Raw genomic sequence first — 72089 nt, forward strand, 5'->3', positions numbered from 1 at the left:
AGGGTTGCTTTTTAAATAACTTTTTTTGGTGTAGATCAGGAGAATTTTTTATCAGTTTCTTGGAGAAAAAAAAGTATAATTATATAAAGTAAGCCCACAACTTAAGCTCATTTGGGGGGAGGAAGGTTGAAGGGAAGTTCTGTCTCTGCACATGACTGTGGCATTATGGGAAGTCTTGCTTCTAAGCTTTTCTCTGGCATTATGGGAAGTCTTGCTTCTAAGCTTTTCTCTGCTTCTGTACATACTGTACAACCCGTTCTAAATACCAAGACATTCCCTCATTTCTCTAGGATGTTCAGTTCATCTTAAGTTCATGAAAACATTATACTCTGACTGACCTGTTCTTAATGCATAGCTGGCCACATCTACGGAACATGATTATTATATTCTTTCATGTTATGATCAATCATTAGTAATTGTTTTAGTCATGTTATATCAATCATTAGTTATAATTTAATTAGGAGGTTTCATGCCTGTCTAGTTCTGTGCTCCCTTTCCCAGCCTTTAATCTATTGGTGATGAATGCCTATATGTAGCCCTTGCCTTGTACTTATGTTAACCAATCAGCAACAAGTTGCTTTGTGTTTGTATCAACCAATCAGCAACACGCGCACCTGTGGCAATGTTGAAATATTCAATAAAAGAGTCTTCTTGGGGCTTGCTCCAGAGATGCCTCTCACATGACACCTGCTACTCGTCTGTCGTTACTTCAACCCAACAGAAGGTTCTGGGATAAATGACTGGCAATGCTGTCTGCTATTGCTCCCAAAGCATTTTAACTATACAGTATTTTGGCTTTAGGCTTGATCCTCAGAATGTACCTCCCTGGTAAGTCGCTGGCATACTGTGTCTGCTTTTAATTGTCTCAACTAGTTGTATGTTTTTAATTGTGTATACTGGACACACACATGCACCACAGAACATGCATGTACAGGACATGTACAGATTTTTTTGATCAGTTTCTTGGAAAAAAAGTATAATTATATAAAGTAAGCCTACAACTGAAGCACATTTAACTTGTGTGTGTTCAGCATTACACATGCAGCAATTAATTTATTATTATTATTATTATTATTATTATTATTATTATTATTATTAGGGGGCAGGAAGGTTCTGGGGTTCTGGAATAAATGACTGGCAATGCTGTCTGCTATTGCACCCAATGCATTTTAACTATACAGTATTTTGGCTTTAGGCACAATCCTCAGAATGTACCTCCCTGGTTAGTTGCTGGCATACTGTGTCTGCTTTAAATTGTCTCAACTAGTTGTATGTTTTTAATTGTGTATACTGGACACACACATGCACCACAGAACATACATGTACAGGACACATGCATGCATCCACACACACACACACACACACACACACACGTTCTCCCCTGTTCAACTGACACATGACAGTTATTTCACCCTCTCCACCAGATGATTGAACTGATATGGGGAAGGGCGGAATTCATGTTCTTATCATGGAATTGGGTTGAGTAAGGAGGCTTAGAGTATGAAAAATAAACTTCTTTTTTTAGAAGAAAAAAAAAGATTTAAAAGTTCTTAAAATGGCATAGGTGTGGGAGCAGCAGCAGTTGAGAATTAATTGTAGGAAGTCCAAGCTAAATGATGCCTGAGCATGGAGAATTAACTAGATGAAGTTTTAGGATGAATTCTCCAATATAGTCTGATTCGGGTGTGGCGGGTAACTGGCTCCTCCCCCTGAGCCACCATTTTACACCTGGAGCCAGCTGTTGGATTTTGGGGGGTTTAGTAAAAAGGAGACTAGATCCTGTCAGCCTGAAATCTGACAACATGTAGGATAAGAGGGAGGAAATAGGGACTTAACTGTAATGTACACACCAGGGTAAATTTGGTCTCTCAGCTATGTAAGGTGAGTAAATGTCACTTTTCCTGGATTCCCTTGTTAAAATCCCTTTGGGGAATGACTATGTTGTTACTTCCTTTTTTCTACATTCAAAATAAAAAAAATAAGAAATATATACACATCCCCCCTTGAACTCAGAGTTGTCATATCAATTTAAAGAAGTTAAAAGAATAAAGGAATGTAAAGTTGAAGATCTGGTGGGGAAGGATGTAAATATATAATACACACTTCCTTCAGTGTCAAAATACTAAATGCTCTCTCTGGTATGAGTAATCATTTTCTTTCTCTCCCTCTGCCCCTCGCTGGGTGTGGGGTTTGATGTGGTAGTACATCATTAGCTAGTCACACACACACACACACACACACACACACACACACACACACACACAGCATAAACATATCACATGTTGGTAATGACATGGTCTAAAGCAGGTGTGTGTCTGTGTGTATGAATATGACAAAATGAATATCTCTTGTCAATAAAATTCAGCCCCAAATACAAGAGGCCTCTAGTGAGCAGCCAAGGAAAGCTCTACAATAATTCACAATTGTTATAGCGAGGTCTTTGGTGACTGAGAGTGAGATATAAACTGCTGCTCATGACAGTGATCTTGCGTGTGTCATAAAACAAGCCCCATAAGGCTGAAAGGAGTGGCCACTTATTCAGATTTACTGTTGACCATAACACCAGCTAAGTACAGGGAACCCACCCCAGCTCATGTATTTTTGCTTTGACTGCACATTTTTTTTCCGTTTTGCCCAGTCAGTGAGGAAAGGTACTTCCCACTGGGCAGAGAAGAGGGAACAAAATCCAGCCTTTGAAATACACCCTGCTTGTTAGCCCATATATTTTAGACCATCTGTTTAAGAAAATGTTTTGTATAATGCGGGAGGCAAATAAAAACAGGGATCTTCAAATATCCAGGTTTTTGTTTGTTTGTTTGTTTGGTTGGTTGGTTATCTGATTTGCTGATCACATCTTTTAAAGTGCTGATTTGACATTTTTTCAACCAGCATACAACATTCAGGAGGGAGACATTCTGCTCCCAATGGTATCTATTGCTTCTTCAGGACGTTTGCATATGCAGCTCTGAAACCTTCTTTTCCCATATATCTTTTTCTTTAAGCTTTCAAACACCATTGCATTGATGGACAATTGCAGAGCTGTTTACATTTCACAGCTGCAAAAACTGTTAAACTGCTTCTCTGCCTCCCTCCCTGATTTGGCACATGGAATAAATTAGGCAAAGCCTCTCCTCCTCCTGGAGGGGAGGGATTGTGATCGGGAACTGATTCCCGCACTTCGCAGGGGGCGTTCTGGCCCCTGCTTGCCATCCCCGCTGACACGCCACGCCCCCGGGTAGGCTTCCAATCAGTGAGAAGCTCAGGGGCGGGGTTTAGCCACTCAAATGCGGCCGTGGCAGCTCTCCCCTTCATTACGCTGCCGGATTTCTTCGAGTTACCAACCCACCACTCCCGTTAGTTCAGCTCTTCTCGCTTGACCTTGCTATGGACCCATGGTTGGTCGCCCTGGTTGCCCAGGGGGGCTGGTAGGAGTTTTTACCCAATTGGCAAATTGGCACCGGCCTCTTGGTTTTTTGCCTACCTCGTAGCAATCGTCACAACTTTCCTGGTATTGGCGGTTAGGCATTTGAATGTGGTGTTGTTGTATGGAAGGGCAGGGTGTGGCCATCGCTTACCCCTTCCTTATGGGTATTCCGTTAAAGGAATCCGGCGGTCATGGATCCTGTCCGATGCCCTGTGTGGCTGGGGGCCATGGCATGACCCCCGGTGACATCAGGGGTGAGCTTATAGTTGTATTTGCATCAACAGGCTCCCTCTACTGGTGGTTAACCCTCGTTAGACTCACCCCTCTCCAAGTGGGTGGAGTCAAGTTTTGCTGTTGTCCAATGCCTAAGCCAATACCTCTCACATGCTGTAATCAATAAAGTTGTGGCCTTTTCTAGCCCACAATCAGTTTGATCTGGTAGAGAATGTTCTGACTGTGGACCTGAGGGATAGCTCAGTTGTAGAGCATGAGATCTGTGGGTTCAAGGCCCACATAGGGCAAAACATTTCTGCATTGCAGAGGGTTGGATTAGATTATCCTCGTGGTCCCTTCCAACTCTCCAGGTGGATAATTTATTTTATCTCACTTTTTATTTGTATTGAATTTGAAATTGTTTTTAGAGAAAAATTGTTGCACATGCATTTTGATTGTTAATTCCTTTTATACAATGCAATCCACAAATAAAAGGGAATTATATAATGTCTTGAATTACATATTAGAAAGAAAACAACATTAGGTTGTTGTTGGTTTTTTAAAAAGATCAGTAGAATAAGGACCAGCACAGCAAACTTTTACTCAACTTTATGAAAATCAATGCATAAAGGTATTAAGCCTTTATGCACTGACATTCCACCAACATTCAAAAAAGAGTAGCATTTATCCAAAATATGCCAGGAAAGCCAGTTTCCATTGCTTGAGTTGTTTGGTGGAAATTCCTTAGGTCGCAATGAAGATGCTTCTCCTGAAGGCTTGAGAAAAGTTAGAAAATGAGTGGAAAATTAATATTCATGGACTTAAAGCAGCTTGTGGCAATTACTTGGGGAAAGGGCTGTTCTCTAGGTCACTGAGAAATAATGTATAATTTAGGCTGCTGGGGGACAGTCAGCCTGTGTGGGACAGCAGTCATACAATGCTGATTCAGTCCCATCTCACATACTAAGTAGGGCTGGAGGTTAGATGGTCCTTGTTAAGCACCCCAAGGAACATCTGAATTATGTTGATGATTCACTGGGTTGCTCACCTCCTTGACAGGATAAGCAGTGGCTGTCAAAGTGCTGCAGGAGAACATTTAGGGCAAAACACAAATAGTGATGTTCATGGGAAATAAAAATCTCTTTAGCCTTGGACAGAGATCATCTAGAAGGGGTGTGTGGTCTAACAGGGACTAACAAACCTCATGTTGCCCTTACGAAACAGTAATAAGCAACAACCCCAAAAGTGTGATTCCCTCATAGCCAGCCACAGCCCAAATAGTCCTTTTCTCTGCCCACAAGTTTGTGGTTCCATGACACCATCCCTGAGATACAGTACTTTCTTGTTCATAGACACTCTTTGACAATGCTCTATGGAGACCTTCACAGCAAAACTTTTTGTGCACACAACTGCATGCTCAAACACACACCCTGTTCCAGTTCCTCCTATGGTTCCAATTTAGTTCTATTCCAGGAAAGTACTGCCAGTAAAAATCTGTAACTTGCTTGTAGTAACAACAATGTTGCACGATTTCTCTCTCTCTCTTTCTACTCAGTAAACACCCACACAAACACCCACACACCCACACCCACACCTCTACCACTTGATATCAGGAAGACAGGCAAAGGCTTTTGGAGTAATTCAGAGCTTCTAAGCCAAAACATAAAAGTACAAATAACTTCAAGCAATAGATAACCAGAGCCAGATGAGAGCAAGAAGACATTGATGCAAAGGCAAAGGAAGGAGTTTATGGTTGGCTGATTTCCCCTCTGATAAAGCGCCAAATTACTTGTCACTTTATCCTTTTCAGAATTGCTTTCTTAATTTTCATTACCACAATTGCAATTTGTACAAGTACCCTATTTGAGAATGCATTGAATGTGGTTTTAGTTGTACTAATCCGTTACATCCATATTCCTTCCAGACTCCATCAGTTATATGGCCCTTTCCTCCTAATATATTTTTACATTTCACCATCTAGTTAGCATCATAAATTCAAAATCTGCTGAACGCACCTGAAATATATTGAAACAGAGTCATTCTGATTTGCTTGTCTGTACTTATTAGGGCTCGGGAAAGAGCTGAGCTAAAGTATTATTGAGCTGGGATTTGCAAGGGGTGGGTGGGAATTAGAGCACTGGGATTCCTGAAATGCCTCCCAGTGCCTTCCCAGTTGTACGTTTAATTCACCACTTCTGGGATTGCTCCTGTCTTCAAGCATGACTCCACAGTGGTCCACAGCATAGCACTGGGAGATAGCAATCTGTCATGATGTTAACCAAGGTAACTAGGCAACCAGACATCTCTTCCAGGTAGCTTACAGGGCAGCCCTAGAAGACTAGAAGAGCCACCCACTTGCTTAAGCAGCTAGGCTGCCCTCCTCATCTTCCTGTGCTGTGCTGTGAGCCACTGTACACTGCTAGGAAAGAAGGAAATGACTCCACATTGCCAATGCACCTGGAAGACAGTCCCTGCATATCTGGTGGTTCTTAGTTCATCACAAGAAGAGCCAGCTGGTTGCTGATGCAAGGCTGAAACTGAGTGGATGGAGAAAGAGAAAAGCATCCTATTGATGCCAAAGCAGAGCAGAGATGTGCTTCCTTCTCCCTGTTCCTGGCCCAATGGACAAAATCTATTGGAAGGGGAGGGCAGTCCTGTAGTCTAAGTTTCTGCTTCAGCTCAATTAATAGCAAGCCCAAACCACTGACCTCATTTTAAAAAGCATATCCTTCCAGCTTTCTGCATTCACCACAAAAACATTCTCTTGTACTGTATTGTGTCTTGGACGCAGGTGGCACTGTGGTCTAAACCACTGAGCCTCTTGGGCTTGCTGATCAGAAGATCGGCGGTTCGAATCCCCGCAATGGGGTGAGCTCCCATTGCTCTATCCCAGCTCCTGCCAACACAGCACTTTGAAAGCACACCAGTGCAAGTAGATGAATAGGTACTACTGTGGCAGGAAGGTAAACAGTGTTTCTGTGCGCTCTGATTTCTGTCATGGTGTTCCATGTTCTGTCATGGTGTTCCACCAGAAGCGGTTTAGTCATGCTGGCCACATGACCTGGAAAGCTGTCTGTGGACAAATGCCAGCTCCCTTGGCCTGAAAGCAAGATGAGCACTGCAAACCCATAGTCACCTATGACTGGACTTAACCATCCAGGGGTCCTTTACCTTTACTTTACCTTTACATTCTCTTGTTGGGGTAGTCAGCACTGCTTTCTTCCGTGTTCTCATTGGCTGAGCCACCCAGTCCTACCACTAGGCAGTTAAGGGACCACCACAGATTATACTACAATGGGGGGGGTGACAACAGTATAGATTTCTTTGTTCTTGCCATCTTTAGCTTCTTTTGCCTACACTGTCATATAATTCTCCTGGCTGGGTGTAATATGTGATTTAATTTATTTACTTGCAATATTATGCCTTGTCTTTCTGACTCACAGCAGGCCTCCGGGGCGAATGGCAATAAGTGAAAATGGATAAATAATAACACAATAATAAGATTTTTTCATAAGGCAGAGGAGACTTAACAGAAGATCTAGGGAACAACAACAGGAATTAGATGTTGTTGCTGGTGATCATTGTATTTCAATTGCTGCTCTTGGAAGATTCCACAGATACCATGGGGGAGAATAGCTCCCACTTCTAAGTATGCTACCAAGAAATCGAGGCTCTGGTAGTACCAGATGGTTTAGTCCCTGGGGGAGTGGGGTGGAGTATCTCCTCACATGGCCAGCCAGACAGTCTGATCACAGGAGGGACTGGTAGAGATGAAAACAATGGAAAATGTCCACTCCCAATGCACTTCCACTCCCATTGGCACCCGCCCTGTGGAACACCCTCCCACCAGATGTCAAAGAAAACAACAGCTACCAGACTTTTAGAAGACATCCGAAGGCAGCCCTGTTTAGGGAAGCTTGTAATGTTTGATGCATTACTGTATTTTAATATTTTGTTGGAAGCCACCCAGAGTGGCTGGGGAAGACCGGCCAGATGGGCGAGGTATAAATACTTATTATTATTATTATTATTATTATTATTATTATTATTATTATTATTATTAAATGTTGCTGCTGATGGCGGGTTTGTCATTGTTCTATTTTGCTTTTGTACAGTCACATCAAGGTGCTGCATCATGGATTCTTGTAAACAAAGAGTTCATGGACTCTTTGCTATTCCAGATATTAGCCACTGCTATACATTGATGTATACTTGTTTGTTCCATTGCCACAGATGGAACTCTCAATGTGTACGAAATATGTAGTGCTGCCTGAAGCCCATGATGTCCTCCTTCCTTTACAAATGTAATCCCTGATGGTCAGGTGGGCCGAGCCCATCTATTTCCAGTTAGTGTCACTTAGCAAGTGTTCATTCAAAAGTCCATTTAACCCCATTGCCACATTAATCTGCTATTTTATTTGATTTGTATAAAAGGTTGTGTAAAAATTAACATGCACACACAGTGATTGTGCGGGTGGAATGTATTCTTTCTCTACTTCTTATCCCTTCTCTTTCTGGGATGTGAAACACATAGCAGTCAAGTAAAGCATTACTAGAATGGACATGCTAGGGGGTGCTTTGTACCAGCCAGGAGAAAACTTCCTGTTTCCTCCTGAGCTGGGACAAACTTCCTCTGCATGTGACTAGATGTGGGCGTGGCCTAATCTGGGTAGGGGAGCACACCTCTTTCTTTTGCTCCTTTGCTCCATTTTGCTTTTCTACGTGTTAGCAGAAGTGACTGCGTGTTTGCAGTCATTTGGGACTAACTCGCTTATGGGATAGTTCCACATGTATATATACTTTTGTAACCTAAGTCTGCCTTCAAGGATCCAACTGTGAACTGAATGAATGTGAGTAAACTACTTTTATATTGACTTTAATAAGATTGTCGTGTCTATTCTTTTTTAAAAAATGCTTTTTATTAATTTTTAACATAAATATACAATTTTGATCCAAATTTTCACAAATTCCATACTTTTGGACTTCCTTCAACTTCTCTGACAATCATCCATACGCATTTCTTCTGTTCTCTATTGCCATTAGTCCCCCCTCCAATCATCCATTTTCATTTAACAATATACCTCAGCTTTTACAGTGCTTCTTTAAACCCCACTAGCGTTGTTTGTACTGCACATGTACTTTTCAGATATTCCACAAATTTCCCCCAGTCCTCGATGAACTTTTGGTCTCGAAGATATCTAACTTTCCCTGTTAACTTGTCCAGTTCTGCATAGTCTGTTAATTTCATCCTCCATTCCTCTTTCGTCAGTGTTTCCTCTTGTTTCCACTTCTGGGCCAGTAGAATTCTTGCTGCTGTAACTGCGTATTGAAAAAGTTTATAATCCTTCCTTCTTATTTCCTTTGTCATGTCTATTCTTTTAAAGAGAATAGAATGGATCTTACCAGGAATCTTATATAGAGATTCAGATGAGCCTGCAACAAGCAAACCACTGTGCGTTTAAAGGGGAATGTTTAAACTCTGCTAAGATCTAGAACTTGCTAACGCAAGTTCAGAACGATATCATTAAACAATATATCCTCTCCTGCCTCCCTGAACATTCCCACACTCTTCCCATTTCCTCTTCTACCACATAATTTGAAGACACAATTTCTATTAAAACTTATGGAGTTGCATGAATATGAGAGAGGCCTGTTTATAGTTTTTACCCTTTCCATTTCGTTCTGACTGGCATGCACTGTTTCCTGCTGTAGCAATCAACTTCTAATTAATCCGTGGTTGATTCCAACCATATAAAAGTCCCAAAGGCAAACTTTGACATGTGGAAATGCAATCGTTCCAGACTTGCTGATGATTTTATTTTTTCACAGTTTTGTTTCAAGTTTGGGTAGGCTTCAACGTACAGTTTCCCATTTTCTCCTACACCATCCAAGGAGCCACTCTCATGCTCCTTGATTTGATGCTACATGAAACACAAAGCCACAGAGAATTAGACCAAGTGAAAAATCCCCATCGGGCTGGGCGATAACAATTTCAGCTACTTCATCAAGAATTTTCAGATGCCCAAGAGGAAGAATGGATTATGAGCCATCAAAGAGCTTTAGAGCCCACAACCTTCTAGGCTTTATCACTTGTAGCTTAATTGCTGGGCTTAAGTTTATAATGCCGGCAAAAAGATTCACCTGGTAACATTTCTGACCGTATTTTCTATGAGTGTTTCATAGAGTTCCTGGCAATTTGGGCTGCAATCCTGTGCTCAACTAGGAGTAAGCTCCCTTGAACTTCCTTCTGAATAGGCACCTATAAGAGTGCAACCTTAGTCTATTTTCAGAGAAGACAAGTTTGCATTCTTGTTGTTATCTCAAAAGAGGAGGAAAATATGCACGCTTCACATTTAAACCATTGTATAGGATTAATATTGGCAGAAAATAGATATCAAATTCTAAACTAATATGAAACCCAAAGAGTGGGAGCTCAGATGCCAGTGATGGCAACCAAGTAATAAAGTCAATATCTTTTTGACTCTCCTTGTGGCTAGCATGTGCTCCAACATGTTTATTGTTCCTCTTGAATCATCCACTGTCGTTCCAGAGAACAAGATGCTAGAATAAGTGGGCCTTTGGGTCTGGTCGAGCTGGGCTTGTCCTTTGCAATCTGAAAGCAAGGGGCTGAAATGCCCCTTGTGGTGTTTGCCTCCTAGGATGGGTCAAGGAAAGGGTTAAAATGGGTGTGATGTGATTGGCCAGTGAGAATGCAAGGGGGGAGTAAAAGATAGAGTGGGAGGTTTTGAAAAGTCAGTTGAGGTTTGGGAGTTGGGAGTTGAGGTTTGTCAGTTGGGAGTTGAGGCTTGGGTGTTGGAGAAGGAGGGGGGTGGAATAGGCAGTGGGTTGGTCAAGTTGTATTGTGAGAGAGTGAGAGGAATTGTTAGGGAGTTAGATAGATAGTTGGGAATAATTCAGTTTGAAGTTGTTAGGAACTAAGATTTAAGAAACTGACAAGAGAAAAATAAACCGAAACCATACGCTTATTCCTGCACTTAAAAATAAACTTGATTATTTGTTTATGTTAACAACTGTCTGGACTCTGTGTGTCCCCATGAGAAGCGGGGTGGTGGCAGTGAAGAAAGCAACCGCAGTGGTGGCACAGGGTCAATAGACCGTGAAACGTCCGGGGGCCCTGTGTGATCGCCACACCCCTGTTGTGATCATCCTTGGAATTTAATGCCAGAGATATTGTGCTTTACTATCCCTCAACAGTATAGTTTTGGAGAAGAGTTGAAAGCGTTTTAAAAGGATGCTTGTTGTAGTTTTGTAGTGGGTACATTCATTTGATTGTCACCTCCCCCACCAACCAACCCCCCCCCCCATGACTAGAGGTGACAGCAGGACAAACCATGCTTTTCTCAAAACAACTATTGGCTCTCTTTTAAAAAATAAACAACAATGGTCTGTTTCTAGTCCAACTTTTCTTTTCCATAGGAAAATTGCCAATTGCCATTCAATTTAGAATCAAGATGGTTTTTAACTCCCTGCAACCTGTATAACAGACCTTGCCTCCATCATCCAAAATTACCGCAAAGCCTTAACGTAAACCCATTCACTATCCCATTACAATTTTCAGCTCATACATATTTACCAGCCTGAATATTTCCCAAGTTGTTGCACCTTCCTAAGTTTCCTTCAAATGTGCCAACCAGATCTGTATATGAATGTGGCATTTGTGTAGGATTGTGTTCCTAGGATCTGACGTATGCTTTAAATACCTCCAGCCACACCATCCTCTGCATGAAATTATGGGCATATGGAATATCTAGCAGCACATTAGCTTCTTGGAAACAGACTCTACAGAAGAACTTTAGGAACGTGCATCACGGGGAAGGAGGAGTAATCAAATTTGAGTCAGAATGCTATATATTCTGCGTAGAGAGACCAGATTGCATTAAACCACTTTCAGTATACTTTAGTAATGAAATGAATTGTCCTGTGCATGAAGTATATTGCTTTTACTCAAGGAAAGCAGATGGACACATTCACTAGGTACCACCTGAAAGTCACATTTTACATTGCATTGTATGTCATGGGAGTGGGTTACAAGTCAAGAAACAAATGGGGAAGAATTATTAGATTAATGCATATGTGTGGCTGGCCATGTGCAGAGTGTCCCCTGAGACATATTGCAGGTTACTCAGAAAGGTGCTTCAGGGCTGCTTCTACCCAGTCTTTGGTAGTAGAAACCAATGACTGTCATTTTATATTTCGGACAGGTTTTTATTTGTTTTTTCAAATGTAAATTTAAATTCAGTTCTCCAAATTTCAACATCAGTTTGCAAATATATATATACATATATATATATATATATATATATATATACACATATATATATATTTCTGCAAGCAATTTCTTCTAACATAATTCATTTTGCATATTATTTTCACTAATATTTCTGGGCACACTTTACCCAATATTTTCATTTTTGCATGCATTACTTGGTTGTAGGGCCATATTGCAAAATTTGGAGCTGTGAATTTTGAAGGTTGACTGTGTCTAGGTTTATATATGATTTCAGAAAGTGCAATTCAGCTAGATTCTCTTCTAAATGCAATTGAATCAAATTTATTCCCTGTACCTAGAAGGAAGGCTTTCCCTCATCATATTGCTATCTCCAGTGGAGTATCCCCCCCCCACCCCACTTCAGAAGTGTATCATAGCAGTTATGGGGAAAAGTAATAGCTTGTTGTTCTGTGTACTCTTTTTTTAAAAAAATAATTACTATTATTATTCATCTCAAACACCTAGCCAGATCAAGTATTATCCTATAAAATAAACAGACATGCAAATCAAAACAATTAAAAAATGCTTACACACATATATATTGGGTGAAACGACGTTTAAATAAAATATAAACCCTCTTTGATTTAAATTCTTCTGCAATAAATTATTTACTATGGTTGCCCAATGTCCAATTATAGACTGGGTTTTTAAGGCTGCCTTTAAAGCAAAGCTGACATGCAACCTGTTTCACTATTCTTAGTAACCCTCACATTTTAACAATCACTTCTTTTTGTGCTAATTGCAATTTATTATATAATGTACATGGTTTTATAGCAATAACTGATACAAGACAACTGCAATTTCAGTTACTGAATCTTTAATATGTGTCAGAAGCGAAACAGCAACACGTAAGTGGACTTACTTTTTGCTGTAAGGGGTTTCAAACAATGCTTCCACACATCAGTAAAAATCTCATTTTAACACTGAAGCAAAACCAGCACATAACATTGTCATCAGTGCAGTCCTAAGGATGCTTACTAAGGAATAAGCCCCTTTGAAGTTAACGGCACCTGCTTCTGAGTTATACAGGCTTATGATTGCTCTGTAGGCCTATAAACTTTTAAAGACATATATGCATAAAAATATACTTAATGTCTGGCGATGATGGAGCTCATTCGGATTTAAATCCACCATTGCTTTACATCACAAATTGGAAGATCATGCATTACGTATTACATATATTTGTAAGTTATCTACTGTTGTCCTGCCAACAAGTGAGGATACAGCCCTTGATCTATTAATCCAGGAAGTTCACATTTTCTGAAACAGAGAGCTTTCGGTAACATCCTCACATGGTACGTTCAATGTCTAAGCAAATGTTCCAGGCAAAAAGTGTAATCTGGCCTGTTAAACTGATATGACGTTAAGCACTGCACGAGGGTGCCAAATTGGCAAGTGAGATGAGTAAATTTCATCATGGAAATTAGCTCTCTGGAAGTCTCTGAATTTTCATTAAATGTCAATGTGAATGTACTACGGGTGTGATAAAACCCTTTCCCCATTCCTTCCCCACATCTAAATAATGTAGTAGAGGACCGAGTAGTCAGGGGCTCCCTATCTCCTCCCTCAGAAGGAGCCATGGGATCTGTGCTGGAAGGCTTGGAGAGAGGGAACCAGAATTGATGCCCTCACTGGCACAAATTCAGTATCATCCTCATATCATTCTAACTAATTTGTCATAGCAACTATGTGAAACTTCCCCACTTGGCATCATAATCTGAATGATTTGGTTAGGTGTTGTTTTTTTTAAGAACTCTGATTCATCTCCAAATGAAAACACCTAGAAAGGAGTAGGTTTTTGTTGTTGTTTTTTTGGCTTGCAGAAGGAATAACAGGATCTGTTTGGATAATTGCTACAGTCCAGTGCAATACACAAATATAATACTAGAGGAGCTGCTCTTCGGCACTTCATTTGCCTTTGCAATGAAGGAGGACATTAAAATGGAAACGTCTTTCTGAGTACCGGATGCCAACGCCTTGTACTCACTCATGACTAGCAGGATTTATTTCATCACCAGGCGCTGCGCCATTTGATTCTTGAGACAAAACCCAGCTACTCATTATGAGGCTTTGTGCTGCTGATTATGAGGCACTTAGAAATGGAACAAGATTGCAGATATGGGGTTTTGTTTTTGTTTTAGTTTCATTGTCACAGGTCTAAACAGAGAAGCCAAGCAACGTGCCTGAGTTCTATAGATGCGTGGCCATCAGTGAGCCTTCCAAGAAGAATCATCAAGGAGCAAATGTGTGGGTCTCAGTGGTTCCCATCAAGGAGAAGGTTCCAGACTTGGATGTTGTTGTTCTTTAGTCGTTTAGTCGTGTCCGACTCTTCGTGACCCCATGGACCAGAGCACGCCAGGCACTCCTGTCTTCCACTGCCTCCCGCAGTTTGGTGAAACTCATGCTGGTAGCTTCAAGAACACTGTCCAACCATCTCGTCCTCTGTCATCCCCTTCTCCTTGTGCCCTCCATCTTTCCCAACATCAGGGTATTTTCCAGGAAGTCTTCTCTTCTCATGAGGTGGCCAAAGTATTGAAGCCTCAGCTTCACAATCTGTCCTTCCAGTGAGCACTCAGGGCTGATTTCCTTCAGAATGGATAGGTTTGATCTTCTTGCAGTCTATGGGACTCTCAAGAGTCTCCTCCAACACCATAATTCAAAAGCATCAATTCTTCAGCGATCAGACAAGGATATTGCCCCACAAACTCCTTGGTAGCTCAGCTCAGCTGGTTTTCACATATGGCTTAAACTAGTGATGGATCTGAAGATTACCTGAGCATAGTTTATAATAAGACTGAATTTATAGTGTTTGTATCAGCATGAAGTAACATCTTCTCCAGCTTGGATTAAAATCCAAGCCAGAGAACTGTAGCCCTCCCTAAGCCCCTGAATTCTACCCATTCTACCTCCCAGCTCTCTCTATGCTACTTGCTCCTTCTTGCCTTCTCACCCCACTTTTTGTGCAGCTCCCATAGAAAAGGAAGGGAAAGAGCTCTCTCTCTTCCCCTATATCCTCTGTAATGTATGACACACTGCTGTGGTTTGCTATCAGGGCCAATAAACCTTAGCATCACCAGCTTGAATTCAAGCTAGCAATGCAAAGGACGTTCATCTGTGGGTGCAGTTTGAGCCATGCTCACAAAGAGATTTTTATTTTATTTTTTAATATGGATTATCTGTTGTCACTGTGATATCACATGATTAGCAGGTGGGAGGTCCCAACCTCTTGTGAAAATGGTCCATAGCATGAAGAGACCAGGACCTGGCTCATGCATACATGGTTACTTAACTTACAGTGAATAAAGCTGGGACCATCTTCAATCTATTCCCTCTCTTAAGAGTTGTCCTTATGCTCCCATGTTGCCTTTGACCCATGCTATGGTCATAAGCAAAAAGATGGAGTCAGTACTAACCGTGATCTGATTCCAAAGCACAGTCCCACCACCTCCAATGTTTTTGTTGTTGTTATTTTTATCTCTGTCCTGCCCACCTCCCATACTTTCTGATTTCTGTAGCCTGCAGCTGGGTCTTTAAAAATGGGTATTATTTTTTTCCACCCAGCACTGGCAAAGAGTAAATACCAAAGTCAAAATCTGCAATGATGAAAGAATAAGGTAGACAATCTCTGTGTAGGAAAAGTGTGTGCATATGAATGTTTATTTTGCAGCAGCTATATGGATTGGATCAATTTTCAGTGAAGTAGATATATTAACTTATTTGGGTCCAGGAAATAAAGCCTGAAAATTATATCCTTATTCTTTGGCACTTGTGGGATATTTTTTTCTCCCACTAGACCTCACAGTCCCTAGCAATATTATTCATCTGGTAGTGAAATAGCTTAAGATATCTGTGCACAAGCTAGATGATATACATGATACATCCTGATGTTTTCTCCATGTGGAAAAAAAACCCACCCAGCTTTTCCTCACGAAGTGTAAAATCTGATTGAGATTGGGATGAAGTCTTTTGTAAAAAGAGAAATAGAGATCTGTTTGCTTAAGAGCACTCTAATCTCAGCTTGTTTGAGGTCTGTGTGAGCTGTTGATTATCTTTCTAGGAATTTTGTAGCAGCATTTTCTGCTGAGCACATGTAAGCACTCAGGGATCCACCTCACCGACAGAATCTGTCTATACCCAACTTGACAGAGGTCCTCTGAGGATGCTGGATTTGGCTCAGGTCTTCTTAGCCCTAACTTCTTAGCCATTTTATTTTGGGAGCAGACTTTGATGCAATTGGCAAGTATGCTATCCCCTTCGGTAGAGATTAATTTTACCAAATTTCATAAGGGTAGAAGGAGGTGCCTCTAACTTTGACCTTGGCCCAGTCACTATAAAACAGTCTTAACCTAGAATGTTCATAGAATCATAGAGTTGGAAGAGACCACAAGGGCCATCGAGTCCACCCCCCTGCCAAGCAGGAAACACCATCAGAGCACTCCTGACATATGGTTGTCAAGCCTCTGCTTAAAGACCTCCAAAGAAGGAGACTCCACCACACTCCTTGGCAGCAAATTCCACTGTCAAACAGCTCTTACTGTCAGGAAGTTCTTCCTAATGTTTAGGTGGAATCTTCTTCTTGTAGTTTGGATCCATTGCTCCATGTCCGCTTCTCTGGAGCAGCAGAAAACAACCTTTCTCCCTCCTCTATGTGACATCCTTTTATATATTTGAACATGGCTATCATATCACCCCTTAACCTCCTCTTCTCCAGGCTAAACATGCCCAGCTCCCTTAGCCGTTCCTCATAAGGCATCATTTCCAGGCCTTTGACCATTTTGGTTGCCCTCCTCTGGACACGTTCCAGTTTGTCAGTGTCCTTCTTGAACTGTGGTGCCCAGAACTGGACACAGTACTCCAGGTGAGGTCTGACCAGAGCAGAATACAGTGGCACTATTACTTCCCTTGATCTAGATGCTATACTCCTATTGATGCAGCCCAGAATTGCATTGGCTTTTTTAGCTGCCGCGTCACACTGTTGGCTCATGTCAAGTTTATGGTCAACCAAGACTCCTAGATCCTTTTCACATGTACTGCTCTCAAGCCAGGTGTCACCCATCTTGTATTTGTGCCTCTCATTTTTTTTGCCCAAGTGCAATACTTTACATTTCTCCCTGTTAAAGTTCATCTTGTTTGTTTTGGCCCAGTTCTCTAATCTGTCAAGCTCGTTTTGAATTGTGATCCTGTCCTCTGGGGTGTTAGCCACCCCTCCCAGTTTGGTGTCATCTGCAAATTTGATCAGGATGCCCTTGAGTCCATCATCCAAGTCGTTGATGAAGATGTTGAATAAGACCGGGCCCAAGACAGAACCCTGTGGCACCCCACTAGTCACTCTTCTCCAGGATGAAGAGGAACCATTGATGAGAACCCTTTGGGTTCGGTCAGTCAGCCAGTTACAAATCCACTGAGTGGTAGCATAGTCAAGACCGCATTTTACCAGCTTCTTTACAAGAATATCATGGGGCACCTTGTCAAATGCCTTGCTGAAATCAAGGTAGGCTACATCCACTGCGTTCCCTTCATCTACCAGGCTTGTAATTCTGTCAAAAAACGAGATCAGGTTAGTCTACCTATTTGAAGATTTAGGGTTGAATCCCCAAAAGCCAATGCAGTCACATAATGACTTTCATACAGTAAAATTCCCTCTTCCTCTCCTCTCCCCATGTGCCGGGGGGGGGGCAGGGGGGACACACAGGGGGAGAAGGACAGAAGGCCCCATTGCAGGAGTGCAAGTAATTCCCTTAGCATAATGTTTTTGCTGATACATCCCAGACTGTGCTTGCCACCTCTTGGAGGAATGGTGAGATGTAAATGTAATCAACAAATAAATAAACATGACCCAGTACCATACTATCCAACATTTCCAACCCAAATCTGGGACACACACCAGGCCACTCTTACTGCAACACTACCACCCCCTACCTACAAGTGCACTGCCACTGGCTCGCCCCCACCATGGCAAGGCCTTAATTGAGGCCTGCCAAAAGCCAGGACAGTACTTCTGGCAATACAGCCTGGCTTCCTGAAGTATGTCAGTGACCGCAGAGGACTCCAGCCGGTGTGGTGTAGTGGTTAAGAGCGGTAGACTGGTGAACTGGGTCCGTGTCTCCGCTCCTCCACATGCAGCTGCTGGGTGACCTTGGGCTAGTCACACTTCTTTGAAGTCTCTCAGCCCCACTCACCTCACAGAGTGTTTGTTGTGGGGGAGGAAGGGAAAGGGGATTGTTAGCCGCTTTGAGACACCTTCGGGTAGTGATAAAGTGGGATATCAAATCCAAACTCTTCTCTTCTTCTTCAGCCTTGTGGTGGCGGCAGCAGAGTCAGGAAATCCACAGTTTGAAACAGGAGCTGGGGCGGCTTCTGTTGACCTGGGATTTCCTGCTCAAAGCAGGACAGTTGGCAGGTATGCAATACAAGTTACTTCATCATATATAATAAACATAGTGTCTAACCACATAGGCTAGAAATACAGGGGGTACCTTGTTTTATTGCATTTTGCAGTACAGTCATACCTCAGGTTACAGTTGCTTCAGGTTGTGCATTTTCAGGTTGTGCACCGCGCCGAACCTGGAAGTACCAGAACGGGTTACTTCCGGGTTTTGGTCTCGCGCCTGCACAAAAACACTAAATTGCGCTTTGTGCATGCGCAGAAGCGCCGAAATGCAACCCGCGCATGCGCAGACGTGGTGCTGCGGGTTGCAAACACGCCTCCTGCACGGATCACATTTGCAACCCAAGCATCTACTGTATTCAGTTTCACATATATTGCTCCTTATGAGGATGCAGGTGTACTTCCAGGTGAAGGAAGTCCCCACCTCCCACACCAACACTACCCCTCTTCTGGCCAGGGGAGTGGAGCTGGCTAGGTCTGGAGATGGGTTTCCTCTCTCCCACCCCAGCAGCAGGGGGCCCTGGCTTAGTAGACTGCAGTAACATAACTTTATATGCACTGGGAAACAAAACAGCAACCCCAAAAATGTGTGGCTCTCTTAATTGCGATATTTGTCTTATTGAGGTGGTCTGGAACCGAACCCGCAATATCTCCCAGGTATGCCTGTACATAGTTGGAACTGGAAGTATAGTTAAAAAGACCTGAAGAATGTAACGATAAAGTTCTGAAACACAAAATGACGGGGGGAGAACACAATTTCTTTCCCAAATGGTCTTATTCTTGTACATGAATGATTTTATATTTTGAGGAAAGAACTATTCCCCCTCTCCCAGCCCTGTGTAACTAAATTTGAAATAAGGATAACCTATATAACTTTTGCGCTCTCTCTCTCTCCAGAAGCAATCGTTATTAAAAACAGCAGCTGAAGCAAAGCTCACAATATTATGCTTCCTCTTGAAATGTTGCTAAGGAGCGGGAAAATATATGGAAGCAACATGAGAAAGCTGACATTCATCATTCTGATCTTAGGGAAAAGAGAGGCCTTGCACAGATGATACATGTCAGCTGGATGGCATCCATTCTATTTCTCACACTTGTCCCCTCCCTTTGAATTTTATTTCTGTGTTTCGTTGTTTCATCTTGGAGGATAAGGCTCTCAATGGCTAGTGGCCACAATGACTGTTCTACGACAATTGTCAGAGAACCATGGGAATAGCATGCAGGGACTAGATGGGTCATTGGCAAGATCCAGCAAGCTCTTCTTAAGTCCTTATTGTGATGTCCATGCAAGGAGCGTGGCAAAAACCTCAGAAAATCAGAGTCGGAATTGTATAAAAGAATGTAAATAAAATGTGATTCCTTGGACTCTGTAGCTTGTTGCTTTCTCCTTTGCTATTTTTTTTAATCCTTTGAGTTTCATGAATTCCTGACTCATGGTATGCTGAGCACAACTAAAGCAATTCTTTAAGCACTAGATAAATCTTCCTGTTTGGTACAAATATAATCTTAGAGGCATCCTAAATGGACAACAGATGCCCACGGAGCAGCTTATAAGCAAGAAAACCACTTTGATAAATAACTATATATATATATATATATATATATATATATATATATATATATATATATATATATATATATATATGCAGGTTTTGGTGTCTTCGGGTGTCTTCCCGTGTAAGAGTTGGGGTGTCTAGGCGACGTTTCGACGAGGTCTCACTCGTCATCTTCAGGCTGGTGCTTTCGGCTTCTTGTTACTGGAACAGAGCAGGATCTCAGTGTTTGAGTTCCTATAAATACTGTTGAGGGGGTGTGGTGTATAGCCTCCAACGTTCTGGGCAGAGAGGAAGTTCCCAGGTTAGTGTGTCTTTTCTTCTTTTGTTCATTAATTACTTGAGGGATATCTTGAGTGATTTCTTGAGTGATATTCTGAGTACCACTTAGGAGGGTCATTAGGTGTGGATTAGTTGCTAAAGCTTTCGTGTCTTGACCTCTTGACCTTGTGAAGAGTTTTTTCTGAGAAGATGGCTGTACTGCACTTAGTTGTGCTCTGGCTTGGCTTCGTGTATAGGGGCGAGCTGTGGTTTTGTGCCCTGTGCCAGCCAGATCTGTGTAGGGATTGCAGGGGGGTGCAGCATCCGGAGGTGCCACTATGGTTTGGCTACTGGATGGTGTCTGTAATTTATCTGTGGAGAGGGTCTGGGTTTGGGTCTGGTGTGGTTGATTGGAGATGGCGTTCTGTGTGCCTCTGGTTCTGGTGTCGGTTTTTGTGGGGAGGGCTATTTTCCAGATGTCTGGCAGGCGGGACGTATCGTCACGCTTGTTCATGTTGTGAGGGTGTTTCTCTATCTCGATGGCTTCCATGATTATTCTCTTGTGGTGGTGTTCCATGTTAAAGAGCAATTTGGAATCTGAAAAATTAATTTCGTGTCCTGTTTCTTTCATGTGTTGGTAAAGAGAGGAAGTTTTTTCTTCTTTTTTGACGGCATTCTTGTGTTCTGCGATACGTGCATTTATTCGTCTGTTTGTTTGTCCAATGTACGTGGCTGGGCAGACTTTGCAGGGTATTTCATAGACCCCTTGGTTTTCTAACTGGATTTTATCTTTGGGGTTTCTGAGGATATTGGCTATCAATATCAAAACAGCCTTTTGCACCAACCAAAAAATAGCCAATATCCTCAGAAACCCCAAAGATAAAATCCAGTTAGAAAACCAAGGGGTCTATGAAATACCCTGCAAAGTCTGCCCAGCCACGTACATTGGACAAACAAACAGACGAATAAATGCACGTATCGCAGAACACAAGAATGCCGTCAAAAAAGAAGAAAAAACTTCCTCTCTTTACCAACACATGAAAGAAACAGGACACGAAATTAATTTTTCAGATTCCAAATTGCTCTTTAACATGGAACACCACCACAAGAGAATAATCATGGAAGCCATCGAGATAGAGAAACACCCTCACAACATGAACAAGCGTGACGATACGTCCCGCCTGCCAGACATCTGGAAAATAGCCCTCCCCACAAAAACCGACACCAGAACCAGAGGCACACAGAACGCCATCTCCAATCAACCACACCAGACCCAAACCCAGACCCTCTCCACAGATAAATTACAGACACCATCCAGTAGCCAAATCATAGTGGCACCTCCGGATGCTGCACCCCCCTGCAATCCCTACACAGATCTGGCTGGCACAGGGCACAAAACCACAGCTCGCCCCTATACACGAAGCCAAGCCAGAGCACAACTAAGTGCAGTACAGCCATCTTCTCAGAAAAAACTCTTCACAAGGTCAAGAGGTCAAGACACGAAAGCTTTAGCAACTAATCCACACCTAATGACCCTCCTAAGTGGTACTCAGAATATCACTCAAGAAATCACTCAAGATATCCCTCAAGTAATTAATGAACAAAAGAAGAAAAGACACACTAACCTGGGAACTTCCTCTCTGCCCAGAACGTTGGAGGCTATACACCACACCCCCTCAACAGTATTTATAGGAACTCAAACACTGAGATCCTGCTCTGTTCCAGTAACAAGAAGCCGAAAGCACCAGCCTGAAGATGACGAGTGAGACCTCGTCGAAACGTCGCCTAGACACCCCAACTCTTACACGGGAAGACACCCGAAGACACCAAAACCTGCATTCCTGTACCCGTGAAAATCTACAAAAGCAATATATATATATATATATATATATATATATATATATATATATATATATATATATATATATAATGCATTCTGGCAGCATATATCCCCCTTTCCCCCTGTAATTGTAGTCTTTTATCAGGCATAGGCAAACTCAGCCCTCCAGCTGTTTTGGGACTACAACTCCCATCATCCATGACCACTGGTCCTGTTAGCTAGAGATGATGGGAGTTGTAGTCCCAAAACAGCTGGAGGGCTGAGTTTGCCTATGCCTGCTTTTACACCATTTTATGAACTCTTCAGGGCATACAGATGTCGGGATGGAAATATTTTTTAACAGGTCAGCCACTGTGAGAATAGGACGCGGGACTTGATAGGCCTCTGGCCTGACTCAACAGGCTTGTCTTATATCCATAAGAGCAAATTCCATAGTTTATGTTGGCTATCGCCTTGTTGGCTATTTTTCTGAGTCATGCAGAGTGATACAGTGGTTTCATCCTCTAAGTGATGAAGCAGACTCCACACACAAGACTTTGAAGATGACTCTTTACTTGCAGGATGGCAACTATTACAAGCAGTAGTATAGATGTATCAAGTCCAATGCAATGTGTTTCTTTCCCTTGAGCCCAAGAGAGGGTCTTCTTGCTTCTAAAACTCCTTCGAAGCAGTCCATAAATGATAGCTTATTGGTGCTCATTGGTGTTTTCACACTCAGCAAAACAGCAGCAAAACAATCAGCCAACTCACACCCCTCCTATCACTACCTAACACACACACACACACACACACACACACACACACTTTTAAAGGGAGTTCACAGATTGACAAGGCATTGATTCAGCATTTCTGTGACCTTAAAGGTAAAGGGACCGCTGACCATTAGGTCCAGCTCTGGGGTTGCGGAGCTCATCTCGCTTTATTGGCCGAGGGAGCTGGCGTACAGCTTCCTCATCATGTGGCCAGCATGACTAAGCCGCTTCTGGTGAACCAGAGCAGCGTACGGAAACGCTGTTTACCTTCCCGCCGGAGCGGTACCTATTTATCTACTTGCACTTTGATGTGCTTTCGAACTGCTAGGTTGGCAGGAGCAGGGACTGAGCAACGGGAGATCACCTTGTCGCGGGGATTCGAACCGCTGACCTTCTGATCGGCAAGTCCTAGGCTCTATGGTTTAACCCACAGTGCCACTCACATCCCTTTTCTGTGACCTTAACTGGAGTCATAAGATTTTGCAGCTATGACATGACATGACATGACATAGGTTTTCTTTACTCCAGTACAATTTATTCTTTGTAAAATATAAATGCCATAAAAATACTAACAGTTCAGCTATTAACTGAATGAAGAAGTACTTTCTTCTGTCTATTGAATCTTCCAATATTCAGCTTCAGAAGGGGGCGCTCTGTCCCCATCAACTGGTATTGGCATTTCACCACAGGCATCAAGTGACAGGAGATCATGATTTTCAGCAAATTCCAAGGTTGTCCGATTCACTTGAAAACAGTGCCAAACTGTAGAACTTGTGCCGGCGATTGGTGCTACTTTTTAGGGAATCAGACAATGTTGGATTTTTTGCAAAATCTTGACCCTGCAGGTTAGGGCACCCAAGGCTCATTTTGTGGGACACTGTGAAACAGGGAGTTTTGAGTGCTAAACCTTGTAGGAGGCCGTGTCCTGGCATCTTGCGCCACTTTGGGGTGAATTGGACGACATCAGATTTAGGGCTAAATCTTGACACCCGTGGGTTAGGGTGTCGAAGGGACATTTTTCGGGGCACTCTGAAATGTGGAGTTTTGACAAACAAACCTTGGAGGGGGCTTGTGCCAGTGTTTGGATCTGCTTTTGTCTGAATCGAACAATGTCATTTTTTGTTAAATCTTGATGTCGCGGATTAGGACGCCGAGGGGATCATTTTGTGGGGCGCTGTGAAATGTGTTGTTTTAACCGCCAAACGTTGCAATGGGACTTGTGCTGACGTTTGCAGATGCTTTGGAGTGAATCAGATGATGTCAGAGTTAAGTGACAACTCATCAGAGGCAGGCCTGCAAATGGCAACAAAATATCTGTACAAGGAAAAGGAACAGGTTCGCTCAAGTGTGTTGGAAGTAGAAAAACTGTTTGAAATGAAGTGAGAGATGCAGTTTACTTGCCTGAATTAACAGACAGTTTGCTGAGTGTGCCAACCCTGACCAAGCATGGTTTTAATGTAAATTTGAATCACAACAAATCTGCACTTGCCAAAGATGGCGTTTTGTATGCTCAAGATGTTGCTCCAGAATCAGGATTATAGCAGACCTGCCAAAAAACGGTTTGGTGAGAGGAAAGGAAAGTAAACCTTGTAAATTGACCTGAATAGTGAAATAGCCCAGGTGGGGCTCGGTAGCTTGGTGTGTGATGCCTCAGGTGTGTGATGCCTCAGCTGGAGTAGGCTCAGGTGAGGGTCAGATGCTTTGTAAAGCCCAGAGGATATAACAGGAAGACCCTGCGTCCTGGCCAGGCCTGAAATGCAATATTTATTTATTGCATTTATATACAGTGGTACTTTGATTCCCGAATGGCCGAATGGCTTGGTTCCAGTACAAATCGGCTCCCGAATACTGCAAACCCGGAAGTAAGTGTTCCGGTTTGCAAACATTTTTTGGAAGCTGAATATCTGACTCTTGGAACGGATTAAGTTCAAGAACCAAGGTACCACTGTACTACTTTTTTATCCAATGAGCTCAATGTGGAGTAGATGGTTTCCCTCCCTCATTATTTAATCCCCACAACAACCCTGTAAAGAAGAGGCTTATAGAGGCAGTGACTAGCCCAAAGCCATCCAATGTATTTGAATCCAGATCTCCCAGGTCCTAGTCAGACATTCTAACTACTATGCCACACTGGCTTTCAGTGTTGACTAACTTTCACTTACAACAGTTGACCACCCATCGGTATTCAGTCTTCGTTCTTGGTGTTGGTGCTGGTAGGTATGGAATTCCGAAATATCCCTGAGCCCTCCCTCTGAATGTGGCACCATGTAGCTTTTTAGATTCAGGTAACTCTTGTTTGAGAAACGTTGGGACAACATGGAAGAGAAGGTGATGTTGATGTGGTTTTGCAGTGGTTTCTCCTAATGAGTGTTTTAATTAAAAGTCTGGCCTTGATCAGCAGATACATGAAAAGTGAGTCAAGTGATGTAATTATTATGAGCATAAAAAGCATTTCCTTCTTAGAATAACTACCAACATATTTGTGATAAGGTTTTTCTTCCCCTCCCCCAGCTCCCAATAAATATGCTAAAGGAATTAGGAAATTAAGCCAGTGAGGTAGGGTGGGGGGGGGGAGGGAAAGAGAGAACAGGGGAGGGAGCAAATCTAACTTATCAATGCTGTATTTTCAAGACATCCTAGGGAAATGATATTTTAAAGTATAATGGTCAAAGTTTTGATCAAATGGGTAGATTTTGTTGGACTGGGTTCTGCCATATTCCTGGCTGATGGCTGTGCTGGCAAGGGATGATGGGAGTTGGAGCTCAGCTCCCCATCCCTGAAAGAGGGGTTTAAAAGCACACAAACAGATCAGGGGCGGGGTGGTGGTGGTTATACATTGAAATAAATGAAATAAAGCCTAAAAAAACCCGGGCCACAACCATCTACTTACTTTCCCCGCAAACCAGAAAGCATTTTTCTTTGAGACACCAACATTAAGCTAAAGATCAAGAGCAAAGCATAAAAGACACTATTGTTTACAGTGTTTCTGAGAATGGCATTTGATTTAACCTTAGCAATGTCAAGTAAGTTGAGATCTCATTTACCCATTGCCATTTAGAATTTGTAGCACAATCTGTAAACAACACTTTTCTGCCTGTCTTATTTGTCTGTATTGTAAACCCTTACATCACTGAAAACAACTGTAGAATAGTGATTACTTTTTTAAAAAATCCTCTTTGCCCTTGATATCTGCCTTTCTTTGCAATGATCGCCGGGGACTTCCATTTTGAACCTGAGCAATAATATCCGCTCACCTGGGGCTCTGGGGAGAGGCAGCATTTGCTGCATGGCATGGCCGCAGCTGGTTTTGGGAGGCCATCATCTTTCTGCACAGCCAGTGGAGGGTATCGCTACCTGCTGCCAACCACTTCCTTCTGAGCTGGACCTTGCAATGTGGGCCAGGCCTCTTCCACTGGGCCAATTAATGATATCAGCAAGACAAAGGAGATGGTGTTGGACTTTCGGAGGAAGAGAGGAGAACTAGCCCCACTGTACATTGGGGGGGGGGGCTGTGTGGAGAGAGTCTCTTCCTTTAAATTCCTAGGAGTTTATCTCAGTGAAAACCTTACTTGGAAAATCAATACAACCCAGGTGGTTAAGAAAGCCCAACAGAGACTCCATCTCCTCAGAGTATTGTGGAAGAACGATGTCAATCAACATTTGATGATCTCCTTCTACCGGTCCACAATAGAAAGTGTCCTTTCATACTGCATCACGGTGTGGTACGGTGGTTTGGCATCATCTGATAGGAAGTGCCTACAGAGGGTGGTGAATACAGCACAATATATTATGGGCTGTCCCATAAATCCGCTGGATGAAATAGCGGAAGAACATTGCCTCAGGAGAGTGAGGAAAATTCTCAGGGTTGATTCACACCCTGGCTGGCAGTTTTTTGATCTCCTGCCCTCGGGCAGAAGGTATAGAAGCATGATTAGTCACACCAACAGGGTAAAGAACAGCTTCTATCCGTGGGCTGTTAGGCTGCTGAATGAAAAGATAACAACAGGGCAACTGACTTTTGGGTTTGGTGGGTGTGCATCAGTAAACAAGGGGAATTATAACTAAGAGAGCTGAGTGGGGGGAGGTGCTTGTGTAATCTCACTGTATACAAGTTGTACAAGTGACAATAAAGTATTTCAATTTCAAATGAGGTCAGAGAATGTGCCCTGCCAACCCACGGCCTATTTAAGGGGTCTGATTTCAAAACATGGGCTCTCTATCAAAGCAAAATTAAAAATATCCTTAGCAAAGCCACACACCACCTGAGTGGTCACTCAAAGTTTCATGTGCTTGCTCACGGTCCTATTTTAATATTCTTTAGGCACTGTTTTTAGGGATACTTTGAATTCAGTGCATGATCCCAGCTAATCAGGTAACACAATCACATGCAGGTGACAGAATCACATGCATTTAAAAAATAAATTAAAAATCATGGGCCGTTCATATGTGAGATCTCATGGGGAGAGCCTACCTTTGGGGGGGGGCATGTTTCTCCCATGCAGATATGCCCCCAGTGTGTGAACAGAATGGGGCTGGGGCTGGGGCTGGCTGTTAACACATTGATGGGGGAAAGCAGCATTCACAATCCTACTCATTCTCCACTCTTTATAAATCATGTTAAATCAGCAATGCCTGAATAAGGCTAATATCTATGGGATATATAGATCCAGGCTATGAAGAGGTCTGAGATATATATATATATATATCACCTTGCTTGAATCTGGCCCAGAAGCTAATTCATGACGGGCTTCAAGCTTCCTGGATGACCTCAGTTGGAAACATGATGCTGGAAAAGAAGAATTTTGATCTGACCTAGTAGAATTTTTTTTCATCCTGTATCTGATACCTATATTTACAGGGATCATACGTTTATACAGCCAACCAGCCCTTCCCTCCCTAATTGAACCTCTACTTTAATCAAGAAGCTTCCTTCCACGCTGCTGCCATGGTTTTGATTTCTGATTGTTCCACAAGTCAAGTACATGAAACCTCCAGCGAGCTCCCTGTAATTCATATTTAATTGGCATTTCATTCTTGTTTATTTATGTTGCATGACAGAGATATTATTTAAAGAGCCATTCTTTCTCAGGTACTCTGCATGACCTACAATAACCACTCGTAAAGAGGCGAGTCGGTGCCAGTTATGGATGGAATCAGAGAAGGAGCAGTGAAATATCAAACAACAAACAATGATATCAATGAAGGAGGTTGTGAGAGGCTCCTGGTGAACTGTTTTGTAGACCAGATTTAATTAAACTAATAACATTGGGCGCTTACAGAGTATTCCAGAGGCGTTTTGTGCTAGGCTGTGGAGGCAGAAGTGTCCTATGCATGAGGAGATAGAGGATCCCCCATATTCTCCTGGGAGGTCGCTGCAGGCTGCGCTCTCATCTGCTCTTCCTCCTCCACTATCTCATAACTAGGTAATTCCTCCTTGAACGATATAGCCTGTCTTCCTCTCTCCTCCTGAAACTGCTGTAGACAAGGGGGGCAGGCCCCCCTTTAAATGTTGTAGAGAAAAGCAATGACAAACCTAGACAACATCTTAAAAAGTAGAAACATCACCTTGCCAACAAAGGTTCATATAGTTAAAGCTATGGTTTTCCCAGTAGTGATGAATGGAAGTGAGAGCTGGACCATAAAGAAGGCTGATCGCCGAAGAATTGATGCTTTTGAATTATGGTGCTGGAGGAGACTCTTGAGAGTCCCATGGACTGCAAGAAGATCAAACCTATCCATTCTTAAGGAAATCAGCCCTGAGTGCTCACTGGAAGGACAGATCGTGAAGCTGAGGCTTCAATACTTTGGCCACGTCATGAGAAGAGAAGACTCCCTGGAAAAGACCTTGATGTTGGGAAAGATGGAGGGCACAAGGAGAAGGGGACGACAGAGGACGAGATAGTTGGATAGTGTTCTCGAAGTTACCAGCATGAGTTTGACCAAACTGCGGGAGGCAGTGGAAGACAGAAGTGCCTGGCGTGCTCTGGTCCATGGGGTCATGAAGAGTCGGACACAACTAAACGACTAAACAAAAACAACATTGGGTAGCTGTGTCTCAAACACCAATCCATTAAAGCTGTTTGTGAGATGGGTTGGCCTGCTTGATATTAATGAGCTTCTGTCTTATTTTGTTGATATTTAAGGCTTTCCAATGCAGGAGGGATAGGAAGCCTTGTTGACTTCTTGTGATCCAGAGTTCTGCTTCACCTGCTACATTTCTGCTTGTTCTGCAGTTCTCCTTTGCTGTTGTTTTGGAAGAGAGGGAAAACACACACAAAACCATCTCAGGATATAGACCCATAGTTACTAAGGGCACAATGTGGACCAAGCCAGGAGGTGAGGACTGGACGACAACCCTACTGCCCAATGACCAGCACTACTTCTTATAGCTAACAGACTGGAATCTGCCTTGTTCTGAGCCAGATCATTCGTCCTTCTACATTGCCTACAATGACTGGCAGCGTGTCTCCAGGATTTTAGGAAGGTTTCTCAACTAGCCCTGTCAGATGTTGAACTGGGACCTTCTGCGTGCAAGCAGATGCCTTCTCACTGAGCAGCCCTTCATCTAAATTGTCACATTAATACTGAATCAATCACAATACTCTGATGGGTGTGTAGTATCATGCCATAGCTCAGTGGCAAAGCATGGGCATTTAATACAGGATGTCCAGGACTGGCTGGATGAGGAGGAGTGGTTGGAGCCCCTCAGCCAAAAGAGGCTTAGACCCCAGGTCCTGGTGGTGGGACAACGGAGAGGAGGCTGGGGAAGGGACGAGCTGAGAGGTGCTGGAAGCAGGAGGTTGGAGCCATCAAGGCGGGGTCAGAAGAAGGCCCTGCCAGGACAGGGCTGGAGTGTCTCAGTGTGAGCACAGACGCAGACGGGGAGGAATCAGAGGGTACAACTGGTGTCCCCCAGCAGGACAGTCTCAGTCCTGCTGGCTCTGCTCCTGCATACTGCTGAGCAAAGGGCCAGGCAGGCCCAAAGGAGGAGCTCACCCCCACATCGCAGTCTCCGTTTGTTGGGAGGGGCTCCAAAGTCAGAGGCTAGAGAGGAAAGGTGGGGCCAGAGGTCAGTTTCCAGCAACGTCCCAAGATGAAGGAGTTGAGCCAGGGAGACCCTGCTATGTTACTTTCTGTGAATACAAGTCAATTGCATCCGAAGCTTCCAGCCTTTTCCTGACCTGCAGAGACCCAGCATTTCCCAGGCAACCTCATGACAAAGAAGGTCCCAGATTCAATCCCCATCATCTCCAGGTAGGGCAGAGGATGTCTCCTGTCTGAAACAGGAAACTGCTTTCAGTCACAGCAGACGAACCTGAACTAAATGAGCCAATAGTCCGACTGGGTATAAGACAGTTTTCTATGTTCCTAGGTACAGGGTAGCAAATACCGTATTTTTCGCACCATAGGACGCACCGGACAATAGGGCGCACCTTGTTTTAGAGGGGGGAGAACAAGAAAAAAATATTCTCCCCCTCTCTGCCCAGCGCCCCTCTTGTTTTCCCGCTCTAAAACAAGGTGCCGTTTAAGGTGCGTTCTGGCTGCTACCTTGGAAGCCTGGAGAGCGAGAGGGGTCGGTGCGCACCGACCCCTCTCGCTCTCCAGGCTTCAGGTTCCTTTCAACCTGCTCTTTGGGGCTGGAGGGGGGAAGCCCACCACCAGCCCCAAAGAGCAGGTCAGGGAGCAGCGGAGAGGCTCCTGCCATAGCCGCACGTCACCTCTCCAGCCGGGAGAGGGTCGCGGGGGGCTTCTTTAGCCTTCATTTTCGAAGGGGGAAAAGTGCGTCCTTTAGAGCGAAAAATACGGTTCTCCTTCTTTCAAAAAGTATGCAAGCTTTTAAAGATGCTTCTAATTTCAAATATAAAGACTTGCTCTGCTTTTATAAAAGGAAGAAAGAAACACCAGAGGTACGGTGCCTTGTGAAAGCATCACCAGCTCCCTACATGACCTCATCAATATTGTAAAGATACGTTTCTTTGTTGAATTCTAATAAACCTGGGGTCATAACACAAAATGACAGCCTTCGAATGTCTGCTAAGTCATTTGATGATGGGTTATTCGAGCACTGCTACAAGGAGTCTAACAGCAGCATTGGCGAAGAGAGAAAACACCTTTCTTTTCTTTTCTTTTCTTTTCCTGGAAGGGCAAGTGAGAAATATTTTATAGAACTGGAATGAAACTCACCTAGCCTGCATGATAGGTAACAGAATAAGCATCTGTGGGTTTGTTGGGAAAAAAATATATTATTATTTGCCTCAGCGATGACACTTTAAACTTCTTTTTCATGTCAGCAATTCAGATAAACTGGATCTGGTTGCAGCTTAAGTCTGAATCTGAATCTGAGAAGATGGTAGATAATTAATTAATTAATTAATTAATTAATTGTTAGAGAAAGCTGTTGGTAGGGAAGGAACAATTGGGTGGGGGTTACCAGATGCTGTGTAATGTGCAACATCAAGTATGAAGTTGGCTTTGTGTTCTTAATCTCTTTTTCTATTAGCAGGAAAGGAAATTAAATTTACAACTGTCACGTTCATTTCCAGAGATGCTAGGAGGAGAACAGTTGAGCTAAATGAGATGGCTGTTGGATGGGGAAACCAAATGAAGGAAACTGTCCCAGGTGTTGTATGGCTATATTTGTATGTTGACGGGACCAAAATGAAAGAATCAGAAAATGAGAAGGTGGCTGGTGTGGGGAAAGAGAAATTCCATTCGGAAAACCTACCTAATCTTCATTCTCCAAAGCAACACAACAACCAAATACAGCCATCCTTCAAGATTTGCATGAATTTTGCACTTCAGTTCTATAGCCAAGTAACTTAAAGAATGGTTGCATCTTATGCACATTTAAGGTGTGCGGTTTCAACCTTGTGTCGTTGGGGGCTGGCCAGTTGAAATTGTGCAAATTAGATGCATGTAAAGTTTTTTCCCAGCCCAAAAAGAGCTTTTTCTTGCTTACTAGACCAGCACACCAGCAATGGAAGCCTGGAGGTGGTTGCATGAGATGTCACAAGACCTTGTGGGAACTCAAGACGGCCCCACCTGATCTCATGAGAGCATCCCAGAGCCAGCATGATGAGACAGCCTGTAAGCAAGGCAAGTAACTTAAAAGCTATTTTTGCACTAGGTTTTCTGGCTCCGAAAAGCTAGGGATGCCTGTGCTGGGGTGGTTCCAAGGGTCTGAATATAAACATTTCTGTGTCTATGTGGAACCCTTTGAAATGGACCCCTGAGTAAGATCCAATCATACTATGTACAAAAATGAAATGCATAAACTAGGCCAAAATGCATATATTAGTGAAAGTAGCAAATAACAAAATGATACCTTATATTATGAACCATTTCTTTTCAAAAACGTACACGTTAAACAAAACTGCATGCAAACACCTGTATATTGGGAGAAACTCACTGTGAATTTTCCTGAGGTCTTTTTTAAAAATGCAAACTGATGTGAAGAACTGAACTTCAGAGAGGAAAATTGAGAAACTGAAATTGACAACTATAAAGATGATAGGCGAAGTTCCATCAGTGTTATCAGGATGGAAGCGTAGCATATTACCCTGATAAATGCCCTACTATTTTCATGGAGAAGATGAGTTATTTAGCTCATAATAATATTTTTACAGCTTTGTATTATTTTAATTTCTTTTGTCTTTTACTCCTAATTATCTCAGGGTGCTTCTGTTCGCAAATGTAGGAGCATGAGCACATTCATGTCTCTGCAACTGCATAGAGACAGTCCTCTTTCCATGTGAGGCAAAAGTATAAGGACTCCAGTCCTGTGTAGAAAGAAAACTATGGCAGTTCTTGCAATCTTGACAGCCCTTATTGGAGCTGCTGAAATCATGGCAATTGTTGCTGTCGTGTCAAGTTGTATTTGGTTTGTCCTCCAAGGAACACAGTGAGGCAAGGTGAAGGAGTTCTTGGAGAGAAAAGTTTTGAAATGTCTATTTTGAGAGACAGTGCATTAAAAAGAAAAATCCAATTGCACATTTAAATTCAACCGTTTGTACAGATTTTATTTATTTTTTATTAAATCCACTGATTAATGATGAAATAGACTTTGGGTGAACACATGTCAAAGTGCCATAGACTGGGCTAAGTCATCCATCCATCTCTGCTCTGCACTTGAAACTGGCACAAAAGCACCCAAATCAGTTATGTTGGGTGGACGATACAAACATGTCAACACTTGATAACAGTGATTTGCATGTGAGAATAAGCTATGGCAGATGAACTACCACAGACAGAACTTTCACATCAACACCCTTCTTTCATTTTTGTAAGTGGGTTTTTCTGCCACGTCTTCATATCTGGTGTGACTGGTGTTCAGCATGCAATCCTAAATCCAGTAACCCAAGGGCATGCCCCATTGAATTCTATGGGATTTACTTTTGAGTCAACATGTGCAGCACTGCTTATCCACACTTACCTTTCCCCTCATGCTGTCCAGGCACAGGTGTGTGCCTTAAAGCTCCATGTCTGAGCACTTAAAAAAAAAATCCTTGCTGCTTTCCCCAGAAAAACCCTCTCTTTAACACTGAAATGCAACAAATGACAATTTGGACTTTCCACAGGCAAAGAGCTTTAAAGTGTTGACCTGTGTCTAGAAACACAACACAAAAGGAAGTCTGGGTGAGCTATCAGTCACTTCCAAACAGAAATACAGTCGTACCTTGGTTCTCGAACAGAATGCATTCTAGGAGTCAGTTCAACTTCCAGAACTGTTCAAAAACCAAGACATGGCTTCCAATTGGTTGCAGGAGCATCTTGCAGCCAATCGGAAGCTGCAGAAGCCACGCCAGACATTCGGCTTCCGAAAATCGTTCAAAAACCGGAACATTCACTTCCGGTTTTCAATCATTCGAGAGCCAAAACATACGAGTTCCAAGGTGTTCAGCAACCAAAGTATGACTGTACTCCCCCACTGCCTCATTAATGGCTGTATGTTTAATCTTTCCATGAACCTCCATGCTGGGATCACCTCCTGCAATCAAGATGTATATCTAGGACCAGTGCTCTTTTCGAAGAAAAACAGGTGCGGGAACTCAGTTGTTACAGTAAGTCGCCGAGCGACTCAGGGCAGCCCTGAACAGATGCCAGTTTGACAACAGTCATGTTCACTGCCTGTGAAGGTGCTAAAAACTACAGCAAGCTGTTTCCCTAGCTGGTTTGAGGGTTGCCCCTGGTTCTGGTGCAGGCCAAATAAATGTGCTCCTGCCTCCCTCATTCTCTTAGATTCAGGTGGGTGGCTAGAGCAGCTCACAAGGGCCTTCGCGCAACAGTAAAGGCCTGGCTGGAAAGCTTAAAGCCCACCGCCATGAATTGGCTCCACCCCATAGCTTGACCAGTCATGGTTAGGAATGGCTAGGAGCTAGGTGGAGTCCTAGATCTAAAAAAGAAGTGTAAACATGTACACACTGGACAGCTTCTATTTTGACTTGTTTGTTTTGGGCTTCTCAGAAGTACGTAAAGGCAGGAAACAGGCAGGGGGAGCACCAGCCCTAAATGGCACCCACCTGAGAGGTGCCGGAATTCTGCTCTAGGGCTGTAACTCATTCAGAACTACTGGGGAGGGGAAAGATGGCTTTTCTGGGGAAAAGTGATTAAGTTGTAAGAGTGAAATTAACCTCCAAATTCTACTCAAGGTGTTGAGGCAGGGAGTGCCTTCCTTCTTGCAAATCTGGGCGAAACTGCCTTATAAGCATATACTGGGTTCCTGGAGTGCAGATTTGGAAAATTGTTTGGAAAATTGTTCTGGCATCAAGAAGACATTCAGATCCCTATGAAGCCCACATTCAGATTGAGAAAAGGGCACAGTCGCACGCTGCATCTTAACCAAATAGAAGTTATGTATGGGTTTTCTCATATACTCTGAAGTCTCTTTTTAACAAACATTTTTCATTAAATGCAAATGAATCATTGTGGTTGTCACCATCTCGGTGTCTGTGTTAGTCCTCGGAGGCCCTTCTGTTGCTTCTTCTACTTCAGCTCCTTTCAAATCAAGATAATAACCTTACTAAATATGCCCTAAAAACATATTAGTTAAATATGCATATGATCGGCTTCACATTCAATTAAACATTTCAGTATTCCCCAGGCTTTCAAGTAACTCAACGTTACCTTATGCAACACTGTTAAAACATGCTAGAAACAGTTGCCATCTGTAAAGTAAAACACTACTTGCCATAATAGTATAATTTGAGATGAAGTCCTCTCATGAGACAGATTCCTATGGGATGCTAAAAGACCTATAATCTATTTTTACATATCTAATTGGCTTGGGAGGCATTCCGAAATCATTCATTCCAATCAGTGGGATATTGCTAGCCTAAAACGAAGCTGAATGATGCCCTATACAAAATACTTTTGAGCTGGTTTGATTTGATTCTGGTTTAGGGTTATGTGTTTTCCATTTTGAGTATTCCCAGCTGATTGGATTAAAAGAGATCCAAGTGCGTGTGGAATATAATTTCTGCTCACAAAAGTGTAGGACGAAGGTTCCTTGGACTCTACCAACTGGGGGAGGGCAACGCTGCCAATCCTGGTTTGCCTTGGGAATGGGCGAATATGGCAATTTCAGTTTCTCTCTATTTCTTAGTTTACCAGTCTTAAATTTGGTTCTCATTTCTGCATCACTTTGCACATTTTTCAAAGACTTCATGAAAAATTAAGTGCAAATTTCTTCTAACATACGTTTCTGCATGCAATTTTCCCTGATACTGCTGGCGACCATTTTGCGTGCATCCCATTGACACACGACTGCTGACACGCAGCTCATTTGGGACTCAGAAGAGGGAAGAATGGGGGTAGAATGGAGAGTGGAACTGGGCAGAATGTGGGTGGGGGGCCTTATGTACCAATGCACACAGGGGCCAGGAACGGAACCCCCAAGCACAATTGTTGCTGCCTGTATGCACATTTCCCATAATAGAATTCATTTTGTACGTTATTTTCACTGATATATGCATTTACATGCACAATTGGCCCTGTTATATGCAAGTATTAGCAGAAAGAACATACAAAAGCATATTGTATTAGGGGAAATCGCTTTGCAAAACATAATTTATATATTTTTAAAAAAATTAAGTCGCTTGCTCAAAATGAAACAGAAAAATGCAATATAACTTGAGCAGTTAATGTGTATAACCACCAGTAATTCTGGACATTCACCAGGCCACATGGAGAATGTACTGCACATAATCTGCTGAAGATAGAAGTTTGAAAGAACTTTGTGGAGCATCAAAGTTCTAAGCATATTTATGTTTCCTCTCCATTGGATATTCCAGTAAGGTGCTTCATCCTGGAAGGCTTTTTAGAAAAAAGTTGGTCAGTGAATTATTTTGTCATGTGGAACAAAAAGGGTCTACTTTGCTACTATGTATTCTGGGCTTCTTAACATCCACATGTTTGCTTGTGTGTCTCTACCACATGCAACTAGAGCCTTTGATCTCCACCTGTTTGTGTTTCAAAAAACCTTGACTGCACATGGTCTCTTGGTGCAAAAGTTGCATAATAGGAGACCAGTTCCCCACGTTTCTTGCATTATGCCAATGGGGGGGGGGGAGAGGTTCCCTCTTTGCCAGTCTGGAACTTAACTATTTGTTGTTAGCTGATCTGGGTGCCGATCTGTTCTCATCAGATAGTGATTTACTTTCAAAGCAGCCCTTTGCAAGAGCAGAAGCGATTTGAATGTAGCAATTTTCCAGCCTCCTGCTGTTTATGTTTGCATCTGTGCTGCAAATAGTTGGAAGACCTTTGCTGTTTTCTGATCATTTTGATTTATGAGGGCTTGAAGAAATTTGAAAAGGAAATTGGATCTGATTGAGCAGCTGTTGCCAAAATCAATAATAATAATAATGATAACAACAACAGCAGCAAAACCTAACCAGGCCTAGAAAAATTTGCTGCATTATATTGAACTCTCCAAAAATGGCAAAACAGTGCCCAATATACACAAAACGGCCCTAACTATAATAGTCATTTAACCCAAATCACTTTGTTTTATGTAATGGGAGCAGCACTGAAAAGTTTAGATGTTGGTTTAGCCTATGGATTTTCTGAGCTGCCATTTACACAGACAGAAGGTCTGCATGGATGCCTGTATTACTACTCAACTACAAAAGCAAAGGATTCAATTGCCACTGTGAATAGGTAAAATCAACCAAACCTTCATAATTTAAGGACTTATGGAGGTTGCATCACAACTGTGGTGGATTTTGGGTTTCCAAATTTCAGCAGCGCCCTGTGCAATGCCAAAATTTAGTGACCCCACCTCTTGTTTTCCATTGTTCATCATTGTTGCAGCACCCCTGCAGTGCCTTCTCAGCTTGGCAAACAAGTTGTGTTCCCCTAGATCTGCCTTTGCATTGTGATTCAAATCAGTGCCACACATAGAATGCTACTTTCTATTATTTTTTAATGTCTCGGTTTAATTTACGTTTTCCTAAAAGCAAACGTGTTTAGCCTGTAGGAGCAGGATCCATTGTACAATCATTGTACATTGAGAGTCAATGTGGTCTAATGGCAGGAGTGCTGGACTTGGGCCTGGGAGAACAGGGTTTCAATCTCTGCTCAGCCATGGAATTCATTGGGTGACCTTGGGCCAGTCACAAGATCAGTTCATATCTATTAGATTCCCTTTTTAGCTGATATAAAGTATAGAACTGATGCAGTCAGACCTCTGACAGTTGAACCATCATTCTGGAGGGATTTGCTGCTGACAAGATCTTAGAAAGGCATCTTAGAAGATGACCATTTCCAGAGTTGTAGCTGTGCGGCAAAAGCAAAAGAGTATGTGGTACCTTAGAGACTTCAGGTCAAATCCCTTCTCCAGCTTCAGCCTGATGCAGTGATCAGCCTTGATCCAGACCTGATGCTGGCTGGCACCAACTGTAAGAGCAGATCGTGATCCAGCAGATTCCAGGGTGCACCAGCCCTGCACTTGGAATGTCCCATCTTGAGGCTGCCATATTCTGTCCGTGGGTATATGGCTGGCAGGCCTTCCACTCATTTGGTGGGTAGAATGGCAGGGGTATGTATTGGAGGAGTGGTACAAGCATCACTCCAGTGGTGGTAGCTGATGGGAGGTCCTCAGCCAGCAGAACCAAACTAAAGAACACCTCTGCCCAAATTAGTTGCTGGTGTTGTAACCTAATACAATTATAGTGGTATAAACTCGTGTAGTCCACTTCATCAAGATGAATAAAGGTAAAGGGACCCCTGACCATTAGGTCCAGTCGTGGCCGACTCTGGGGTTGCAGCACTCATCTTGCTTTATTGGCCAAGGGAGCCAGCGTTTGTCCGCAGACAGCTTCCGGGTCATGTGGCCAGCATGACTAAGCTGCTTCTGGCGAACCAGAGCAGTGCACAGAAACGCCATTTACCTTCCCATCGGAGCAGTACCTATTTATCTACTTGCACTTTGATGTGCTTTCGAACTGCTAGGTTGGCAGGAGCAGGGACTGAGCAACGGGAGCTCACCCTGTCACGGGGATTTGAACCGCCGACCTTCTGATCGGCAAGTCCTAGGCTCTGTGGTTTAACCCACAGCGCCACCCGCATCCCATCAAGATGAATATTGACAGTCTAAAGCCATATACTGTTTACCATATTTTCCCCCAAAATGTTTAGACATGGGTTTAATTAGGATTCCACTCTTGTATTGCAGACAGAGTGAGAGGAGAAATATTTTTTTCTTCCTTTTCTGTCTTTCTCAGTTTCCTACATATTTTCCATCTGATAGCCAAACTGGCATATTTTCTGACCCTGTTCAGTATCTACCTGCTACGGTAACAAAAGACAGACACACAGAGAAATGCATGAACTTTAAAACTTTCTGACAAAAAGCTTCATGAAAATATTTTCTCTCAAAAAGGGACTCATGTTTAATACATTCCATTCATAGATATGATTTACATTAACTTTTTCTATAGATCTGATAATATTTGCATTAAGTGTGTTTCATATTCCCCTTCCTGGAATGAATGTATATGAAAACTTTTTGTGCATGGAAGCTTAATATTCATTGAAGAACAATGCAAAGTTGTGACAAGAAGGATGTGGTTCTTTTCTTTTGCTTAGCCTTCAGGGGGCAATGTATAAGCCCCAGCTTAGACATGAACCAGGTAACATTGAAAAGGTCATAAAGCCAGATCTGAAAGGTAGATGACAACTAGATGCCAGAACTTGATAATCTGACCATTTTAGACCAAAACCTTGAAGAGGAGAGGGCTTTGGCCAATAGACAAGGTTTGTAATTTTTGATGACTGTTCTAGTTGCCACTGCCATCCATCATCATTGTCCAGAACCAATAATTACTGCCTCTTTAAGAGATCAAGAGGGGCTTGGAGATTTCCCACCTGTCAAACAGTTGCTAGAACTTCTTCCCTGCTTCTGGAATTGGTCAGACCAGTAAAAGCATTAGGTGATCAGGGCAAGGACATCTCGTTCAAGGCTACCAGTTCTCATCCCTGGATCTTCTTTGACTCAGATAGGCTTGACGTTTTGTCCAGACATGGCTTTGTTGGAAGATGTAGGCAGGCAACCTCCACTGGTTTCTGGAGGCAGCTTTCAGATTGCATAATGGTGGAACACAGGAAGCCACCATTGCTCAATCTAACTCAGCATTGTCTACACTGTTTGGCAGCAGCCCCCCAGGATTTCAGGCAGAGGGCATTCCCATTCTTACTGGAGAAGCCAGGTATTAAACCTGACCTTCTTCATGCAATGCTGGTGCTCTCTCAGTAAGCTACACCCCCCTCCCCCATTTGCTCCCGACTCCTTTCCAGCCTGAACAGGATTCTTTTGTGAGGGTCTATTCTACAGAGTATCAATGCACCCAGCCTTGCCTGTGGTCATCCAGCAGAACTGTTGTGAGTCGGACTGCAACATTCCATAGCAGTGTCTCTCTACAGTGGTACCTCGGGTTACATACGCTTCAGGTTACATACGTTTCAGGTTACAGACTCCGCTAACCCAGAAATAGTACCTCAGCTTAAGAACTTTGCTTCAGGATGAGAACAGAAATCATGCTCTGGCGGCGCAGCGGAAGCAGGAGGCCCCATTAGCTAAAGTGGTGCTTCAGGTTAAGTACAGTTTCAGGTTAAGAACAGACCTCCGGAATGAATTAAGTACTTAACCCGAGGTACCACTGTATCTGGTTTAGGGTCACCAACATATTTTGCTAGCAAAGCTCATTCCTGTATGGATAATCAGCCCTGTGGAACAGCAATAAGGACTCCTCAGTTGTGCACCATATAATTCAGCACAGCCAAAACTTAACGTTTGTTGAAGAAAGTGTGCAGTATATCTTTCTTGATTCCCCTCTCCCTTTTCTTTGCAAGTGGGAAAATCTTACACCAGAGCTTTCCAAACTTTTCATGTTGGTGACACACCTTTTAAGATATGCATCATTTCACAACACAGTGATTCAGTTTTACTAGCAAACTGGAGGTTAAACTAACTCCTTTGCAGCCCCGGGAGGAGCACAGGGAGTGTTTGCACAATACTACACACTGTAGCTGACTTCTATTCCAGCTCCCTAGAATGACTATCAGACAAATACACACAAAAAATTGCACAGCAAGCATAGTTGCCACCTGTTTGTAATTTTATAAATTGTTCATATTTAGGGAGATCCATCCATAGTAAGCTGGAAAGTGACTGCCCATGTTTTGTTTTTGTTGTGAAATATTTCTCATAAAAAACAAAATTCCCCATGGCTCACAGTAAATTTCATATGAATTGTGACTCATATATGATTATGGGTTTACTGATTTCATTGCTTGCATTAATCAGTGGTCCCTCTACAGAAACAGAGCAACCTATATCACCATTAGCTTTATGGCATTTTCAGGCAGTGTCTCGATATAGGAACACTTAGCTTTGCCTTTCATAATTAAAATAATTACGATGCTAAAAATGTTATGGAAACTACATGGGAATGCATGTGTGAGATGTGAATTTGTGACTTTTGCCATAAAGATCCAAAATATCTGGGCTTTTTTAAGCATTTAATTTAATTTGCCTCTTTTCTACCAAAATATGTTCAAAGCAGTTTAGAATGTAATCCATGATCTACACAACCCAGTTGACAAACTGAGTTAATGGCTCAAGACAGGACAAGTTCAATGAGGAAAGTACCACAATTAAAATATTTTTGGGACCAGGTCAAATTATGATGATTTTGCTGTTTGCTGGTGGTGTGTTTTTCAGCTGAAGTCTTTCTTTCTGTTGTTTGTTTTATAGCCTATTGTGTGGCTTTTATGCATTGTTCTTTTTAATGCTATCCCATGTTTTATGTTTTTAAGTTTTTCAACTTGCTTGGAGACTTCTTAGGTGTCAAGCAGTTCATAAATTGAATTAATCATGAAAACATCATTAACAACAATACTATATTGATGATTACTATATTTTAATTAAATGTAATAGTTGTAATACTCTTGCAATTGCATCATAATTTTCATTGTGTCCCTGTGCCCCCCACCTGATCTGGAGAGTTGATGATCACCCTAGCACAGGTTGGGGGCAGTATGCAAGGAGAGGAGAACAGGGGGGGGGGAGGATTAAATTCTGCAAGCAGAAGACCTTGCATGTATAGGACAATTTCATTCGATAGCAACCCCTCTCTCTAGTGAATGCCCAGAAATCACCTAGAGAAGGGTCTCCAATGAAGATCTGGGTGAACATTCAGCCAGTGTAGTGTAGTGGTTAAGAGCGGTAGACTCATAATCTGGTGGACCAGGTTTGCGTCTCTGCTCCTCCACATGCAGCTGCTGGGTGACCTTGGGCTAGTCACACTTCTTTGAAGTCTCTCAGCCTCACTCACCTCACAGAGTGTTTGTTGTGGGGGAGGAAGGGAGAGGAGAATATTAGCCACTTTGAGACTCCTTTGGGTAATGATAAAGTGGGATATCAAATCCAAACTCCTCCTCCTCCTCCTCCTCCTCCTCCTCCTCCTCCTCCTCCTCCTCCTCCTCTTCTTCTTCTTCTTCTTCTTCTTCTTCTTCTTCTTCTTCAGGGGAAAGATAGCTTCCCTTTTCCAGGGACACTTTCTGGGATTCCAGTTGTATTCTATAGCACCGATCAGGAGTGTTGGCAGTTGCCTTGCAGAAACATGCACCCTTCCTAGCCTCAGTAAGTCCAGCTGGCTAGGAAAGCGAGCACAGCAATATATTCATACTATGTCAATTAACAGAAAAAGGAAAACAACTGCTTGACGTTCCTGTGCCTGTAATTGGTGGTGCATGTTAGTAAACTATCTTATACAATGGCAAGAAAAAATCACAGTGGCCCACTGCTGAGTTTCCAAAGTGGAAGCCTGCCAATTTGAGACGGCATTTCAGAGCCTACACTTTGATTTTGAGATCTATCCGTCAAGTCGTGCAGAATGATGAACCACATTGCCTTGTCGGAAAGCACGACTGCTTCTTCGACAGCAGCGGAAGGAAGCAAGTCTGAGAGAAAGAGCACAAATTAAAACAATCTTAACACCAGTCCAGATCAATGATTGCAACTGATTTTCTGATGGAAAGGAACCTAAAGCACTCTCAGTTATTCTTCACTAAAAGCTGAGGTGGGAACTCTGGGAATATAGAGGGTTAAAGCAAACCACAAGGATTTTATTGTGGCAGTTAGATTTGACCATTTGGCTCAGAGACTGCATTCATTGCCACTTCATTGCGCCAGTTTTATGAAATATGGTGGGCATGCTTTTCCTCAGTAAATACATAAACAGTAGAAAATTTAAAAAATAGTAAAGTAAGAAACTTTACTATCTGCAGACGGGAAAATAACACTATTGTTTTACATCAGTGTTTCCCAAAGTGAGTGATACTGCCCCCTGGGGGTTGCTGGAATGATTCAGGGAGCAGTAGTAGCCATGGATGCAATTGAGGGCATTGAATAAAAATAAGGGAGCGGTGGAAACATAAAGAAGAGAAGAAAATTTTGAAAAACTGTTCATACATGTTTCATAAAGATGCTTACCACCAGGTCAGATGCCACTGATGGACATCAACAACACTTCCCCTGGATCTGGCAGTTGTGTGAGAGGTGGGGTTTTTTCCTGGGCTTGGATGAACCCTTCCCAGCTCACCAAGGCCTGGGAAGTGGATGGCAGCTTGCTTGCCTGCCTATTTGGCCAATGGCAAATTAATATGTTGTAAGATGTATGTAGCAATATACGGTAGATACATATAAGAACTCAAATTTGTCACTGCATCTTTCTGCTTGTTTGCTTAAAGAAGGTAAATTTCCAGGGGGATGCTGAGTATTTTTATTTATTTTTTTCTGAAAAGGGGGCGGTAAGCCAAGTAAGTTTGGGAACCTCTGCTTTACATGAAAGGAAGCCCTGTTGATGTCAGAGGGACTGGTTTTTCACATAATGGGTGTCAGGGATTGGACTCAAATGGACGAGATGGAGGTGGAATGGTGGAGATCACCCCCCCTTTCTCCTGACACTGCAGGAGAAGAGGAATGTGGCTTTGAATTACAGCAGGGTTTTGAGGAAGGTCACAGCTCAGAGATGAACAAAAGAGTTGGGAAGTGTTAGGAGAAGGGAGTGGGGAGACAGGAGACCAGCCAGTTACACGTTGTATTTCTGACCCCCCCCCCCTTATCCCAGAACTTGGCGCTCGATAAGAGTGCAGGAACAAAGGACTCAAAGACAATTGACCACAAGTGGCTACCGTAAGGGTAAATGCTGTTGCTACTAAGAAGGGAGGAGGAGTTTAGTTGGAGCAACACACTCATCAGGGAATACCACATTCTTTTGTCTCTCACTGTTATGAATGAATAAACTCATTAAAAAGGACTCTATCTTCTTCTCTCTGCTTCTTGCTGCCACCAGGGAGGGAGTAGAATTCCCGAAGCCCTAACAATGGGTAGATCATTGGGCTTCCAATAGGAACAGCATCATTGCAATGTGTTATGAATATTATTTTAGTAATACTGATGCAATTCAAATAGCATACCCTCCAACATTTCTCCAATGAAAATAGGGATGTCCTAAGGAAAAGTGGAAAGTGGGACAAACCGGGAGAGTTTCTGTAAATCAGAGACTGCCCCTGGAAAATAGGAACACTTGGAGAGTCTGAAATAGAGGATCACATCAGTAGTGGGTGCAGTAATAATCATATTGAAACTGAAGGTACATTCTTTCACCTTTGGTGGACGTGCCCAAGGATTAAGGCTTTCTGGGAGATGATCTATAATGAAATGAAAAAGGTATTTAAATATACCTTCCTGAAGAAACCAGAGGCCTTTCTCCTGGGCATGGTCAGCCAATTGGTGCCAAAGAAGGATAGATCTTTCTTTATGTATGCCACAACAGCAGCAAGAATACTCATCGCAAAGTATTGGAAGACACAAGATCTACCCACCTTGGAAGAATGGCAGATGAAGGTGATGGACTATATGGAACTGGCAGAAATGACTGGCAGAATCCGAGACCAGGGAGAAGAGTCGGTGGAAGAAGACTGGAAAAAGTTCAAAGATTATCTACAGAAATACTGTAAAATTAATGAATGTTAGAATGATGTTGGATAGAAACTAAGTGGTCTTTTGCTGTAATGCTATAAGGGAATATGAGAAAATGGTTATTAACAGGTAAAAATTTTATGTTATAATATTTAAAAATTGAAGATTAAGATGAATGAAGAGGGGGGGATTTGCTGAATTAACAATTTGAACTGGAATACAGAAAAGGAAGGCGTGAGGAGGTCCGGGAAATAAGCTAATGAAAAATATGTGATGGAAAGACTGAATTGTTTTTTAACTGTTTTTATTTTGTATTTTGTATTTTTTCTTTTCCTTTTTGTAATTTCTTGAAAATCTTAATAAATATCTTATTAAAAAAATCATATTGAAAATGGGAAGAGTCATGAAAGCATGAAAGAGTGGTCCAGGTTTCCCCACCCTTTTCTGTTAGTTGGGTTCTTTCCAATAGATTCAATAGCATATGTACAAATTTAGGTCTGCACAATTAAAGTGAATTTAGGTGCTCTGGTGCACTTGCACAACAAGCCCTCTCTTTTTTTAAAGTTGACCTTTTGTGGTAAGGAAAGTAATAGAAAAAATGTACTGCAGGAAGTCATGTAATAGCTGTGCAAACAAAATTAGAGGAAATGCTTAATAAACAGCAGACATTGTATAAGCTCCATATGAGCTTTGTGCAAACAAAACAGGACAAATGCTCAGTAAACAGGTCCTCTGGAGTTGCCCTGAGCTGAACTGGCAACTTGAAAAGATATGAGAACAAAGCTGGAGATAGATGGTACTGAAAAGTCCATAAGCCTCCAGTGTAAGCAAGTCTACTATGATGCCACCAGCGTACTCTACAATTCTCACCTTCCTTTCTCACATTGCCTCTACCAGTTGTGACTCAATTATGGATTGACTATACCTCAAGCAATCATATATCAACCCACAATAATCTAGGCAATGCTATACAACCCTGTCTCATGGAAGTTTTCTGCTGTCCTTTGAAAATGTTTTGAAAACCATGGAGAAACAGAGATATCCCGCAAAAGCTAGTGTTTTTAGACTTCATTCGATCATGACCGCACCCCTGTAGCTGAGAATCTTAATGGTGGGGGAATCAGAGCACTAAAAGATATCTCCAAGTCTTTCCCCTCCACTTCCAACTCGGTTCACTTGTCAAGAGTATCATTCTGCATAATCCCTGAATGAATCATTACAGCTCTGATCAGCAGCACTGATATGCCAGGTATATGATGAACTGTAGAAGAAAGTGGTTTCAGCAAATGGAAAGAAGAAGAGAAATCAGGAAGAGTGTTCAGCAATCCTCGTCCAAATTGCAGCTGCATCTGAGATACTTTCTTCCTTTTATTTCTACTGACCTTGCAAATAAAACATTCAGACAGAGGAGCAATTGAGGAAGGACACCATGGCTGTGAGAAATACACCAGTGTACAACCAAAATCCAAATGCCCAGTGTAAGATCCATGAAAATGTACCATAGTACCTTTTAATTAAAACTCAGCATCCCTTTGCCAAATTGACCAGTTGCTATTTCACTATTTATATTAGCATTTCCCACATTTGCATTTGGATCGCCCTTCAACTTTTATCACTTTATCCTCAAGGATGCTTTTTAAATTCTCCCCTTCATTCTCTTGGTTGGCCCCAGCTGGCAGATCTTCTCCCATAGCACATGATGGTTGTGGAAGAATGCCGCCTCCTCCTCCTCCTCCTCCTCCTCCTCCTCCTCCTCCTCCTCCTTATTAAATTTGTATACCCGCAGGTCTTAGAGTGGTTCACAAGATAAAATCACAATATAAAAACACAAAATACATAACCAAAAACAAAGCAAAACAACCCAATAACAAACCCCCTCAACACATTCTAAAAGGGCATGTTCCATCATTCTTCTGTGGGTTCCAAAAGTGAAAGACTGTTTTGTGCCATATTTTACCAGTGCAGATGTATAGCTTTGCATACTGATAATATAACATACAAATGCAATATAGATGTAATTGTATAATTGGTTGCATTGTATCCAGATTCTGTTAGAATATTGTGATACACAAATACATGCGCGCTCTCTCTCTCTCATATTTTAGCATTGCATTTTCCTTCACTCGCTTCTCTGCTGATACCTGATCTATGCATTAGCTGAATAAAGGCCTTTGTCTAGGGGCTCATTCTCTATGCACGTTCTTATGACCCTGTTCTGAAACTCACATGCTTTGATATAAGGTCATTATTATTAGAAGTACTTTACCATGGAAAATACTGCATCTATAATGTGGTCCTGTCTGGATATTCTTTGTCATTATGCTTGAGTGCTAATGGCTGCTTTACTTAAGAGCTGTGGAAAGATACACTCACAATATAACGATCCAACATATTTCCCAAATTGGAGATGTAGTTTTTATATTGAGAGGCTATCTAGGCCAGGGAAAGAGGCAGCAAAGTGTGGTCCTTATGAGGACCAGAAAAGCAGCACGCTTAGCTGGGGAAAAGTAGGCAGATATTTACAACTTGTTAAGAAAGAACAATATCTTCACCACCTAAGTAATCTTAAGCAACACTCCCGGTAGGCATATCAGAAGGGCAGCAACAAGAAAAGATCCAGGAACAAGAATCAAGAGTTACAGAGTTGAGTTGTTTTTCAGACTCAAGCCGGAAGGTGACCTAGAAATATTTATAGGTAGTTCAGTGACCATAGGAGTCAACAAGGTGAGGAAAGACTGAACTTTAAAATGGGTTAATGAAAAGAATCAGATCATTCATCAGGGCTTCTTTGAATTGTAGGATACAATATAGTGGACAGGAGGATGGCCTGGAGTCCCAAGATTGACATTTCAATGGCATCCAGGGTTAATATGGATTTTTGAGTGTGTGTGTTCCTCTCTTTTTTATGAAATTTGGTTTTGGGAGGAAAGGAGATGAGAGTTTTTACACTCTGAAAACTAGAATGAGGACATCTATACTCCAAAAACATTGAGATTGAAAATCTTATTTCCCCCCCTCTTTGTCACAATATTAGATTTACTGAGTCTCACAATGCCTAACATAAGACTTGATGGGAGAAGAACAAGAAAACAAAACAGATTTCATCTTTGTGGGTGCATGAGTGTCATAATGAGTGACATTAGTTTTTTTTATAATTCATTTGAAAATCAGACTCATGAGCAAGACTGTGCTCTCTGCAGATGAAAATGAGGCCTTGTGCATTGAGCTTCATCCCACACACTCACACCTCCACTCATAGATAGGCTTCCCTCCTGTGATACCTGCTGAAATCAGCTTTTAAGGCAATGGCAGTCCTCTGTTTTCCCCCTGAGGGAACTCTGAGGTGAATGTTGGCACTTTCTGACTAGGGGAATTATCTGGGGAACTCTGAAGACAACTAACTCCATTTCTTGCTGCTTCGCCCTGTTGAGAAGAGAGGAGACTTGAACTGACAATCAAAGGGTGGAACCCTGCTAGAGGTCCTATCTCTGGTTCTCAGCATTTACCACCCACATGCCAACCCAGTTTGGCATCTGTGAGAGGCATAGGATTGGTGAAGGCCTGATGTAAGTTGAGGGCTATAGCAGGGCCATAACTTGAGTCAATGAAGCCAACGAGACCTGTGCTGAGGAGATCTTTGACTAGACTCCCCTTGAGATGTTTTTTTAATTGAAAAGCCCAGATCCATCAAGTGTGCAGCCCTCAAAGACAAGCGATACAAGATTACTCTTCCTTTCAAGTACCATGGAGACACAGCAAGGGGGTGAGCATTCATTCAAGGCCGGAGAATATTGCTTCAGCTTGTAAGCTGTGAAGGCCCAGCAGGCAAAATTTACCCTGTGACCTTTAAGGTCTCTGTGCTGCTGGTAGGAACAAGGTTTGATTTCTCTGAGCACAAAAGGAGAAAGATCCTTTTGCTGGTTGTTAAAAGAAAGAAAGAAAAGGATTGAACTGTAAATAACAAAGGTGATTACGTTGTCCTTTTACCAAAAATAGTGTAAGTTCATCCATTCCACTGAACTTTTTGATATGTATGTGTTTGCTTCCGAATGTAGACTCTACAAGTGATATTACTTTAATGAGAGAGAGAGAGAGAAAATCAATACACAGTGCATACTATAAGAATGGGAGCTAATAATAGCAAACAGAATTTTTCAAGCGTTTCTCATGTATTATTTCAATAATTCTTATAATAATACTTTACAGCTGAGCTAATACACCTAGAAGAGCAGGTTGCTTAGCAAATTCATGGCTCAGGTGAATTACAGTGTTGGACACAGAGGTACCAACTTCTGGAATATATTGTGGGGGCCCAATGCAATGTCCTGACATCATGCACACAATGTCATGAGGAGCCGGGGGGGTGAAGCTGAACATATCAGCAGCACGGCTCCAGTAGCTGGTGGCCCCTGTCCACCCCCTCCCTCTGCCGTGCAAAGGAAAGATGGGTAAGCCACCTCCAGCTAGTGGCAATGGTGGCAGCAGCAGCAACCGTTGACCACTGAAGCTGTGCTATGCCTGACTCCACTTTCACCTTTCTCTGCCCTCTGACCAATGCCCCCTCCAAAAGAACATGGAAGGGGGCAAGGTGCCTTGACCCCTAGGAGCTGGTGCCTATGGTTGGACATAAGGGACCTTGGCAGTCATATAATCAAACAACCTGTTGGAAGAAGGGGCAGGACTCCCTTTTTGCTGCTTCCTGCATGCCATGTAAAGAAAGAGTTAGAAGCTTTTGGAAGGTCTAACAGTGAACCCAGGAATTCTTCATCTCAGACAGCATGAACAGTTCTGGAGTAGGGGTGGGTGAACCTGTCATTTTCAGTTGCTTCTAATATCTAATTTTTTCCAATCTAAAGTTCCTTTGCCCCATTTCCCCATTCTTTAAAAAATCTGTATGAAAATTCATGCATGTTTTGTGCACATTTTGCTTCCTATGTGCAGATTTCTATGCAGATTTGCACAAAATATATATCTGCAAGCAATTGTCCCCTAATAGATGGCATTTTCCTATGTTGTTTTCACTATTATATATTCATCTTTGTGTGCCTACTAATAGATGAATTTTTGCACTCACTCCCTGGTTTAAGAACTACATTGCAAAATTCAGGGGGGGGGGAATGTGAGTTTTGAAGGAAAGCTACATTTTACTTTGCATATCAGTTTTGGAAGTGAAAATTTGGTAGGTTCACTTAAAATGTGACCCAGATGAACTTCCCCAGCCCCAGCTACTCTGAAGTGGTTAGACCTGGTTATAAATAGAAGACCTGGCCTTTTGCTCCTGCCCAGTCTATAGATCAGTACCTTTTGTCTGCTGCAGCTCCAAGTCCAGCTCAAGTAATTGACCTCAAAAATACACTCATCTGACCTTGACTTAGATTCAACCACATACGCTGCAGCTTCATCATGATAGCATGCTTAAAACTCTATACAATATCAACCTAGTATTTCATGAAGAATGTATGCACGCACAAAAGATGATCCAGGTCATATTAGCAGATAACATTAGATTTTCTTCATTATTTTTAGCAGGTCACACCTACTGTGGTCCCTCAGTCCCTTTTCCATTCAGCATTCTTAACCTGACCTCTCTGTTATAAGAAGGTCGTCTTGCAGATATTGCGTCATTCATTCATGATGGAGAACGGCAAGGAAATTACCTCTTTTTACTGGAAAAGCAGTCTCAATGACTCTTGGTCACTCCCATTTAGAGAAGTGCCATAAAGCTAAATGGTTTTATAGCTTGCAAACTGGTGATGGGAGTATATGATTGTGCCCAGAGTAAGCTTTCTTAGTAATACATCCAGAAGCTGACATGGAGATCTCCTATAAAATTTGCACAGATGTGATTGAAGAAGCATAGACACCAAGCTGTATGTGGGTGTACACACACACACACACACACACACACACACACACACACTGCTATGTTGTAGTCAGTCAACAGTTGTGTGTGTGTTACAAATACAAGGTAAAAAGATAAAGGACCCCATGGGGTTGCGGCGCTCATCTCGCTTTTCAGGCCGAGGGAGCTGGCGTTTGTCCACAGACAGCTTTCTGGGTCATGTGGCCAGTATGACTAAACCGCTTCTGGTGCAACGGAACACCGGGATGGAAATCAGAGTGCATGGAAACGCTGTTTACCTTCCTGCCACAGCGGTACCAGTTTATCTACTTGCACTGGTGTGCTTTTGAACTGCTAGGTTGGCAGGAGCTGGGGCAGAGCAATGGGAGCTTGCCCTGTCGTGGAGATTCGACCTTCTGATTGGCAAGCCCAAGAGGCTCAATGGCCGCTGTGTAACAAATACAAAGTATTTGTATGTTCTGACTCACTATAAAGTAGCTTCCCATGTACATTCCTAATGGATTCAGCTTAGAATCTGATTTTATAAACCATTTGTAATATATCAACACCAAGAAATGCATCCCGTGTTACACACATACAAAACCACCAAAGCAGGCATCACAAGAATACAGGTTGTTAAACAAAAACAGACAAACAAACAAAACCAACAACCTACAATCATTTCTAAATTATTATATCACAGTTATATATAGACATAAATAAATCACTTCTTCTTCTGCCTCGTGCACTAACAAGTTAATACTTGTCAGGAATTGTAATACAGCAGCAGCCCAACTGAAATATTTTGTTTGATATTACACGTAGCAACCCTATGAGAGCACTGACCTTTTTAATGGCAAAGGCAGAGTGAAGGTTAGATGTAAAAAGATGTATAAGCCATGAAATTCACTTTGAGGAGATGGGAGCCTAAAGGTCCATGGAAGAGCCAAGATAAGTCAATGGGGAACAACTGAACTGAAGCAGGAGAACCTGTAAGTAACACAATGTATTCAGGAAAAGAAACCCTAATGTATATAGCACCTAGACATCACAATGTCCTGAAAATGCCAATATCTACACACATCAAAGAAATAAGTTATGGGAAACTGGTGCCTTCCTTTGGCCAGCCTACCATTCCCCCAGTCATGAAACAGATAAAACTTCACCCTGGAATCTGTTCATAAAATGAATGTCTGGACAGATAAGCCACATAAAAAGATTTGCTTTGTCACATCAGTAGGAAAACAGAGAACACTGGGTTTATAAAAAAAATAAATCCCATTTTTTCAGATAACAGGAGCATTATTCTTTAATGATTTGATATGTGTTTCATGAATTTGAATTGAGTGTATTTTGTAATTATAGCAAGCAGTAAATAATACTGGCCTCACACCTCAGTCCTGAATGAGATGTTCTGCTCATTTTCAGTGGAATGCACCTCAAAAGTAGCTGTGATTTGGATCACAACCTTTGAAGGATGGATGAACAAAAGCCTATACTGATATTTGATTTCTTATGATAATGAAAATATCCTAAAATGGGTATCAACCTATATATCATCTTATTGGGACGTGACCTTATAGTTCGCTGCATTTTCCAGCTTCTGCTGAGGCCTCTGCACATGTCAAGAAAAGTGACAAGCGTCAGCACAACCAGGTATCAGAAGGGCTGAAAGGCCAATCATATTTCAAGATTAAAGCTTGGCCTATAAAGTCTTTGGCCTACAAAGACTGCAACTAAATAAAAAGGCTTGGAATTGTCAGCTGGCTAGGAGTGACCTTCCAAAGCAGAATTATTCTTGTATGTGCAGGAACACTTTTATCTGTAGCCTGCATTATGTTCTTTAGTTTCCATTCTGTATTCTTAAGAAATCATTTTAAAATGTTATTGCTTTGACTGTGTTCATTTGAGTTGGCATTGTAGGTGGAACTCTGCAGCACAAATATTCAGTATCTGAGGTCAAGAAAGAAACTTCAAAATTATGTCCAGTGCTCAAATCCCAACATAAAAATGGGAATTGGGAAAACAAAACATGTGCTGATAAGCTCAAAATCGTGTTTTTCAGAAAATACAATCCCTACTGCTAACACATGAGGGTCTGATGTGATAAAACCAGCAGGAATGTATGACAGCCATTGTTAGGTTCAAGAAATGTAGAATTTCAGAGGTTCTTGTAGAAGTCTCCAGCTGAATTTCTTATCTAGGAATAGAATAAATGCCCCCATGGAACTCTGAACTTTGCTTTTAAGCCTACTGTTTATAAACAAAGTCTGTGGGGCATTTATTAACTCATAAGGTTAATCGAATAACTATAAAACACAGACCAAAAAAAGAAGGGGAAAGAGAAAGAGAACAAAAGAAATGAAAAGAAAGAGCACCTTCAAAGATGATATTTGCTCAAAACCTGGGGAAGTTGCCATGGAAACTAGACTCTTTTGATCCATAAATATAGTTAACATAGGCAGAAGCAACCAAGCCAGGTCCAATCATAATGGGGTCAGGAAATGAGGTGGATTTGACATTCAGTGGGGTGGGGAGGATTGTTGGCTCTGGAAATGGCACCCCCATCTTCCTCCCCTGCTCCCCTTCTCCCAGTCCCCTTTCCTATTCAAAACTGCTGTTTTAGTGGAACTTCCTGTCTAGTTCCTCTCCGATGGGTTTTTGCGAGAATACAATCACAGCGATTTCATACAAACAGAATACAATTGACTACTTCAAAGCCTATGGTGTCTTCAGTGCAATTTCCTCGCACAGGAAAATGTCAGAGTGAAGATCTTACATTTCAGCGCATTGTTCAGCCTCACCAGGAACTTGATACAACCACACACCTACAGCAAATAATATGTGAGGAAGCCGAGCATGGAAAGCAATGTCAACGCCACTTGAGAAATCAGAGAGGAAGATACAATGTAATTGGAACCTGCTTACCAACTTATTTATTGAACATAACAATGTAAGAGGGGACTGCTGGATCAGGACACTGGCCCATCTAGCTTCAGGGCTGGGCCTTTATATATACCGTATTTTCCGCTCCATAAGATGCACTTTCCACCTCCTAAAAAGTAAGGGGAAATGTGTGTGCATCTTATAGAATCATAGAATCATAGAGTTGGAAGAGACCACAAGGGCCATCGAGTCCAACCCCCTGCCAAGCAGGAAACACCATCAGAGCACTCCTGATATATGGTTGTCAAGCCTCTGCTTAAAGACCTCCAAAGTAGGAGACTCCACCACACTCCTTGGCAGCAAATTCCACTGTCGAACAGCTCTTACTGTCAGGAAGTTCTTCCTAATGTTTAGGTGGAATCTTCTTTCTTGTAGTTTGGATCCATTGCTCCATGTCCGCTTCTCTGGAGCAGCAGAAAACAACCTTTCTCCCTCCTCTATGTGACATCCTTTTATATATTTGAACATGGCTATCATATCACCCCTTAACCTCCTCTTCTCCAGGCTAAACATGCCCAGCTCCCTTAGCCGTTCCTCATAAGGCATTGTTTCCAGGCCTTTGACCATTTTGGTTGCCCTCCTCTGGACACGTTCCAGTTTGTCAGTGTCCTTCTTGAACTGTGGTGCCCAGAACTGGACACAGTACTCCAGGTGAGGTCCGACCAGAGCAGAATACAGTGGCACTATTACTTCCCTTGATCTAGATGCTATACTCCTATTATGGAGCAAATGCTTCTGGCTTCTGGCTTAGCTGTGCGAAGCCTCTTCAGGGCAGGGGGAACCTTCATCCCGTTGCCCTGAAGAGGCTTCATGCGGCTATCCGGGCTTCTGGCTTCTGGGATTCAGAATACTTTTTTTCTTGTTTTCCTCCTCCAAAAAACTAGGTGTGTCTTATGGCCTGGTGCGTCTTATAGAGCGGAAAATACAGGGTGTGTGTGGGGGTGGGTGGGTGGGTGTGTATGTATAGGAGTAGCTTTGGGAGGGATTGTTTTTATTGTTTGCTAATATTTTGTTGACATTAGTACCTTATGTATAATGGATGGCTGAATTCTGTTTGGTTTTGGTTATGCATTGAATAGTTATAAGACGGCAAGATGGCTCTTGCTGATTTTTTCACCGCCTTAGGTAGAACAATGTAGAAATCTGAGCAACAATTGTTCACGTTAACAAAGATATGAAATGGAAAAGAAAGGAAGGAAGGAAGGAAGGAAGGAAGGAAGGAAGGAAGGAAGGAAGGAAGGAAGGAAGGAAGGAAGGAAGAACACCCTAGTCCAGCAGAGTGGCCAATCAGATGCCTGCAGGAAACCTGTAGGCAGGGTCTAAACACAATAACATTTTGCCTTCCTGGGGTTTCCAGCAATTGCATTCAGAAGCATTATTACATCCAAATGTGGAGGCAAAGCTTAGCTCTCACGGCTGGTAGCCATCTATAGGTCTCTCCATCCATGTGTTTGTCTAATTCTCTCTTAAAGCCATCCAAGTTGGTGGCTATTGGTGTCCTCTGTGCCGCATGAAGAAATTCTTTTATATGTCCTGAATCTTCCAAAATTCAGCTCCATTGGATGTTCTCGCGGTCTAGTATTACTAGAGAGGGAGAGAGAGAGAAAAAATCTCTATCCACTTTATCCAAATCATGGATAATTTTATAAACTTCTATTAAGTCAACTCTTACTCCCAACCTTTCCCTTCAGGGGAGTTTCTCCATTCTGTGGATTTTGTTGCTGTTGCCCTTTCCTAAACCTTTCCCAACTCTACAATATCCTTTTTGAGGTGAGGCAGCCGGCACTGTGCACAGTAATCTAGATGCAGTTTAAGCATGATTTGTGTAACAGCAATTTATCAGCAGTTTTATTTTCAGTTCATTTCGCAATAATCCCTAGCATAGAATTTGCCTTTTTCACAACTGCCACACCTTGGATCAATATCTTCATTGAGCTATCTACAAGAACTCCAAAGTCTCGTTCCTGGTCATTCACCTCCAGTTCAGACCCTATTAGCATATAAGTGACATCAAGGACAAGAGGAGCAAATCCATTCAACTGATAACCATGTAGGTGAACCCAGTCACAATACTCTCCCCCACTGGAACATTGCCCTCCTTCTTTCCCAAGAGATGGGTGGGTGATTTCCTGTGGCACATACATGTTTTTGAGAGGGCCTTCTTGGTAGTGTTGCCTGCCCTGTGCAACGCCCTCCCATCAGATGTTAAGGAAATAAACAACTATCTGACTTTTAGAAGACATCTGAAGGCAGCCCTGTTCAGGGAAGTTTTTAATGTTTGATGTTTTATTGCATTATTATTATTATTATTATTATTATTATTATTATTATTATTATTATTCTGTTGGGAGCTGCCCAGAGTGGTGGGGGAAACACAGCCAGATGGGTGAGGTAATAATAATAATAATAATAATAATAATAATAATAATAATAATAATAATAATGCAGGTAACATCCCAAGTTTTCAGCAAGCTAACGACTGTTAACTTTTCTGTTAATGAATGTCCTGCAGGCATTTTAAAGGTAGTGTTTGGCTTTATGACAAATTTTCATTGACTGTTTAATTTTCTGTATGTTTTGTTTTAATGTACACTGCTTAGAAATTTTAATAATTAACTGGTATATAAATGTCATTTATATTTGCAAATAAAAATTGCAAATACAGTAGAGCTGTGCTGGAAATTTCTTTTTCCAGGAGTGCTTCCAGGAGGGAAATTGTTGGGACACATTGAAGGAGTGCTCCTTTAAGGGTGAAGTAAAACTGTTGGAAGGTTGCAGTGCCTGCTGTGGCTTTAAGGACCGATACAGAAGAGACATGTTTTGTTGCAGCTGGGGCAGATGAAGGCACCCGGTTGTGCTGTTGCAGATGCACTATGGCATGTCATCTCTCTGCGTTCCTCCCAGTGGCTATTCCTCTTCTGGTCACTGCTGTGGATACACAAACTGTCTGTCTGCCTCAAGACACTGTAATCATCTGCAAGGGATTCTCACAGGGCAGGAAGCAAAATGAAATCCTAACCTCTCCCCACCCACACAAATGTGGCAGGAGAGAAAATTCTCTTAACATTTTCAGCTTGCTAACATAGGAGCCAACTCCTAGGGGCCAAGGTACCTTTGGCCCCCCAATAAAATATTGGAGGAGGTTGGGCCCCCCAAAGTTGATGGGTATTCCCATACAAATGGTATGCTGTGTCTTGTGATTATATGGGGTGAGACTTACCTGCCCCCCAATATTTTATTCAAGCTGCCCCCTTCTTGCTACTTTCCTTACTTTACAAGATGACCAAAGGTTGGTTCATTTGTTTAATTTTTTTTCATTTTAAACTTCTTTTTTATTTTTTAAAAAGTCCTAATGGTGAAAAGCTCTCTCTGCAGCTTCCTACTGGCCATATTTTCTGGAATGCCTTGGAATTTAGGAGACCCCCCAGCCAACCAGAGGACCTAACCCTGGCCTAGTTGAGTCAATGTTCCGACTTGTAAAAGCAGTTTCATAAGCAGCAATTGCCGACGTTTGAAGACTTGGCACCCAATTTATGTATGCACTGGCAACGCTCATTATGAAAATAATCATCTGTCAAAGCACCTGAACAATGCAGATGTTGATATGCTTTGTGCGAGATGAATAAGAACAAGGTGTTGAAATGTTTTCAGTTGGATTCCCTCCGCGGGATCATTTTAATCATCGTTATCATCCATGCTCAATTGCCTGTATTCTTTCCATGTGGCAGACTGCGCTTTCTCTAGGAACCAGCAGTTTCTGCTGGGAGTACCTACATGAAGACACATCCCAAGGGAACGTCTGGGCTTTGGAGTTTGCTGACAACTGAAGTCTGGCTTGCTCCCTAAAGTACACTACAGACAGAAGATATCTAAAAACTATCAAATTGTCTCAGAAAATTTGAGAAAATTAACTAGTGGTGGGTCATTCAACTGTGAAAGTGGGGAATTTTGGCAGATTTCAGGGAGGCAGGTGGACGCCTGGCATTTTGGGGGTGTTGACGGACAAGGTGACTGAGAGTTTCTACCTCCCTTTATTTATTTATTTTAGCACTTTTGAAAAAATGTGTTAAAATAGCCATGGTCTGCCTGTCTCACAAATTCCTTGACTCTTGTGCACCAGAGGATTCCAATGTGTCCCACATGAAACAATCCTGTACAGTAGCTACAGAATAATTTCCATAGGGACCCTCTGGCACAGGAATAGGAAATGCAGCCAGAGGTAACTTGGGAGACTGAGAAGAAAAAGGGTCTTTCTGGCTACATCTAGCAGCTTGAGGGTTTTGCTTTGTAAGTATAAACAATCCCATCAACCCTTGGTCATGTAATCTGTAAAGTACGGTAAGCTAACCCACCCACCACCAAAATGTTCTTAGCTTTTTTTGAGGGGGGATGTGTGTCTTCTTTTTGCCGTCTTCGCTGCAAATGGCCAAATATAAGCTGAGTCAGAAATACGTAAAGTTAGCATCAGTAATATGGATTGATCTAAAGATCTCCTCAATCTTACTCATAGCTACTGCACCCATATCCCCCAAATTTGTCCCTTTGCTCCTTTCCCAATTGCTTGTCCTAGTTGCAGTTATGGCAGCAACATTGGCACCATGAAGTCTCAGTGGAAGCATCACTTATTTCTCCTTTGCAAGCTCTTGAATGCTAAACGTCTAGTGCTCTGCCAAATCCACCTATGCAAACTTTGTGTGGTTGAAAATTTTCACCACTTGTAAAAGTGGGTGGTGATTTTCTTCCAGGAGGGTTTTTTGTTTGTTTTCTACGGAGTGGGGACCGAATTTTCACGGCGTTTTTGTAGAGGTTTGGGGTTAACATAGGTCATAAGAAGACCTCTGCTGGATTAGATCAAATTTTCTTCCATTCCGGCATCCTGTTCTCATAGGGAACAAGCAATAGCAGGATTCGGTGCTTGTCACACTACAAGGTGGTCAAGGCTTGGCTTCTAATAAATAAAGCCTGGTACTGCTCTCTGGCAACTCCACAACCTCATCCCAACCAGCCAAATTTCTTAGAATACCTGTGAGAGGACCTTGCATCACTTCAAAGAAACCCTCAAAAAAAGGAGGCACATTTCTCTCATAATTTTAAGGCAAGATTAAAGCACCAAACTCTCCAATCACCTTGAAAATTCTTCTGACTAGCATATTTGGTTCACTTCCCCTCATGAATGGCCAAAGTTAGCAATAATAATAATAATTGTAACATCAAGAGTCTTGGAGCATATTCTTTCCAGAATAACTAACATGCTCCGTCGCCAGCAAAAAAAGAAGAAAAAAAGACTTGGGTATCCTGGGAAAGCTACTTTTCCCTGGATCCCTGGAATACTTCCAGAGCAGTCTTCTCAAAGATACAAGAGAGGAAGCATGGGAGGCTGGTGAACCATGATCTATGGAGACCTAAAGACCAAGGAAGTAACATGGTGTTTGGAAGGAGGCTGAATTTCTAACAAAGACATGAACCAGCCAGACAAAACTTTGGCTGTAGGCATCTAATTCAGGTAATAGAATAGGATTTAGAGATTGGAGGACTAGCGAAATGAGTTTTTATTTTGTTTGCTCATTGTGTCAATCAACGCACATTCATGTCGCTTTCCAATATTTTTATATGCATTGTTAAAGGAAATATGTAGAAATATGTTTTTAATAGTAGTCAACTTTCCTCAAGCTCCTCAGGCATGTGTTATCTCACTGCTACACATTCCTCATTTCTCTTCCCCACCCCCTGCCCCACAGCAAACATTTCCTGAAGTGTATATTTTGTGCAGCAAAAGAAATGAAGCCTATTTTTCACTTCGGCATCTTATTGAAGTAGTTAGATTACATTTTCTTAAAACAAAATCAGGGCCACATGCAGTTCAATGCAGTCATTTATACACAGGTTTTAGCTCTTGTGCTTAGAATATATTTAGAATATATTTCGACGGGGTCTAACAATCTGATTTGTTGAATGCATAAGAAGAGTCCAGGAAGGAGAACCACAGAGTTCAGACTTCTAGGAAGATGCAGCCACCAGGTGGGATGTCTAAGCCTTTTCCCTGCCCTGCCTGCTCCTTCTTCCTGTCTTTTCTCTAACCTCCTAACAACCATGGAGCTCTCTGGACCAGTCCAACTTGACTCACAATGATCTGTGGTTGCATATTTCCAACTCATCGGAGGTCTCCAGGCCTCAGTATATGCCTGATTCAGCTTAGCCCTGAGCCAAATCTGAAGCCCAGCTCTATGACCATGGCCATGGATGGCTTGAATCCGAAGGAAGAAATCCCTTCTTTGTACCAAGCACACGAGCAGTAGGCAAAGCATCTTCGGGCAAAAGAAAGACAAAAGCATCCAGAGGAAAATATTTGTCTCAGGAGGAAAAGAAAAACTGAGGGAATGCTTAAAACCTCACAGAAAGGGGAAGCTAGAACCGAGATGTCACATTCCTTTCTCACTGCTAGACATTTTGTGTCTTAGCCCCAGAATGGATGTGCTTGGATCATCTCTAGCTGATGAAGATGAGACTCTGAAAGGAACAGAAAGATGTGTCTTTGTTTTGTTACATGTGGGCACAGAATAGCATATACAACTCATGTTGTATTGCTGGTAAAAATGTGTGACATCCATGTCCTTCAGCCACAGGACATGTGTTGCTTTACATCCCAGATACTAAAATGTTCAGAAACACTGCAAGCGTATTAAGTAGGTCACTAACACAGCTTCCCCAAGTTACAGAAAAACAATATAAGGGGTATTGTGTGTTTGTGTGCATGCCTGTTTGTGTGTGTGTGTGTGTGTGCTGTTGATGCAGAGACACTTGAAAATGTTTACTTTTCGCAACACTCCAGAGGCCCCCCTTGTTAAAAAATAAGAAACTAAATTTAAACTTGTTTAGTAAATCTGTTTTGATTGTGCTTCATTAAATGATTTATCATATTGGTAAAAACATTCACAGCATACACTAGAACGTCTCCTTGGGAGACTCAAAAGTGTGTATGCTGAGAATGCATATTAGGAAGATTTATCCAGAAATCTACATTATCTTAACAAGTTCTCGGGCTGCCAGAGGCATTTCTCTCCATTCATTCCACTTTTCCTAAAAACTGTTTGGTGGTGTGGTGTGTGTGTGTGTTATAAAATGAAGCAATTAAAACTACTTGTGCTCCAAAGCAACACCAGGTGTCTACCTTCCCTCACATCCAACAGCTAGGACATTCTGACACTCGGGATACATATTCCTGTTTCCTGCCTCTCACGCTGTAGAATGAAATTCTCGAAGCTGCATTATGTGGAGCACAGAGTAAACAATGAAATGTGTCTGAGATGGAGCCTCTGCCTGAACTCTGATTCCCTTTTGTATTTTGGTCAGCATTTTCATTCTTGTTTGAGACGGGTGAACGTCATGGAGTTGAGGTTTTGCAGAGCTAGCACATCTGTGCCCAGAGGGGAGGGGAGCTGATCTTGTTTTCAAAATGGAATTACCACCATCCCCACCGCCCTGTGTGCTTTCTTATGCTTACTGATTCACAGCAGGGTCTTAAAAGATTGACAATAGGCTGGGACAGCTATAAGTACTGCAAGACCGAACTTGGTCTGTGTCTAGTGGACCAGCTATTGCATCAAACACTGAAACCATTTATAGGACATGCATTCAGCTGAACCTCCTTTGCAGGTGCTTGAGGAATTCAGTCTTGGTGAGTGAATTAATCTAACTCGCAGTTCACAGACTACTCTGAAGACCAGAACCTGGGTTTTTACACTCCCTGAATGTCCCCCAGTTTTCAGCTCAAAAAGCACATCAACTTGTGCTTTAAAATATCTATGTTGTGAGAGTGCAGCTATTTTGATGGAATGCATATTTTGAGAGAATACATAGTTACAAAGTGGGACACAGGTAGTGCTGTGGGTTAAACCACGGAGCCTAGGACTTGCTGATCAGAAGGTCGATGGTTCAAATCCTCACAACGGGGTGAGCTCCCATTGCTCGGTCCCTGCTCCTGCCAACCTAGCAGTTCAAAAGCACGTCAAAGTGCAAGTAGATAAATAGGTCCCGTTCTGGCGGGAAGGTAAACGGCGTTTCCGTGCGCTACTCTGGTTTGCCAGAAGTGGCTTAGTCATGCTGGTCGCATTACCCGGAAGCTGTATGCCGGCTCCCTCGGCCAGTAAAGCGAGATGAGCGCCGCAACCCCAGAGTCAGCCACGACTGGACCTAATGGTCAGGGGTCCCTTTACCTTTACCTTATAGTTACAAAAGTTGGGCACCACCCCCAGTCTCTACCAAGCAGTGGCAAAATTCAAGGAGGTTCCAGGTGCTCATCCAAAGTCTGTACTCTTTCGGAGAATTTAAGACACAATGGAGGCTGCTGTAGCTTTAAGAAATAGGATTTATTCACATACTTATACCTGATTTTAGATGGAGGGAGCCCATATCTTACAGCATGGTCATCTCAAGAGGGACTTGTTTCCCACAGCAGTGCAATGCCAAAGTCTAAGTCTTTTTGGTTTTCCTTCTTCTTCCCAGCACACCTTGCTAAAGACACTCTTTTCCTGTCACCTCAAGCCCAGTTACCCTGGCAACCATCCAAATCCCCTGTCACCCCTCACAGCAGCGGGGAAGGCCAGTTCTTTTCCATTGCCAATAGCCCTCAATAGTCCTGTATTGTTTCTTCATGGCCCTAGCTTGGCCAGGTCATTTTGTATAGGATACTCTGCAGCTTGCATTTCCCCTTCATTATGTTGGGATGTATTGATAATACCTTAATAATATTTGTCATCTTTTTCAATATTTCAATGGTAAAGAATATCTTAAAACATATTTTTTGTGCTGATATTTGTTTTTAAAAAATGAAATTCAAAGATTAATGCAGAAATGAAACAGAGTGGTGGTAAAGTTCAATTTTATGTGCTGATCACCAATTCCAATTTTTATCCATGGAGGAATACACACGCGAATACACACGCAATGAGGCAGGCTATAATTTAAAACCCAGTGAATTTTAAAAGGGGGGGGGAATCAATGATTCAGGTAGAGATCCTATTTGCGGATACTGCATTTTGCCTTCCACCAACCTCATTTTATTCCATATGTATTTATCCAAACAAATACATTTACATCAGGATCAACACTCAATATCTCATGCAAAATAAGTGCATTCAGCAAGATCATATTCCAGGACAGATTTTTGGTTACAAGAAGCACAGCATTGAAGCCGATAACTGGAATCAAGTTTTGCTCTGTAATTAAAACTTCTCCTCTTTAATCAAGCCTTCTCGAGCTTTTTACAACCCCTCTGTGAGAAAATGGATTTTATTTACAGAGCCTTTACCAAGTCTCTTGCATCATTTCCAACCACCTACACAGTCCTATGAACATATGAACCTTATCCGGTGAAGATGGCATTTCATCCAGGCTTCATCTCTGGGCCTAGGAACATGTTGTCCTTCAGACAATATCCTCTTGGTCTTTGCTTCAGCCATCTGAACACCCACAATCACTGCTCTTCCTGCGATGCAACTGTCTACAAAAAGGTTCTTCCAACCTTGTTTCCCACCCACCCTGGCCAGTAAGTTTATGCCTCTATATTTGGCAAAGTATGTTGGCAAATTTCTAATCCATGCACAGGGTCTAAGAAACATTTTTCAAAGCCATTTTTTTCCAACCTGGGTGTTCTAGGTGGACAGACATAAGACTCTCTGCTTGTAAATTCTCCTTTTCTAATTTCACAGCTTGTATATTCTTCTGTGAAGCACTGTGGAGGCTGCTTCATCCATTGGGGCAAAGTGAGCTCTGCTCCACCAACCTTCACCTGCTCTCAGCCAGTCTTCACTTGCCTACATCCTTGTAGGCAAACCATTGCAGGAGTTGTCTCAGTGCAGAAACTCATCAGTGTACGGTGTAGAAACTCATTGTAGCAACTTGTAGAAACTCAGCGGGAGGAGGATGGGGGCAAAACTAGAATTAGCTGGTGTTGCGTCTCATTGGCTCTGACTCCACCTACATCTTCCGCCCCACAAGTCCCAATGGGCATCGTCCATCACTGAGTGCAGGAAAGGGATGAGCAAGGCCAAAAACCAGACTAAATTAAGTTACCGTATTTTTTGTTCTATAGGACACACTTTTCCCCCTCCAAAAATTAAGGGGAAATGTGTGTGTGTCCTATAGAGTGAATGCAGGCTGCGCAGCTAAGCCCAAAGCCAGAACAGGGAGAAGGAGCGCTGCGCAAAGCCTCCGCAGGGCAGCGGTGTGAAGATATCCTGCTGCCCTGCGGAGGCTTCAAAGGCCGTTCCCGAAGCCAGCACAATGAGGCGGAGCATTGCGCAGCACTCCGTCTCACTGTTCTAGCTTGGGAATGGCTGCGCAAAGCCTCCTCAGGGCAGCGGGGTGCCTTCACCCCGCTGCTCTGCGGAGACTTCAAAGGCTGCACTCCGTTGGCTTCAGGCAGCTATCCACAAGCTTTCGGAGCGCAGCAGGAGCTCCCGCTGTGCTCCGAAGGCTTGCGAATAGCTGCCTGAAGCCTGGAGAGTGAGAGGGGTCAGTGCACACCGATCCCTCTTGCTCTCCAGGCTACATTTTGCTGGAGAGGCGCTGTACAGTTTTCCCTCTCTGTGCAGCGCCCCTTCAGCGAAGCAGGAGGAGAAATGGAAGGGGCTCCGTTTCTCCTGCCGCTTCACTGAAGGGACGCTGAGCAGAGAGGGGGAGAATTCCCCCCCCCCCGTTCTCCCCCTTCTGTGGTCCGGTGCGTCCTATGGTCCAGTGCGTCCTATAGAGCAAAAAATATGGTATACAAAGGTGAGGAGGAGGGTTTTAGCAGAACAAGCTTTGTGGCTTGGGAATAACTTGAATGTTGTTTAAAGAGCCAAAAAGAGACACCTTGTGATGAGAAGAATCCTGAACTGTCTCAGAAGCAAGGGTCCACCAGGCACCCTGTGATGTCAGAGTATGCTGTGAGGGTTCTCGTGAGAAGGGAAGACATTACAATAGTTCAGTTTAATGAAAGTTGGGGCAGGTGCTTCTCTCCATTGGTAGCTGCTAGAAGGGAAACTGAGGATAAGGAGGAACTCCCATCTTTACCTGTAACCACTGGGAGGCAGCAATAAAGCAGAGGGCACAATTCTTCCAAGCTCATTTTTTTAGGCTTGCTTATAATCAATGGCTTTTAGCATCTGATATTTCTCTAAGAATGGACTTTTTCTTGATGCACCACTTAATGCATGTACTGTATTTGTGCTATTTTGGTTTTGGCAATGTGAGACGAAGAAGGGAATATTAACAGTAGACTCTCTGTCTAGCAATGATTGATACCTTTTGTTTCTTAAATCTGAAAAGCAACCCTCAATAAAGTCTCCAATATCAAGGCTTTCTATGTCTTAAGCCAGATAACATTCCTCAATGTGAACACATGAAGGGGCTGTCAAGAATGAATAGACTAGAGTCCATGAGGAAGAGCCAATGTTCATTGCAGCCATCCCAACTGGCCAAAGCAGTGTGTCTGATGGTGTCAGACTAGGATCTGGAAGACTAGAGTTCTGCCATGAATTTTACTGGGTGAACTTGGACCAGTAACTCCTTCTGAGGAGGGGAGAATCGTGTATGCCACCTTGAGTGGGGTATAAAAGTCATAATATGGGGGTCAGATCCTGCAAAGGATCTTTACATTTGTTGGCTCCTTTCAGACATGAATGCAAATTGATGTCTAGGAGATGGGTGCCTTTGCTCATAGGTACCCAATGCCCAAGGAGAGCTAATCTTCAGAGGTTTAATATCCAAATGCATAAAATAGACACACAATATATTGCATAATTGTATTGAACTACCAGATATATTTTCCTGAAATACCTAGCTATGAGCATGCATTTTTTAAAATGAAATTTCCCTCTTGATCTTATTTCGCTGTGTCAAGTATTTGCTAATTTCCATGCCCCCCACCATGTTTCTAGAGAAATACAGAATACTCTTTCTGTTGACTCTTCTTCTCTTTCAAATTCTTATATAAATTATCTCCTAACTCAATGTGAGTCTGATGTTTGCTTTCAGGTCACTCCGAAACCCACAATTGTGTTACCTTGGAGATCAGGAAAAAGAGGTAAAAATGACTTTGTGCTTTAAACCAACTCTGCTGATTGGCAAAGGAAATGTTAAAGGTACTGGGAAATTTCTCGGCATAAATTTAAATGCATTGACAGGCAACCCAAAAGTTGATTCCAGAATCAGTGGGTTGCACTTAATTCTCATTGAAAGTGGGCTTGAATCATGAATAAGTTGTCCCAGTGATGTCAACATGACCTAATTGCAACTGACATCCTCTGGAGTTAACCCATGGGTAAGATTCATCTAACGAATCCTGTGCAATAACTTTTTGTTTTTCAATGTGGCCTGTCCCTCTCTCCCCTGCAGCCCCCCACAATTAAGATACAGTGGGGAAAGCCAACACACACACACACACACACACACACACACACACACACACACACACAAGCTGCTCACCTAGGACTCTGGGTGGGTGGCCATTGCTGCATTGTGTGGCTGTCATGGGATTTTCCATCCACCTAGTCCAGGGGTCAGCAATCTTTTTCAGGTGTGGGCCGGTCCACTGTCCCTCAGACCATGTAGTAGGCCAGACTATATTTTTTTTTTTGGGGGGGGGAGAATGAACAAATTCCTATGCCCCACAAATAACCCAGAGATGCTTTTTAAATAAAAGGACACATCCTACTCATGTAAAAACGTGCTGATTCCCGGACCGTCCATGGGCTGGATTGAGAAGGCAGTTGGGCCGCATCCAGTCCCTGGGCCTTAGGTTGCCTATCCCTGACCTAGTCTTTAGGGACCCACCCGGGTGGGGAGAAAGTGAGCACACTGCCTATGACCCTTGCTATGATTAGTTCAGTCGCCGTATTTGGGGCCAGAGAGGTATTTTCTCCTGCAAGCAAACTGGCCAGCTTGCAGGTTTTTGCCTACCTCATAGCAACGGTGACAACTTTGGCAGATAAGGCATTGGCCTGGATCCTTAGTCACAGGGGTACCCCGTTAAAGAGGTGCAGGAGGGGTGACTCTGTCTGGGAGTCCCCTGGGGGCCAATGGGCCAACACACCTCTCCCAATGGTGGCCTGTGTGGGGTTGTGGCATCCAGTCCATGTGGGGAGCAACTCCCCAGCAAAGGTTCAAACCCACCAGGTTCCCATCAGGTAGCAGGCAGGCTGCTTGATGCTGGATACATCCCCAATGCCTTAGCCAAACCTACTGTTTCCTGTAATAAATAAAGTTGTGGCCTAAATCAACCCAATACCAGTCTCCTGTGTTCATTATTGTGGCTCTCCCTTCATCTTTATGTGATTATGCACCTGTCCTGGCAAAGTGTGTTTCTGCATAGAGACTACAATCTTCTTGCTGAGTTTTGCACCATCACATATGAATGGTGGTTTCCTAAAATAATTCCCAAACAACATGAAGGTCACTACAGATGAACTTGTTCTAATGGCCCTGAGGATTGCTATGGCAGAGTAAGGTATAAAATTTCAAAAATTAAAAAGTAAGAGTGATGATCTCTCCACAGTGGAGCTGCCTACAGGAATTCATAGTGAATTAATTCAGACTTTACAACTTACTAAAGTTAATAGGACTTTAGAATTCTTTTGTTTACCACCTTTCGCTTTAGCTAGTCAATCAGCATTTTTTTACCGATGTTATTAAAACTTTCAACCCAAGTCTAAAGACACTTAAAAAGAATGATTTAAAAAAAAAAAATCTAGTCCCTTGATTGCAAACTATTTTGACTCTGAACTTTCTTAAAAGCAAATTATAATGTGTGGGGAATAAGCAATCAAGTTCTCTTGGAGGAATTAAAATTTCATAAGGCCAGTTAGCATTCAATCAGGGGAAATCAGATGTGATTATCTGTATTTATCCTGGCTGGAAGCATCTATTAGTTGAGCCAGAACTAAATAATCATAGCCATACATGTAGCCCATTTAGAAATGTAATAGATTTCCTCCCCCCTCATATTTCCCCCCACATTTATTGTTTTAATATTCGCTTAAGTTGAATATTTCAGCTGCAAGCTACCGATATACATTTTTGTTTAAAGAATTTATATTCTGCTTTAAATGTGGACCCAAAATAGCTTACAAAAAGGTTGTGCAGTCCTTTGAGAAGAGACTTTCTGAGAGATCAATCCATCTATGAAGTCATATCGAAATGAGATATAATAGCCTGTTACTAGATAATTAAGACACTCCCCCCTGCCCCATAAACACTAATTGGACTTATGAAGAACAAACAGATCAGCCTACAGGTAATTATTGGTTGGATCTAGACTTATCCTTTCAGGCAAAGAAATGTTGCTTGCATAGGATCAAGTGGAGGTATCCCCCAGGCAGGTGGGGGAGACATTCGCAGATCCCCTCTTTCCTCTGTAGGCCACAGAGCCACCCCACAAATTCTTCCAAAGAGTCCCCCAGCCATTTGGAGCAATGTAAATGTTGGCGCTGGGGGCCACAGAGGGAAATTAGCAAAATTCAAGCCATTTTTGCTAATGAAGCTTGTGTGCTTGCAGTCGATATAGCATTTCCAAATGCAACCATTTGAACATTTAATCCAATTGCGAGCACTACATAAAAATCCATTTGCTGTACTGATATGTGCTCAGGATGACTAAGCATTCCAGGGAACAATTCTGCCACCTTCTAATTAACTCCAAATTGCAGAAAGCAATAAATGGCCTTCACTTAATAAATTAAATTTGCAAGGAATGTGTAAGCATTTAATTAACAGCTGACAGGGAAAAAATGTGATTTAGCAAGGAAGTTATATCTTACTAAAATATCAGTTGGTATTTTTAGCAATAAATTGTTATCTTCTTATCCTGCGATTTTGTCTTTGAGAAAACAGGGGGGGGGCATTTGCATGAATGTCATCTTTGCAGATCTGATGTAAGTTTGCAAGGCAGAGATCTTTCTCCCACTCCTCCCTACCTGTTTCTGTTGAGTTTTTGATTAGCAAGGGATGAGTAATGAAAGAATAAAAGCTTATCTATACCTGAACATATCACATAATTGTTCTCTTAATACTACTTTGCTACAGTTTTTCAGACATGTTTCTCCACTTACTGCACTCTGATCATTGTGAAGCTGTTCCCCTCCACTTACTTTCTCAAGGTCAGAAATTACGTAATATTAGTGAATTTACCCCCAAATAATAATAGAATTATGGAGTTGGAAGGGACCTTGACGATCAAGCAGAGGGTTTGCGTGAGTGAGAGGAAGATATTTTTAGGGTGCCTTCTTATTTGTTCCAAAGCAAAAGCCATGCTGAACGTGGAGGATTTTCACGTGCGAGTGAAATACCTGCAGTTTTTAAAGAGAAATTTGAGGATTTAAAAAATCCTAAGCAGAAAGATATATGGCTCCCTGGATTTTTAAAAAAGGCTATGACACTGGAAAGGGACTGCAAGGTGAATCTAGACTTGCCTTTTCGTGAATGGAAGGATTCATTCCATTTTTAGAAGGGGCTGCTGGGATCTGCATGCATCTGCCCCATGTGGTGAGTCCCAAAACTGCATGTGACCGAATTTCAGACCCTGGGGTGACCCTATCCTCTCATGCTGGCCATTGGATCTTCCTGCACAGGAATGAATATAAAAGGGATTGTTTTTCCATTTGAGCATTGTTCAAGCAGCAGGGTCTCCCTGTTATGCTTTGTTCCTACGTAATGTTTTGGTTCTGACTTCTGGCTGTTAGCTAGTTCATCCTTTGTACCTCACTTACACTTTGGTCCTGACTTTTAGATTGTCCTACTGCTTCCAGCTCCTGGCTCATATCAGATTTCTCCCCACAAGCCAGTTCTCGCAAGGACTTTGTCCTGCAGAGGATCTCACTGGAGAAAAGGAAGAGACCACTTTTGTCAATTCTCCTTTCCTGCATCAACCCCCAGAGCCACCACCATGATGTTATGAAGGCTCTCCAAGCCCACTTAAGCAGAATTTTAGTGTTGAAGTCATAGTAGTGAAAAATGCAGCTAAGAAGCTCACATCATAATAATGACTGACACACTTCTTTAGATAGTAAGCCCATGTCTGGACTTTAACATTCAAAAACTATACTTGCAGAAACTAAAAGTTATAGATGAATTAAAACATAATATTTACAGTCACGTGCTTTTCGAAGAATGGTCTTACAGTCTCTTCTTCTAACTTCCAAACAATTGTATTTTCCTCTCTTTCCAGAGCTCAGCACTTTTAGCCTTCTATATCTCCATTAGCCTTTTTGGATTTGGATTTGATATCCCGCCTTTCACTCCCCTTCAGGAGTCTCAAAGCGGCTAACATTCTCCTTTCCCTTCCTCCCCCACAACAAACACTCTGTGAGATGAGTGGGGCTGAGAGACTTCAGAGAAGTGTGACTAGCCCAAGGTCACCCAGCAGATGCATGTGGAGGAGCGGAGACGCGAACCCGGTTCCCCAGATTACGAGACTACCGCTCTTAACCACTACACCACACTGGCTCTCCTTGCAGCTCTCACCACCACCACCTTGCAGCTCCTAGGACAGATTTCCAATTTTACCTTCTCCTGCAGCTTTGCTCTCATTCTTTCAAGCAGAGAAGAAGCATTCCAACACTCTATTCATCTTAGCAGTGTTCACAGTGGATTCTAAAACAGTCATCTTGTTTCACATAAAATAGAGTCTCTCCTTCACTAGATACCTCCCATGTGACCAACATTAGCCAATCACATGAGAACTACTAGAGAACTCTCTAGAATTCAGTCACCAACCAATCAAATTTAAACACATAGTAATGCATACAAGTATTTATGCACACAATTTCAGTGAATTAAATTACTTAACACAGAGAATGGCATTCTCATAAGTGGAGTTTAACTCCATTCATAGGGCACCTGGAATCAACCGAGTATGTATGCTTAGTCATTAACTATGGCCACCATAGTCACCACTTCAAAGCTAAGGACAGTGCTCTTCCCCTTCCTTTCATAAATTGAAGCTGTTTGATGGAAGAATATAGTTGGCTCCCTATAAACATGATGTTTGACTACACTAGATAAAAGCTCCATAGAAAGAGAGCTCACATTGCGGCCTTCTTCACCTAACCTTCAAGTCTTCACTGAAGTCATCAAAAGAGGATCTGCTTTCTAGATTACTAAGAGAACAGCAAGCGTCTGCCAAAAGGGCTACAGGTTGCAGTAGAGGAATCAGAGGTGCAGAAGACACCTCTATGAAGGCCCCAGGAGAACCCAAGTGGAATAGAGCTTTTATATATAAACTTGGACAAACAGCCAGTAGATATTTTCTGAGTGAACAATGACAAGAGAGGTTGGTTTGTTGGCCTGGTAACTGATTTGTCGATAACCTCCTGGAAAGAAGGGGGAGAGATGTAAGTGTGTGGGAGAAGGCACCTAATGTAATAAATACATTTGAGTTCACCTTGGCAGATCAGCCAAGGAAGGACCTTTGCTTTTCATCTATTCCCTTCCATGAATGATGTGCTTTTGGCAGAAGCTAAAAATAAGCCAGATACAAAAACAAAAAACAAACCCCCCACAATATTTAGATGCAGCTGCAGATCCAGAAATAACAGAAGCTGGAGAGAGAGAGAGAGAGAGAGAGAGAGAGAGAGAGAGAGAGAGAGAGGAGAGGTATGATTGTGGTGTTATTGCTGTTTCAGAATAAGTTGGCAGCCTTAAGTCTACATTCATTTCCAACATTTCCAGGCCACTCCTGGAAGATTGTCTTGATTTTACTTTTTCGGCCTGGGGGGAAGACTGCAAAAAATCTCAAGAAGAACATCTCATTAACAAAGTCACAAATCCCATCTCTCTGCATATCAGTAAGAGACACAGCACTTGCACAATGTGAAAGGAGTAGGATCATTTGCACATTTGCTGAAAGTTGTTCAGCGAAGGAGGTGACGGAATAGCAAGTGATTGTCTGAGTGGAAAACAGAAAACGATGCTGGAAAGCAAGGTTTCCTATAATACCACAACGTTGTTTCATTAGCCTCCAGCTGAGTGTTTCTGTTTGTGCTGCAGTTCTCTCAAAAGAGGCAAGTTAATAACTAGGATGAAAATAATAATCTTTCTCGTCTTGTTCAGCCAGACACCATATTTGAATGTTTTCCAGCATTCAGCAACAGGACTGACCTGCAACACCTGTACATTGTGAGCTCCCAGGTTCCGTGGAAGTCAAGCTAAGGAAAATGCTCACCCTTGTTCATGTTCAGCTTAAACCAGTTGTAATAATAATAATAATAATAATAATAATAATAAATTTTATTTATATCCCGCCCTCCCCAGCCGAAACCGGGCTCAGGGCGGCTAACAACAATAAAATAATGCAACATTCTAAAAACATTTCATTATAAAAATTAATTAAAATCAAATTGATGGCCACCATTAAGCAAAAATTCTGTGCAGATTGCCAAAGGAGGGAGTCAGGCTGCACCAAAGGCCTGGTGGAGCAGCTCTGTCTTGCAGGCCCTGTGGAAAGATGTCAAGTCCTGCAGGGCCCTAGTCTCTTGTGACAGAGCGTTCCACCAGATTGGAGCCGCAGCCGAGAAAGCCCTGGCTCTAGTTGAAGCCAGCCTAACCTCTCTGAGGCCTAGGACCTTCAGGGTGTTTTTATTTGAAGACCGTAAGTTCCTCTGTGGGACATACCAGGAGAGGTGGTCCTGTAGGTACCCTCAGTTAGCCTCAGAAGCTTGGGAGCAGCCTCTGTGTTGTGACTAGAGACAAAAGGCGATTTCCATATTGTTGGAATTTTGTGTGTGTGTGTGTCAGAATTTGAATGCAGACTTTGATTGTTAAATCTGCCATCAACATTGGAATTATCCACTTGAGATTTATTTATTTCATGGCATTTATATACTACTTGATAGCACAAAAGCAGAAGCTCAAAGCAGTTTACAAGGTTTGACTGTTGCCTTTTTAACCCGTTCAAGTCGGTGCTACCTGATTGGCTAAGTGAGGGATGGGAATCTGTGACCCCTGGTTTAATGAATCAGGGAAGTATGTATCACATTTGCAGAAGTGTTGATGCAAGTTAGCTGTCATCTACTGTCTAACACTGGCTGCTACATGCAAGATTCTGTCATATACCTATTACAGCTGC

At 42.5% G+C, this 72089-nt stretch overlaps 1 long non-coding RNA gene across 1 annotated transcript; it reads left to right on the forward strand.

The window, feature by feature from the left end:
• The first annotated feature begins 8208 nt into the window (after nt 1-8208).
• Nucleotides 8209-19630, forward strand: LOC308587444. Its single transcript, XR_014008389.1, has 3 exons — nt 8209-8487; nt 18223-18327; nt 19213-19630. It is a non-coding gene; the product is annotated as an uncharacterized lncRNA (long non-coding RNA).
• The last annotated feature ends 52459 nt before the right edge of the window (nt 19631-72089 follow it).

Source organism: Podarcis bocagei (genome assembly GCF_964188305.1).
Source record: "Podarcis bocagei genome assembly, chromosome: 5".
In the NCBI taxonomy this organism is placed as follows: Eukaryota; Metazoa; Chordata; class Lepidosauria; order Squamata; family Lacertidae; genus Podarcis; species Podarcis bocagei.